Source organism: Xenopus laevis, chromosome 4L (assembly GCF_017654675.1).
Source record: "Xenopus laevis strain J_2021 chromosome 4L, Xenopus_laevis_v10.1, whole genome shotgun sequence".
Classification (NCBI taxonomy): Eukaryota; Metazoa; Chordata; class Amphibia; order Anura; family Pipidae; genus Xenopus; species Xenopus laevis.
The window spans coordinates 150,263,358-150,335,446 of NC_054377.1; the positions used below are offsets into that span (position 1 = coordinate 150,263,358).

General features: G+C 42.2%; 3 protein-coding genes across 3 annotated transcripts; 2 read left to right on the top strand and 1 right to left on the bottom strand.

The window, feature by feature from the left end:
* Positions 1-587: 587 nt before the first annotated feature.
* On the top strand, positions 588-14,013 carry LOC108704018 (dynein heavy chain 12, axonemal). Its single transcript, XM_018240380.2, has 10 exons — positions 588-781; positions 1,414-1,543; positions 1,648-1,700; positions 2,968-3,099; positions 3,170-3,328; positions 4,113-4,358; positions 4,522-4,693; positions 7,523-8,066; positions 10,783-10,936; positions 11,699-14,013. The coding sequence occupies exons 2-10, from the start codon at positions 1,422-1,424 to the stop codon at positions 11,875-11,877; spliced, it is 1,761 nt and encodes a 586-aa protein (XP_018095869.1). The 5' UTR covers positions 588-781; positions 1,414-1,421; the 3' UTR covers positions 11,878-14,013.
* Positions 13,668-40,906, bottom strand: appl1.L (adaptor protein, phosphotyrosine interacting with PH domain and leucine zipper 1 L homeolog). The gene is given in 22 exon segments (NM_001090077.1): positions 13,668-14,216; positions 14,534-14,623; positions 15,522-15,572; positions 16,911-17,057; positions 18,409-18,445; positions 19,002-19,176; positions 19,759-19,805; positions 20,113-20,295; positions 23,552-23,643; positions 24,109-24,165; positions 25,113-25,155; positions 25,492-25,680; positions 25,778-25,936; positions 27,382-27,464; positions 29,510-29,656; positions 29,745-29,803; positions 30,376-30,417; positions 31,388-31,475; positions 32,663-32,734; positions 36,522-36,581; positions 38,626-38,724; positions 40,789-40,906. Coding segments are annotated over 22 exon segments (2,127 nt in total). The 5' UTR covers positions 40,843-40,906; the 3' UTR covers positions 13,668-14,063.
* A 26,684-nt stretch (positions 40,907-67,590) lies between these two features.
* Positions 67,591-70,673, top strand: hesx1.L (HESX homeobox 1 L homeolog). The gene is given in 4 exon segments (NM_001162570.1): positions 67,591-67,784; positions 68,082-68,284; positions 68,926-69,027; positions 70,326-70,673. Coding segments are annotated over 4 exon segments (564 nt in total). The 5' UTR covers positions 67,591-67,624; the 3' UTR covers positions 70,425-70,673.
* The last annotated feature ends 1,416 nt before the right edge of the window (positions 70,674-72,089 follow it).

The window sequence follows — 72,089 nt, forward strand, 5'->3', positions numbered from 1 at the left end:
CACTAGCTGCCACCTGAATGGTCAGGTCTGAGACCCATTCTGAAGCCTTTAAACACCAACCACCTGCCTTTAGTCTTTCCCTCTCCCTGTTCCTTACCTGATGTTATGTTTTTTCCTGGATTTTTTTTTAATTTATTTAGTAAAAATTACGTTTTATTATGGTTCACTGAGTGTTTGGACTATGAGATGGGGAGGTGCAATTTCAAGGGTAAGTTCTTTTTTCTCCCACTTATGGAATAATAAAGTGTTGGCAGCAGAAATAGAATTAATTTGTATAATTAGGAAAAGCAGTGATGTATATCAGAGGAAGGCCGGGTACTTCTCACAGCTCTGATTCTGCTACAGACACAGCTCCAGCCTCTCTCCCTGTTACTTCTTGGCTGGTGCTGCCATATAAATTGCTGCTGATTGTGCCAATAATAAAAGAACTCGTATTATGGTCTTGTTCCTTGGCATATGTGAGACAATGAGAAATGAAGCTGTTAAATCCCCTTGTGCTGGGCCCTAATCCCCTCACTGCTGCCGTCAGACTCAGACTCAGACTTAGCCACGTGCCCAGCGACAGTCTCATGATCAGGTATTTATAGGTCACACAGATGAGATTTATCCACAGGGGAGAGACCATAACAAACCAGTAATGATTTTATACTGAGTCCTGCAGTTCGGCTCCTGCACCCCAGCGTGGGGGTCAAACTCAGCACGTGAACCAGACGGGGGTCTCTCCAGTCACATGGTCAAGAACGTCCCATATTTATGTAGGAAGACAAATTTACTGCAAACGGTAAGAAAAATCTGTGTGTTTATTTGGAAACTTCATCCCCATTGGCTTGTGGACATGGAAACCACCTGCACCACAGTCAGTCTAGAGATTCAACCCCCCCAAGAACGATTACCCCTCTATCATCTAAATGCTGAACCATCACTGGGTGTATATACCCTGCACTTTAATTAGACATCCACTCTTCATTTTTAATTAATCAGCAGAATAATCAAATAATGACCGTTAATACAAGACCAGTCTGTAATGAACCACGGAATGTCCCATTAAAGCAGTTGTTCACCTTTAAATTAACTGTCAGTAGAGAGTGATATTCTGAGACCATTTGCAATTGGTCTTCATTTTTTATTATTTGTGGTTTTTAAGTTATTTAGCTTTTTATTCAGCAGCTCTCCAGTTTGTAATTTCAGCAGTCTGGTTGCTAGGGTCCTAATTCCCCTAACAACAATGCAATATTGCAATATATGATGTATTAATGCAGGAGAGATACGGGTATTCTCTATTGATGCGTATTCCAGCAGCCTGACACTAGTGTTGATTTAGATGGCTCCTCGGGGGCGGTGCCCACTTATTGCATAAAAGCAGAATAAACTCTCCAGTGTATCAGTGTTACTGGCTGGCTTCTCCTCTGGCAGCGGTTGCTATGGACTTCTCCATGCTGACGGACGACCTGGAGGGCGATATCGATGCGCAGTTTGTGATCCATCAGAGCCTGCGGGAGGCTTTCCTCAAAACTTCCATTGGCCAAACCACAGAAAACAACAAGTAAGTAGTTCCTTAAAGGAAACAAAACCCAAGACCCCAATGGAGCAAATAATGATAATAATAACAATAATGATGTCCATAACTAGACTCTTTCTCTTGTCCAGTTCCTCGTCACTGAGTTCAGAACATGAGAAGATTGTGGCCGCCATACGAGTAGGTATGAAATCCTATTTACTGACCCTACTGTAAGTACCAGTTGCCGACCCATTATACAAACACTGGAAATGTGCCGGGAAGACCAAAAGCTGAGAGAAAATGCCCCAAGGGTAACAATCTCCTTAGTGTAATCTTTTCTACTATGTACTCATATATCACTGAGAATGCACAGATCATTCTCCTGTACTATATGTTGTCTGTACACGGAGAATACTCAGGTCTCATCTCCTGTACTATATGTTGTCTGTACACGGAGAATACTCAGGTCCCATCTCTTTTACTATAAGTTGTCTGTACACGGAGAATACTCAGGTCTCATCTCCTGTACTATATGTTGTCTGTACACGGAGAATACTCAGGTCCCATCTCTTTTACTATAAGTTGTCTGTACACGGAGAATACTCAGGTCCCATCTCTTTTACTATAAGTTGTCTGTACACGGAGAATACTCAGGTCTCATCTCCTGTACTATATGTTGTCTGTACACGGAGAATACTCAGGTCTCATCTCCTGTACTATATGTTGTCTGTACACGGAGAATACTCAGGTCTCATCTCCTGTACTATATGTTGTCTGTACACAGAGAATACTCAGATCCCATCTCCTGTACTATATGTTGTCTGTACACGGAGAATACTCAGGTCTCATCTCCTGTACTATATGTTGTCTGTACACAGAGAATACTCAGGTCTCATCTCCTGTACTATATGTTGTCTGTACACGGAGAATACTCAGGTCTCATCTCCTGTACTATATGTTGTCTGTACACAGAGAATACTCAGGTCCCATCTCCTGTACTTTATGTTGTCTGTACACAGAGAATACTCAGGTCCCATCTCCTGTACTATATGTTGTCTGTACACGGAGAATACTTAGGTCCCATCTCCTGTACTATATGTTGTCTGTACACAGAGAATACTCAGGTCTCATCTCCTGTACTATATGTTGTCTGTACACAGAGAATACTCAGGTCTCATCTCCTGTACTATATGTTGTCTGTACACGGAGAATACTCAGGTCTCATCTCCTGTACTATATGTTGTCTGTACACGGAGAATACTTAGGTCCCATCTCCTGTACTATATGTTGTCTGTACACGGAGAATACTCAGGTCTCATCTCCTGTACTATATGTTGTCTGTACACAGAGAATACTCAGGTCACATCTCCTGTACTATATGTTGGCTATTGTATTACTGAGATTGCTCAGGTACAGGGGTTTATTATAACAATTATTATTAATACTAATTATCCTTTGATGTTTCCCAGGAGATGAAAAGACTCTAACGAAGTTGTGTTCCCAACGGTTGGCGTTTTGTGAGGCAGATGATAATGGTTGGACCCCGTTGCATGAAGCTGCTGTGCAGGTGGATAAAAATATCCTGGAAATGACATTTAAGGGTAAGTCATAGAAACGGCCGAAAAGGCAGACATTATTCCACTGTCATGTGACCCTGCTGTGTCTCCCCAGCTGTCAGTTACACCACCTGGGAACAGACGACAGTTAAAGGGGAAACACCACTCTTTCTGGCAGTTGAAAGCGGCAAACTGGAAAATGTCAACTTTCTGCTTTCCAACAACTGTGACCCTGACATCATGAATGGCGCCGAGGAATCACCCCTAGTTGTAGGTAACTGGCCCCTCCTACTAGAGGGCGTGTTTTTCTAATCACAAGAATAAGCCTGGAAGGTAAAACAACACTTCTCTTTGTGTATGGCGCAGCAGTCTGCGATTCTTTCATCCACCGTAACTGCGTATGGTGTGACGCATGAGGCGCAGATGCGGTGGATGCAACTTGGAGTCGGCAGTTATGCTGGAATTCTGGGAAAACCACTGCATTATGGGTATAAAACATTGTGAAATTGCACTTTGCTCGTGCGTTTGTAAATGACCCCTTAAAGGAGAAGGAAAGCCACCGAAGCAGTTTATTGCTAATAGATTAGCCACAGTAGTACGAGCTATAACACTATATTTAGTCTGTAGAATGCTTTACCATACCTGAGTAAACAGCCCTAGAAGCTCTCTCTGTTTGTTTAGGATAGCAGCTGCCATATTAGCTTGGTGTGACATCACTTCCTGCCTGAGTCTCTCACTGCTCACTCATAGCTCTGGGCTCAGATTACAGCAGGGAGGGGAGGAGGGAGGGGGTTAGAGGAGCAAACTGAGCATGCTCAAGCCCTAGCCCTGGAGGTTTAAGCTGAAAACAGTTAGTCTGATACAGAAGCCCATGAGTACACAATAGAAGGAAAGAAATGTGCTGTTTCTTTTGACAGAGGACTCAGAGCAGCATTACTTTGAGGGGTTACTGGTGTATTTATATAGACCTTTCTGATAAAGCTTACTTAATTTTAGCCTTTCCTTCTCCTTTAAGTCCACTCCCTTTTTTGCCTTATGGTCTCCCTGCTTCTTCGTAGCAATACGCCAAGGGGCCTATGATATCGCCTCCCTCCTGCTGCGCTTCGGTGCCAACGTCAACTTGCCTTGCGCTGATAACCGGACGGCCCTGCACGAGGCGGCCAAGCTGGGCAAGAAAGACATTGTGGGGCTACTCCTGCGCTCTGGGGCTGACGTCACGTTTACCAGCAACTACGGCTTCACCCCACTGGCACTGGCAGCACAGAATGGGCACATGGAAGTAATGGAAATGCTCATACAAAGAGGTGGGTAAGATGGAAGCAGTGGTGTAACTACAGAAGTATATATCAATACTGAGTATCAATCAGTGTTATTAGGGTAATAGACTCTGCAAGGGGTGGGTGGGACTCGTTTCACTGTCCTGCTTAAAGCCCTGCGCCTTCTCTCTCCCCCCTGGGGTTCCTTTAGGTGCCAGCGTTACAGCCCAGGCCTCCGATTCAGCTTCCATTCTGTTTGAAGCAGCGTCTTCAGGTAACCCCGATGCCATCTCACTCTTACTGGAGTATGGAGCCGACGCCAATGTACCCAAACACTCTGGCCACTTACCTATACACCGAGCTGCCTACAGGGGCCACATCTTGTAAGTCACAGCTTTCATTCTCTCTTACCATCATCTTCTCTTACCATGACCTTCATAAAGATCATAAAGCGGGTCATGGTTTAACGCCATGGGGACATTGTGTTCTGGGGTATTATACATGGAATTGGCACTGTATTTATCTGCTGTGTGTTCTGGGGTATTATACATGGAATTGGCACTGTATTTATCTGTTGTGTGTTCTGGGGTATTATACATGGAATTGGCACTGTATTTATCTGCTGTGTGTTCTGGGGTATTATACATGGAATTGGCACTGTATTTATCTGCTGTGTGTTCTGGGGTATTATACATGGAATTGACACTGTATTTATCTGCTGTGTGTTCTGGGGTATTATACATGGAATTGGCCCTGTATTTATCCTGCTGTGTGTTCTGGGGTATTATACATGGAATTGGTACTGTATTTATCTGCTGTGTGTTCTGGGTATTATACATGGAATTGGCACTGTATTTATCTGCTGTGTGTTCTGGGTATTATACATGGAATTGGCACTGTATTTATCTGCTGTGTGTTCTGGGTATTATACATGGAATTGGCACTGTATTTATCTGCTGTGTGTTCTGGGGTATTATACATGGAATTGGCCCTGTATTTATCTGCTGTGTGTTCTGGGTATTATACATGGAATTGGCCCTGTAATTATCTGCTGTGTGTTCTGGGGTATTATACATGGAATTGGTCCTGTATTTATCTGCTGTGTGTTCTGGGTATTATACATGGAATTGGCACTGTATTTATCTGCTGTGTGTTCTGGGGTATTATACATGGAATTGACACTGTATTTATCTGCTGTGTGTTCTGGGGTATTATACATGGAATTGGTACTGTATTTATCTGCTGTGTGTTCTGGGGTATTATACATGGAATTGACACTGTATTTATCTGCTGTGTGTTCTGGGGTATTATACATGGAATTGGTCCTGTATTTATCCTGCTGTGTGTTCTGGGGTATTATACATGGAATTGGCCCTGTATTTATCTGCTGTGTGTTCTGGGGTATTATACATGGAATTGGCCCTGTATCTATCCTGCTGTGTGTTCTGGGGTATTATACATGGAATTGGTACTGTATTTATCTGCTGTGTGTTCTGGGGTATTATACATGGAATTGACACTGTATTTATCCTGCTGTGTGTTCTGGGGTATTATACATGGAATTGGCCCTGTATTTATCTGCTGTGTGTTCTGGGGTATTATACATGGAATTGGTACTGTATTTATCTGCTGTGGGTTCTGGGGTATTATACATGGAATTGGCTCTGTATTTATCCTGCTGTGTGTTCTGGGGTATTATACATGGAATTGGCCCTGTATTTATCTGCTGTGTGTTCTGGGGTATTATACATGGAATTGGTACTGTATTTATCTGCTGTGTGTTCTGGGGTATTATACATGGAATTGGCACTGTATTTATCTGATGTGTGTTCTGGGGTATTATACATGGAATTGGCACTGTATTTATCTGATGTGTGTTCTGGGGTATTATACATGGAATTGACACTGTATTTATCCTGCTGTGGGTTCTGGGGTATTATACATGGAATTGGCCCTGTATTTATCTGCTGTGTGTTCTGGGGTATTATACATGGAATTGACACTGTATTTATCCTGCTGTGTGTTCTGGGGTATTATACATGGAATTGGCCCTGTATTTATCTGCTGTGTGTTCTGGGGTATTATACATGGAATTGGTACTGTATTTATCTGCTGTGGGTTCTGGGGTATTATACATGGAATTGGCTCTGTATTTATCCTGCTGTGTGTTCTGGGGTATTATACATGGAATTGGCCCTGTATTTATCTGCTGTGTGTTCTGGGGTATTATACATGGAATTGGTACTGTATTTATCTGCTGTGTGTTCTGGGGTATTATACATGGAATTGGCACTGTATTTATCTGATGTGTGTTCTGGGGTATTATACATGGAATTGGCACTGTATTTATCTGATGTGTGTTCTGGGGTATTATACATGGAATTGGCCCTGTATTTATCTGCTGTGTGTTCTGGGGTATTATACAGGGAATTGTCACTGTATTTATCCTGCTGTGTGTTCTGGGGTATTATACATGGAATTGGCACTGTATTTATCTGCTGTGTGTTCTGGGGTATTATACAGGGAATTGTCACTGTATTTATCCTGCTGTGTGTTCTGGGGTATTATACATGGAATTGGCACTGTATTTATCCTGCTGTGTGTTCTGGGGTATTATACAGGGAATTGGCACTGTATTTATCCTGCTGTGTGTTCTGGGGTATTATACAGGGAATTGTCACTGTATTTATCCTGCTGTGTGTTCTGGGGTATTATACATGGAATTGGCACTGTATTTATCTGCTGTGTGTTCTGGGGTATTATACAGGGAATTGTCACTGTATTTATCCTGCTGTGTGTTCTGGGGTATTATACATGGAATTGGCACTGTATTTATCTGCTGTGTGTTCTGGGGTATTATACAGGGAATTGTCACTGTATTTATCCTGCTGTGTGTTCTGGGGTATTATACATGGAATTGGCACTGTATTTATCTGCTGTGTGTTCTGGGGTATTATACATGGAATTGGCCCTGTATTTATCCTGCTGTGTGTTCTGGGGTATTATACATGGAATTGGCCCTGTATTTATCTGCTGTGTGTTCTGGGGTATTATACATGGAATTGGTCCTGTATTTATCTGCTGTGAGTTCTGGGGTATTATACATGGAATTGGCTCTGTATTTATCCTGCTGTGGGTTCTGGGGCATTAATTATACATGGATTTTGTGTCATAAATCTGAAATTGTGCATTTCCCTGCCTGAATTCCACAGGGCTTTAAAATCACTGATTCCGGTGACAGAAATTGGGGTGATCAAGAGAAGTGGCATTAGCCCAGTTCACTCAGCGGCAGCCGGGGGGCACCCACAGTGCTTGGACCTCCTCATCCAGTCTGGCTTCGATGTGAACTTCATGCTGGCCCAGCGTGTGCGCAAAGGTTACGATGATGAGAGGAAATCAGCTCTGTATTTTGCAGTTTCCAACAATGACATTTCTGCGGCCCACCTGCTGCTAGAGGCCGGGGCCCTCCCCAACCAGGATCCAGTCAACTGCCTGCAGGTGGCGCTTCGGATGGGGAACTATGAGCTGGTAAACCTGCTGCTCCGACACGGGGCCAACGTCAACTACTTCTGTAGGGTGAACCCCCTGCACTTCCCCTCGGCCCTGCAGTATGCGCTGAAAGATGAAGTCATGTTGCGCATGTTGCTCAATTACGGCTACGACGCATACACGTGCTTTGACTGCCCCGACGGGAACAGGGAGCATTCTAATTGCGGGATCGAAGGATGGACGTCTACTGTCATCAAGGACACCATGGTAGGGTCTAGGCACTTCCCAGTGAGATTATCAATTAAAGGAATTGTTCATTATCAAAATAAAACTGGGTAAATAAATAGGCTGTGCAAAATAAATAATGTTTCTAATATAGTTAATTAGCCAAAAATGTAATGTATAAAGGCTGGAGTGACTGGATGTGTAACATAATAGCCAGAACACTACTTCCTGCTTTTCAGCTCTCTTGCTTTCCACTGATTGGTTACCAGGCAGTAACCAATCAGTGACTGAAGGAGGGGCACATGGGACATAACTGTTGCTTTTGAATCTGAGCTGAATGCTGAGGATCAATTTCAAACTCTCATGTGCCCCCCCCTTATAGTCACTGACTAACTCAGAGTTATAGAGCTGAAAAGCAGGAAGTAGTGTTCTGGCTATTATGTTACACATCCACTCACTCCAGCCTTTATACATTACATTTTTGGCTAACTAACTATATTAGATACATTTTATACTTTGCACAGCCTATTTATTTACCCAGTTTTATTTTTACACTGAACTGTTGCTTTAAAGGAGTTGTTCACCTTTAAAATAACTAGGGATGCACCGAATCCAGGATTCGGTTCGGGATTCGGTTCGGGATTCGGCCTTTTTCAGCAGGATTCGGATTCGGCCGAATCCTTCTGCCTGGCCGAACCGAATCCTAATTTGCATATGCAAATTAGGCGTGGGGAGGGAAATTGTGTGACTTTTCATCACAAAACAAGGAAGTAAATTTTTTTTTCCTCTTCCCATCCCTAATTTGCATATGCAAATTAGGGTTCGGATTCGGTATTCGGCCGGATCTTTCACAAAGGATTCGGAGGTTCGGCCGAATCCAAAATAGCGGATTCGGTGCATCCCTAAAAAGAACTGTTAGACTGATGTAGAGAGGGATATTCTGAAACAATTTGCAATTGGTTTTAATTTTTTATTATTTGTGGTTTTTGACGTATTTAGCTTTTTATTCAGCAGCTCTCCAGATTGCAATGTTAGCCACATGGTTGCTAGGGTCTAAATTACCCTAGCAACCATGCACTGATTTGAATAAGAGACTGGAATATAAATAGGAGAGGCCTGAATAGAAAGATGTGTAATAAAAAAAGTAGCAATAATAATAAATGTGTAGCCTTACGGAGCATTTGTTTTTTTAGATGGGGTCAGTGACCCCCATTTGAAAGCTGGAAAGAGTCAGAAGAAAAAGACATAACTTGATCAATTGAAAAGTTGTTTAGAACTGGCCATTATATAAGATACTAAGTTAAAGGTGAACCACCAATTGAAAGGGGGAAGTAAACTTTTTAGCATGTTATAAAAGGATCAATTCTAGTGATCCACTATTTTAGCATTTGACCAAACCCCGAATCCTTTGTGAAAGATTGGGCAGAATACTAAACTGAACCCTAGTTTGCATAGTGTGTAAATGAGGGAAACAAGGGATAGAGAGAAAATCACATGCGCAGCGCGCAGTTAAAAAATGTTTTACTTCCTGGTTTGTGTCATGTGATTTCTTTGGATTGGGGTCGGCCAGGCACTTGTATTTATCTGAATGCTGCTGAAAAATGCTGGATCTTGGCTGAACCCTGGATTGAGTGCATCTCTGATGTATCCTTCCCTTCTGATCTGCAATTAAAAATGCTGCCTGCTTCTTAGGGGTCACTGACCCTGACAACTAAAAAATTGTATTCTTCTTTTTTTTTTTTTTTTTTATTCTGGCCCTCTAATATTGATCTTACATTCTTCCAAACTGCCACCTGGTTGCTAGGGTAATTAATGCCTAGCAGCCTCATAGCAGTTAAAATGCCAAATGTTTACAGAGGTAAAGACAAACGATGGAAACAATTAAATAACTATTATACTAAGAGCAGGGACATACGGTCAGATTCAGGGAGATTAGTCGCCCAGCGGCCAGCTCTTCATTTTCCGAAGTCGCCAGTTCGGGCCCGTCGCCATTTTCATTCTAGCTGGCAGGAACGCAGGGGAAGGCGACTTCGGAAAACTAATCGCTCTGAGTGGCGTCCCGCCGGCTGTTTTCATTTTAGCCGATTGAAAATAGCCGGCGGTACGACACTCGTTTTCCGAAGTCGCCTTCCCCTGTGTTCCTGCCAGCTAGAATGAAAATGGCGACGGGCCCGAACTGGCGACTTCGGAAAATGAAGAGCTGTGAGTGCCACCTTGTCGACAGTCGCCGGGTGACTAATTTCCCCGAATGTGACCGCGTGTCTCTGCCCTAAAAGTGAATTTGAAGGTGAAGTGTCCCTGTAGATGGGCCCAGTCTCTCAGATCCATGTCCTTATTCCTCCATTCCCTTCTCTGTTAGGGTTCAAGCACACGTGCAGATTCGGGGAGATTTAGTTGCGTCTTTATGAGGCAAATTCGGAAATCGTCATTATAATTTGTCATTATAGCAGGTGGCAGTCAATTCGGGGAGATTGTCGCCCCACAGAAGAGGCGATTAGTCGCCAGGCGACTAAATCTCCCCAAATCTGCCCGTGTGCCCTAACAGATCTCTGTGCTCTCCTGTCCCCTCTATCTCAGTGGCTCATTTACACTTTAATTAGATGAGAAGAAACCTGAGCTTAGACAGAACAAACAAAACCACTCAGTTTTCAGAACACACAATCACAGTATAATGACATCCATGATGTACAGTGGCCAGTGGAAGAGTCAGGAGTCAGAACTGACAGTGTTAATCACGTTCCTCCTTTACTTTCCCCAGTTCTGTGAAGTGATCACCCTGACTTGGCTCCAGCATCTCTCTGGGAACGTCGTGCGGGTCCTGCTCGATTATGTTGACCACGTGGAATTCTGCAGAAAACTGAGAAATCTCCTCATGAAGCAGAAGCAATGGGCGGAAATCCAGCAAATCGCCTGTAAGTTGCACCATCAGACAGCGAGTGGGCGAGGGTTAAACTGATTGGATGTCTGGGGCCCCAGGGCCATGTGACTTGTATTTAACAACCTGACAGAGGAGTCAATATCACTCACAGGAATGATTTCAAGGGGAAATAGACCCATTTATAAGATGTAGATTATAGTATATGGGCAGTGGGGTTGCTTAGATTTGATTGGGCAGTTTCAGCCTTTGTTCACCTTTAAATTAACTGTTAGTATGATGTAGAGAGGGATATTCTGAGACAATTTGCAATTGGTTTTTATTTTTTATTATTTGTGGTTTTTGAGTTATTTAGCTTTTTATTCAGCAGCTCTCCAGTTTGCAGTTTCAGCCATCTGGTTGCTATGGTCCAAATTCCCCTAGCAACCATGCATTGATTTGAATAAGAGACTGGAATATGAATAGGAGAGGCCTGAATAAAAAGTAGCAATAACAATACATTTTTAGACTTACAGAGCATTTGTTTTTTAGATGGGGTCAGTGACCCCCCGCATTTGAAAGCTGGAAAGAGTCATAATGAAGAGCAATTGAAAAGTTGCTTAGAATTTAGTGAGAATTAACCCTGCAGACTCCCCCGTCTGAGCTATTGGTTATTTCCATCTATGAATTCTGGGAGCAGCCGCTTCTCCTATTGGCTGCCGGTGAGAGGGAGGGAGGAATAGGGAAACAGAAGGGCAAATAATCGGCTGCAGAATGAGTCCAGTGTTAACCGTTTCCTTTCCATCCCTCTCCCTGGCAGGTAATCCCCGCCCCCTGAAGCACCTGTGTCGCATGAAGATCAGGAAGTGCATGGGGCGCCTCCACCTGCGATGTCCCGTCTTCATGTCATTCCTGCCCCTGCCTAACCGGCTGAAGGATTATATTGTGTATAAGGAGTACGACTTGTACGGACAGGCCCAATTAGCCCAGTCCTGGTAACTGTGCCCACAGGAAGCCCCTCCCACACTGGGGGGGAATGGAACAAACCAGGGCCATGGAAACGATGTGTGAGCTTTGCTGCCGACCTTGGGCTGCTCCCTATATTAGCACTGACTGTATATTTCAGCATCAACTCCCTGCACCCTGACAAATGCAATGACTAGTGAGGGGGAGAATAAATTTGGCAGTTTCGCAAAACTGCCGTAAAAAATCACCAGCAAAAATTCGGCGGTGGCAAAAAAATTTTGACGCACGTCAGAAAAGTCGCCTGCGTTAAAACCGTCGCACACCAACATTATTTGGACGTCCGTTGACTTTAATGTCGGCGTCAAAATTGACGATTCGCAAAATTTTCGCCGTTTTGCTAATTTTGTCAGGAATTTGTGAATTTTTCAGCGAAGTGAAATGAGACAAATTCGCTCATCACTAGTAATGACCCCTCCTCTGAATGAGACGCTCGTCTCTCATTGGCTTCTGCCGACATCAATGTTCCTGGAGTTTCACATTCACAGAACTCAAGTGGCTTCTGATCACGTGATATTGTTACATAGAGACTCACTACCCCCCCCAGCAAATATGAAAGACCCTTTAGTATATTGTAACCTACACGTAGCTCCTCCCCTCTTTTCCTACCATTGTACCCGCTGCCTGTTGCTAAGGTTTTTGATCATAGTAACAAGGTGGCATATTTACCCAGCGGAGCTGACACTCTAAGGAACCACACAGGGGTCATTTTAATCAGCAGCAAATGACCCGGCTTGTTGACTTTAAGACAGTATTTACAGGTTTGTGACAGATTTTAAAGGGGTGGTCCCCCTTTAAGTAAAATTTTAGTATGTTATAGAATGGCTAATTCTAAGCAACTTTTCCATTGGTCTTCGTTATTTATAGTTTTATTGTTTTTAATTATTTACCTTCTTCTTCCGACTATTTCTGTATTTTCTGGATCTGTACTAGTACAGTATGGGATCAGTTATCAGGAAACCCATTAACCAGAAAGCTCCTCATTACAGGAAGGCCGTCTCCCATAGACTCAATTTTTATCAAATAATTTTCCTTTTTCTGTGTAATAATAAAACAGTAACTTGTTCTTGATCCCAACTAAGATATAATTAATCTGTTTATTTACTGTTTAAACTGATGGTTCACCTTTAAGTATGTTATAACTGGCCAATAATAAGCAACTTTTCAGTTGGTCTTCATTTATTTTTATAGTTTTTGAATAATTTGCCTTCTTCTCCCAACTCTTTCCAGCTTTCAAACAGGGGTCACTGACCCCATCTAAAATACAAAATTGCTCTTACAAAAAATAAAGTCAGCTTATGATTGTGCTTCACTTCCCCTTTAAACGCTTTCACAACCAACAGTAAAGAATTGTTACAGCAACTTAAAACCTTTAATCTGTCCTCGCAACTGTCACATGGAACAATTAATTAAATCTACACCCCCCTCCTCAAAACAAGCAAGCGATAGAGATGGGCAACTCCCGTTATACACGTAATACTCCCAGACCTACCAATAACCTTGCTGTTCAACTACAACTCCCATTACCCCTCACAGACAATGCAATGTAACACGTTTGAATGGAAATGCCTAAAAATGCAGATTGTGTTTCAGATGCCAAAGGGTTAAAGGAACCGATAAGCAGGAAAAAAAAGGGGCCAAGTTACTTAGAATGAGGCTTATTAAAATTTAATGTTGAGGTTAGCTTGCCCTTTATACACCTGACTTGCATCGTGGGCAGTGGCTGTACATTGGAGGGGGCAAGCGAATGGAATTTAAAGGGTAAATGTGTATAAACCCAGCCCCCGCTGAGTAATTAAAAGGTTTAATCACAATTGCGTCTCGTTACAACAATGATTCATTACGAAACAATTAAAGTCGACGCGAGGCCGACGCACAACTCCCAGCAAGCTCAGCTCTTCCCCTTTCTAGTTCTGGGCGGGTCCTTTAAATTTCCCTGATGTAGGGGCCCCAGAAGGTCCCGCCGACGCGGAAGAGACACCGCCAGGAAAGCATGCAGCCCCGTATCCACCTGGCAGCTCCCGCAAAAAAACATGGCCGCTTCTCAAAGGCAAAATAATGAGCGGTGACTCAATAGAGGAATTACGGTAATAATAAAAGTGGTGTTTCCTGTGTGCGCCTCGTTGCCTTTAATTCAGCAACTCCGGGACCCTTTATCTCCATCATGCCTCCGACTCTCGCTGCTTCTTCTTCCCTTCCTCCCCTACATCGCTCTCTTCTGATTGGCTGCTGCTCAGAACCACAAACTGTCCCTCGGCATTGGGCTGGTTGGGTCGGCTGGAGGCGGCAATTAAACGGCTTTGCTCTTCCAGATCCTGAGGGTACAAAGGTTACGGTCAGATTATGCCCCCCAATGAGGGAATAAAGGGGACCTCACACCCCAACCATTAAAGTTAAAAGGAAAACTTCACCCAAAAAATTAAAAGAAAAAGTAAATTCTGGGCGTGTATATCTTCTGCACTGCTGGTTCTGACTCCTGAAATAGTGTTACAGAATTCAGCTAAATAGCAGACACCAGAATTAGGTCACAGACTGTGCCCCTCCTTATCCTGAACTGATCAGCAGTAGCTGGAGGGCCACAATCTGGCAATTGCCCCCCAGGGGTAAGAAGGGCTCAGCGGCAGGGACTTACCTTTTCTATCTGTTTCTGTTTGCTGATTTCTTTCTGCTGTTTCTCTTTGACTTTCTCAATTTCTTTCTGTTTATCCGACGCTCTGCGATCCTGCCAGCGACAAATATAAATCAGATCATATGATGTTTAAAAGGATAAAGCCTTTGTCTCTCAGGCTGAGGCTTCTGTGTTTCCTTCCATAGTCCTCCTATTGTGTTACCATCTCGAATGTGAAGCCATAATCGGGCCTAGCAGTTCATACCAGTTCTGTTGTTCCATTATTGGTGTTTTGGCCAATAGAGGAGGTGCAGGGTACAGATCCCATAAAAATATTGGAACATTATTTCATGTACTAAGCACAATTCAGCAGGAGCAGCCCCTAAGTTTGCTCATAGTCTGTACAGAGAGATCCCATAAAACTATGGCAGCATAGGTATTCCCTGTACTAAGCACAATTCAGCAGGAACAGCCCCTAAGTCTGCTCATAGTCTGTACAGAGAGATCCCATAAAACTATGGCAGCATAGGTATTCCCTGTACTAAGCACAATTCAGCAGGAACAGTCCCTAAGTTTGTTCATAGTCTGTACAGAGAGATCCCATAAAACTATGGCAGCATAGGTATTCCCTGTACTAAGCACAATTCAGCAGGAACAGTCCCTAAGTTTGCTCATAGTCTGTACAGAGAGATCCCATAAAACTATGGCAGCATAGGTATTCCCTGTACTAAGCACAATTCAGCAGGAACAGTCCCTAAGTTTGCTCATAGTCTGTACAGAGAGATCCCATAAAACTATGGCAGCATAGGTATTCCAGAAGATACGGAAGCAGAGCTGACCGGCACTCAAACGGATCCACAAGACCATAGATATTCAGTTAAAAAATAAATTTATTGCTAGTAAAGTTAAAAATATAGCTGCATCTCCATCCACCCTACGCGTTTCGCACCCCTCAGGGTTCTTAGTCATGGGCTCGTGAACTAAGGCAGCATGGGACACAGGGGATACTTACAAGTTCTGCATGAAGAGCAATCTGTTTTGCCAGCCCAACGGAATCACAGATCTGTGAACAGAACAATTTTAAGATTAAACAGATCTAAGTGGATTGGACAGACCTGCCCACACACCAATCAATTTCTCATCCCAAATTAATCATCACATTTACATTGGAAACATCCCAAATCAGCTGAGTCTAAAGAAACACAACAATCATCAGGTTCTAAGGAGACGATCAAGGACTGGACAATGGATCTCCTCCTGAGAGGGGTGGTTCACCTTTAATGTCTAGAATGTTATAGAACGTCCTAGTCTTAGTAACTTCTCAATTGGTCTTCATTATTTATATAGTTGTTTATTTATCATCCTGCTCTGACTTTTTTCAGCTTTCAAAAGGGGGTCACTGACCCAGCAACCAAAAAGCAATTGCTCTGTGAGGCTACAGTTTTTTTTTTATTATCTTTCTATTCAGTCCCTCTGCTGTTCATCTCTAAGCTCTTTCATTCACACCACTGCCTGGTTGCTAGGGTAAAGTGGACTCTAGCAACCAGATAGCTGCTGAAATTCCAAGATGGAGAGCTGCTGAATAATTAAAATAAACATGTTACAGGGTGAACTATACAGGGGATTACAGTCTGAATTTAAGGTGTAAATAGGGTTGCCACCTTTTCAGGAAAAAAATTCCGCCCTTCCTATATTCTTGCCGTTTTTTTCTATTAATAACATTGGCATCAAGCATCATTTTTACCGGCCAGGCCAGTAAAACAATGCAGGGGTCAATTAATCTCAGTAATAATACCATTTAAATCTTACACAAGATAAGCAGACACAGCAGGAAAACTTTCATGTAGGGGCCACATCCCGCCTGCAGGCCTCCAGTTTAAATACCAGAATTTAAAGGTGAACTACCCCTTTCACTATAAATGAAAGGGTGCTGGATTTGGGAGATTCAGACGCTAAGACTTTATCCTGCTGCAAGTAACTCACTCCTGCTGCAAGTAACTCACCCCGTGCTGCAAGTAATTCACCCCGTGCTGCAAGTAACTCACCCCTGCTGCACGTAGGGTTGCCTTTACCTTTGTGCGGGCGTGCACAAAAAGGGGACGGATCATTATGCAGAAGGGGTGGGGCTATGCAGTGTGATGCAAAAGGGGCGGAGCAACATCACAGCGATGTGAAGAACACTGCAAAAAAGGTAAGTTCTGCGCGAATTGGGGTCAGGCCGAGGGCTTTTTTTAAAGGGTATTACAAATTACCGGCACCTGCATTGCCGGTTAAATCACTCCTGCTGCAAGTAACTCACTTCTGCTGCAAGTAACTCACTCCTGTTGGCATCCCAGGCTGATAAGAATTGGTTGCAGCAACTAATGACACAAATTTCATAAAACATTCAGTGCTTCTGTACCTTCTCTCCTTCATTGTTGGACTCGAAGATGTAACAGACAGACACCGGCCTCCCCTCGGCTCTTCCACCCGCCGTGCGCAGTACAAAGCCGAAGAGGCGCTTATTCTCCTGGTGCGTCGCGTATAGAACTATATGGGCCAGAGGGAACTGAAGAAGAAAGAAGGTTTGTAGTCAGAACTCACAGGCAGTGGGAAAGGCCCAGTCATATGAAAAAGTTTGGGAACCCCTCTCAGTCTACATAATAATTTACTAAACTCTCAACAAAAAAGATAACAGTGGTATGTCTTTCATTTCCCAGGAACATCTGAGCACTGGGGGGTTTTCTGAACAAATGGTGTGAGAATGTTACAGACAACCCAAAGATCACCTCCAAAGACCTGCAAGAACATGTTGCTGCAGATGCAGGTGTATCTGTACATCGTTCTACAATTCAGCACAATTTGCACAAAGAACATGTGTATGGCAGGGGGATGAGAAGCCCTTTCTGCACTCACACAAACACACTCGCTTGTTGTATGGAAAAGCTCATTTAGACAAGACACGGTCATTTTGGAACTGATGAGACAAAAATGGAGTTATTTGGTCATAACAAAAAGCGCTTTGCATGGCGGAAGAAGAACACGGCATTCCAAGAAAAACATCTGCTACCGACTGTCACATTTGGTGGAGGTCCCATCATGCTGTGGGGCTGTGTGGCTAGTTCAGGGGCTGTGTGACTAGTTCAGGGACTACTGGGGCCCTTGTTCAAGTCCAGGGTCGGATGAATTCAACCCAATATCAACAAATTCTTCAGCGATAGAAGTCTATAGGAGGCATCTAGAGGCTGTTACATTTGCAAAAGGAGCTCAACTAAGTATTGATGTAATATCTCTGTTGGGGTGCCCAAATTTATGCACCTGTCTAATTTTGTTATGATCCATATTGTATATTTTCTGTTAATCCAATAAACTTTATGTCACTGCTGAAATACTACTGTTTCCATAAGGGAATGTTATATATTAAAAGGAAGTTGCTACTTTGAAAGCTCAGCCAGTGATAAACAAAACTCCAAAGAATTAAAAGGGGTTCCCAGGCTTTTTTTGGATTCGGCTGAATCCTTTGCAAAAGATTCGGCTGAATATTGAATGAGAACCCTAATTGGCATATGCAGAACTTCCTTGATTTTTTTACAAAAAGTCCCGCGATTTCCCTCCCCACCCTAATTTGCATATGCAAATTAGGTTTCGGTTTGGCCAGGCAGAAGGATTCAGCCGAATCCGGCTGAAAAAGGCAGAATACCAAACCGAATCCTGGATTCGGTGCATCCCTAATGCATACATACAAATATATACACACACACATATAGATAGAGATACATATGCACTCGCTCACTGGCTCAACTCCCATCATCCTCTAACATCTAGTGAAGGATGCTGGGGCTTTGGCTACAGGTTTGGCACTATGGGTGCCCCTTACACCTGCTTAACAAGCACCCCTCATACACAAAAGGCAAACTCACCCTCAGCCTCGTCACTTGGGTTTGTGGATCGATCAGCCTAAAATAAAATTTAAATACAAATTTATTATTATCACTGCTGTGTTGCAAATACAAAGTTATAAGCCCTATGAACATTGTTAATTGGGAGTTAATTGCCCAACTTGGGGCCTCAGATGTTGCAGGACAATATCTCCCAGAATTCTTAAGGATATAAATTATGGGCTGAAGCATGCTGGGAGTTGTAGTGCAAAACTATCTGGGGACACAAAGTGAAAACAGGGCAAGTCAATGAATTTGCTTCTGAAGCAAGAGTCACAGTCTGCCCCGGTACAAATTTGCTCCTGCCCAGCAACCCTTAGCAACCAATAAGAACTTTGCTTTAGGCATTTAGTATTCCCAGCAACCCTTAGCAACCAATAGGAACTTTGCTTTAGGTATTTAGTATTCCCAGTAACCCCAGATAGCTGAAAACTCATAGACAGAGTCCAATAGTTGGGTGACCAAGAAACATACAAATCCTGCAACAACTGTAATTGAATCATTTTACACCCAAAACTGCCTCTAAAGTCCCAGGGCAAATGCTGAACCCAAACAAGCGATAGGGTAAAACTCACTTTAAACAGTCGCACGTGACCAGGAGGTGGGACTCAGTCATCCGAAAGATGTTGTGAATGGCTCGGGCCGCCAGGATTTGCCTCATGGTTTCGTACACGACCTCCGTGTTCTCGTCTGACTTCACTTCCATGGAGCCGAGGAACCGCACAATGAACAACTGGTGAAGGATGGAGTCTGTTTCGGCAGGTGCATGAAATGATGGACTCAATTATGGAGAATACAGAAAGGCCAAAAGCCCACCATCCTTAGAATTCCTGCCCTCCCTCCATCAGTATAATGCCCTCCAATCATATAATGTCCTTCCCCCAATCATAAAATGCCCTCCCTCCAATCATATAATGCACTTCCCCCAATCATATACTGTAATGCCCTCCCTCCATCCGTATAATTCCCCCCTCCTTCTGTATAATTCCCTCCAATCATATAATGCCCTGGCCCAAATCATATAATGCCCCCACTCCATCTGTATAATTACCTCCCTCCAATCATATAATGCCCTCCCTCTATCTGTATAATGCCCTACCTCCAAGCATATAATCCCCTCCCTCTGTATAATGCCCTCCCTCCAATCATATAATCCCCTCCCTCCCTCTGTATAATTCCCTCCCTCCAATCATATAATTCCCCCCTCCCTCTGTATAATGCCCTCCCTCCAATCATAGAATACCCTCCCTCCATCCGTATAATTCCCTCCCCTTCACATTTCTTAACCAATCAGTATAATGAATTCATGGAGGAAGGAAAGAAACTCGTTACCTTCAGATTCTGACTTTTCTCCAGATTCCCCAAACGGGTTTGTTCGCCTGGAATGGGAATAGAATCCTGTTATTTTGGAACCATCAATCTCCAACCTCTGGCTTAATGGGGCTGAACTACATCTCCCAGCATGCTCTTATAACCACTGGGGTCAGCAGTGCATGAGTTGGAGACACTTGTTCTACTCCTAGGCATACTATAGTGTTACGGCACTCATGGACAGAAAAGGGATCAACCTGCAGTCCCCACCCCAAACTGTTGTGGAACCAACCCCCCCCCCCAGTCACCCGCTGGGTGCCAATTTAAAGGGATACATATCTGAACACTTGCATTTTGCTCATTTCTTTGCCTTACCTGCCAGTCTGCCCTGGGGTTCTCGGCTGCCCAGACTGGTCCTCACTGACTGGGGAAATGATATCGAACTGGATGGGAGTGTCTGGCGCCACAATGGAGTCCAGTGAGAGAGCAGTAAGAGCCGACGAATCTGAGCCAACAGATCCGGTGCTGCTGGTGCGTCTGGCGTGGGGTCTGGAGGGTCTAAAACAGAAATGGTTAATACATTTACCCCGATTCATAAATGGTCTGAAAGGCTTTCAGCACATACAATTAGTGTAGGGCAGTGATCCCCAACCAGTAGCTCGTGAGCAACATGTTGCTCTCCAACCCCTTGGATGTTGCTCCCAGTGGCCTCAAAGCAGGAGCTTGTTTTTGAAATCCAGGCTTGGAGGCAAGTTTTGGCTGCATAAAAACTAGGTGTAATGCCGAACAGAGTCTCAATGTAGGTTGACATTCCACATAGGGGCTACTAAATGGCCAATCACAGCCCTTATTTGGCACCTCAAGAACATTCTTCATGCTAGTGTTGCTCCCCAACTCATTTTACTTCTGAATGTTGCTCATGGGTTTGAAAGGTTGGGGATCCCTGGTGTAGGGGATACTCCGTGTATCATAATGGACTGGTACCAGTTAGAAACAAGAACCAGCATCAAGTTGATATAAAAAGCAGACATAGTAAATACAAACATAATAGATACAGACACAGTAGATACAGAGAATAAAGGAGAAATTCTCTTTGTTCTCCCTACAGTGTCCTATTACCAGATCAAATCTGCACTAATTCCCCATTAATCCCAAGCAGCGAGGAAATAGCGACGGTCTGACTCTCTGACATATTTAGGGCTGATCCAAACCCGACCTGGGGGGGTGTAACAGATACACACACAGAATAGGGACCCTGGCAGAGAAAATTCCACTAGGAAATATAATCCACTTTCTAACCACAGGAAAGTTCAAGAAACGATCAATATTTGTGCAGTCGTTTTACTCTCCCAATCATTTCCCATTTTCCCCCACAATTCTCTTTCTAAAGGTCACAGTCGGCTCATACACCACTTGTTACAGGTTCTCTAGGCTCCAAATATCTGGTTGGCACGGCAACAGTAATTTGCTTTCTGAGATTTGCAATCATTTTAGTTACTGCTGCATTTATACTGCTAAGTGTTCCGGGGGGCATTAAACAAGAAAGTGGCGCTACAATTATACTGCTTTGTGTTTTGGGGGCATTAAACAAAAAAGTCTTGTTGCATTTATACTGCTGTGTGTTCTGGGGGCATTAAACGAGAAAGTGGCGGTGGATTTATACCGTTATATGTGTTCTGAATATTACACATGAACATTACACTGCATTTACAGAGCTATGTGTTCTGTGTTCAGCAAATATTACTTTGGTACTGCAATTATATGTTCTCTGGGTATTAAACATGAATCTGCCTCTGCATTTACAGAGTATCCAGCGGGTTGGTCTGTGGGCCAACAATACAAAGTGGGTGGACTGAGTGTTAAATATCAGTTGGCACTGCATTTATTTATTTATTTGCTCAAGAAAGTTTATTAGAAACCGTTGTACAAGCATTTAACTCACAGGTACATCTTCATTACTGTTACATATTAACAGGTTATTCACATTCTATAGGCATAGAGTTTGATATAGACAGATATAAAGTAGGTAAACAGCTATGTTTTAACCATTCGTGGACTCTTGTGACCTGAACCAGTTAACCCAAGTTTCTTCATATTTCTGGTAATTACCATTTTTAGTGTAAATAGCTTTCTTAATACTACGTAGATCTCCAACCTCTTTAAGCCATTGTCCATATGTCGGAGGGGCAGGACTTTTCCACTGGTATGTTATGCCGTTCTTGGCCAGAAATTGCACTCTCTGCAGGTAAGTCTGCTTACCCGGAGGTACATCTTGAACAGCCATTATCCCTTAGGGTCTCTAGGCAGCGGGAAGCCTAGCTGTTGGGAGAGGGTTTCCAGTATCTTTGCCCAGTACTGTTCCAATTTAGGGCAGTCCCACAGGGTATGGAGAAGAGTACCTTGCTGTTGGCTGCATCGGTTGCAAAGGGGGGGATATGTCAGGATTTTGTGCAACCTGGTTTTGGTGTAGTACGCCCTATGGATTATATATAGCTGTATTTATAGTTTAGGGATATCTGCGAGGGTACCTTAAGAGCCTGTGACCATTGGGCATCAGTAAGATTAAATCTCGGTCCCATTTGTCCCGTGCCTTTAGTACCTGATTCTCAGCTCTGTACCTTTGTACAACCTTATACAGCTTGGACACCAGCCCTTTATGATTATCCGCCTCGATTGCTTTCGCTATTGGCGAGTAATCACCTGGATTTTACTGGCTCTGTCGTGCCTAGTCAGGGCAGAGCAGATGTTACGGTGGGCCAGCCATTGTGAGCTGGGAAGGGCTTTTTCCCCTTTCAGGGAAGCAAAAGGGACTGGGTTGCCCTTATCCCATACAGATCCTATAGTTGTCAGCCCCCCAAATTGCATTCAGACACCTGGCGCAAGTTGTTTTTGATACGTGTCTGTGGATGGAGGTCTTGCACCATACTTTCCTTTGCAGACTAAGAAGTGGGTTTAGTGGTATTCGTCCCTCACCCGCACCCTTGGCCAGTAGGCCTTGGAAGGGCGTATCGTGGGTTGAGGTGACATGGGACCATAAGTGGAGTAGGCCTTTTTCTGCCAGCCAGGGGTACCATTTGTCTGCAGTGTACAAGCTGGGCTGAAATATAGTTCTGGAACATGTCTGGGAGTCCTATCCCACCTGCTTGCTGTGGCAAGTGCAGGACCTCAAAGGAAAGCCTACTGCGTCTATTACCCCACACAAAGCTTTTTAGGACACTGTTTATGGCTACAAAAAAATTCTTGGGTATCCATACTGGGGAGTGCCAGAGAGGGTATTGTATTTTAGGTGAGACAAGCATTTTTATCCGCTGAATGCGGCTCCTGGGTCCTAGCAGGAGTTTGGCCCATATCTCAGTTTTGTTCTTAAGCCAGGTGAGTAAAGGTTCTATGTTATGCATATAGTATTTTTCCAGAGGGAGCGCCACCTGTACACCCAGATATGTACATTTGTTGACTATTCCAGAGGATGGAACTGCATTTATACTATGTTCTGCAGGGCATTAAACATAACCGTGGCTTCTCTGGTAAGAGTCATAAATATGTATTATCTAAGCAGGATCTCAGAGGATCTTTTGGTGTGCCCAGAGCCAGGTAGGTCCAAACAAGGAAAACTCCCAGCAACCCTTGCTTATTCCCAACACAAGTCTATATAAAATGCAAAAGACAAAGGCAAATAAGGAAACATCATTTGTGCAGAACAGGGTGACAAAGCCCGTGAGCTTATATTTATGCCGTACAGAATACCGGAGACGAGAAGCTGACATGTGACCTTTGTCAGGCAGAGAAAGGAGCGTATAATAAGCCTGATACTCACACTGCTGGCCGCATGCTCTCGTGCCTCTGCTGGAAGGACGGGGAGGGAGTCACAGCCTCCAGTGCAGATTGGTTGACTCTTGCAGCCGTTTCCTACATTGGAAATAACGTTGTCTTTACTTGGGAATCGCATGGCTTTACTGAGCTCCTCAGAAATAGAAGATTGCCTCTCTACCCCAAGCCCTACCCTTTCTGCTTGGCAAAGGGTTTAACCGCTAAAAATGTATCACCCAAAAATGCCAACGTACATCTATAATATATACCTGGTAGAGAAATGCTCCATAGTCATGACTGGTGGCACAGAGGGGTATGAAGTATCTCTCCGCTTGCACGTGGTACATTAAATATAGGGAGAGAACACACTGGCCACCCTCTCTCTACATATGCAAAATAGTCATCCCTGGGAAGAAAAGGGCCACGATGCCTGATCAAACCCATTTTTAAGTGGGATCTTTATAGAGGAAAATGAACATGATTGAGTCCTGGTTGTGCCCAATACGAGTTCAGTGGTACAAGCACAACTAGGTGCAGCTCATCGCATGTCTTTGCTCTACGTACCTCAGGGTTGTCCGTCAGATAGATCCGCTTGGAGATGTTGTTTATTGTACTAATCCACTGCACATAAAGAAATCCATGTTAGAATACTATTGGAAAGGCTACTGGTGTTTATCTGTCATGTGACTGTAGAAAAACAGCAGTTGTGTGTTGCTTTATGGCAGGGATTCTAGATGTAGAAGATGAGAAACTAGAAAGAAGGACCGCTACTGCTCCCCACAGGTACTTTTCCAGGTGCTCTGTCAAGCAGTATCCGACTGCTAAGATACAATAAGTTGAGGAACAAATAGACGGCACTTCTGGAGAAGATTTATTACTGCTGTATGTCCTGACGCGTTTCGGGAAATGATCATTTCCCGAAACGATTCTAGATGTACACTCAAGATCAGAGCACTAGTCCTGAGGTAGGATCAGTGACTCTCTATGTGAAGGGATCATTTACATGCACAGCACTTATGGCTGATGGTTTAGATTCTATAAAGCCCTGTTTCATTATCTTGGGTCCCAAGCTGCAAAGCATGTTCCTTAGAGGGTGACAAATAGAGGCAGCTGCCCTGGGCCTCACATTCACAAATAAAAAAGGGGACCCTGCAATGCTGGCAATAGCCTCAGTATCTGGGCTACTATATGGCACATTTCCATAGTACAGGACCCCATATACACATATAACCCTGCTAGCGGCTGTTTCAATATGTCCCATGGTGTTTGCATACCATGGAGTAAAGCATATGGATTTCTTAGATTTGGGGGCTCCACACTGGATAGAGTGCCCCAAAACCCTCAACCACTAAGGAATGGCCTTGCAAGATGTTGGTAGAAGTTGGTATCTGGGAGCTGTAGTTCAGGAACAGGGTAATAGGGGTAAGGCACAGCGGGACATTTGGAGTATTAAACCCAGCCTCACACCGTCCTATAAGAAACACCTAAAACTGCACTGGCCCCTAGACATTTGGAGAATTCTGGCAAGTGACTGGCGCATGGGCTCAAGGACAAGACACAGCTCCTACCTCCTCACAGTCCTTTTTGCTTTCCGCTTGTAATATGACGGCTCTTAAAGAAAAGAGAAAAAAACAACAATTATGTAGAGTACATGCAACTCCCTGCGACAAGAGCAAATATAGGGCGGATGATGATTCCACTTGATCATGTGACAAACCCAACGATTCTATTTTCTAAATTCTCTACTGACATTAATCACAAAGAGTTTATCTTCCATTTCCTTTCCCTGAGAGGTTTCACTATGCGCCCAGAGCATTCCGTCTCTGTATGTTTGTCCATATGGTTAGGAGCGGCCCTCGGACTGTTATATGATTATATAAATGGCAGAAGAATGGTTTAAATAAAGTTACCCCGACACATTCAATCAGATAAAGAAACCCCACTTACTTTTTGCCGTCGAACGACGTGATCTGGAAGCAGTATCTCCGATCCTCGCTGTCGACGGCCATCACCGTGCAGTTGTCTATGTCCATGACGAGTCCTCCGGCCACATCGCCCCTCGCCTGGCTCATCAGGTTCCCACCCTGCGTGAAGAAGTAATGTCTGTCCCAGCTCGAGGACACCAGGCCGGTCTTGCTAGAACAATAGGGACACCCACAATAGTCAGGAGGACCTTGCTAGCCACCAGTAAACTCTTCACTGGAACAGCCTCAGCCAATAGGATTGCACCTACTTGCGTATGTTGAGGTAACCGGCTTTCCGGGTCAGGTTGCGATTCACAGGGAGTTTCTTTGGGTCGGGGTCGGGCAAGTACAATGGCTCACTGGCGGCTTCCATGTCCTGTATCGTCTGCTGCATGTTCTCCACCTCATTGTCCATCTCTCTCCGGACACTGCAGGAGGCAACAAACTGGGACTGTTAGTATGATCATCGCATGTACAGACTGCTGGGGTACATACTACACGCTGAGCATGGGACTATGATGCTCAGAGTAACCAAAAAAGCTTATAAATATCACACATGGCAGTATATTCTCAAGAAATCCATTCTAGCCAGCGGCATACAGGGAATGAGTGTCAGCATATAGTAAAGGAGACGTGACCCAGTTTAGGAGAGGATTATAGTGCATGTTACAGGTATAGCTGCTAATTTGGGTGCTAGGGACCCACCAAATTGATCTGTACCAAAAATCATCCTACAATTCTGATATCAGGAGGAGAAAATAATGAGCTAAGGAAATCCTTGCAGCTGTGCACATAAGAGATTAAAGGAGAACTAAAGCCTAACTAAAGAAGTAGCTAGAAATGTTGTACATGATGTTTTGTGCCTATGTACCAGCCCAAGGCAACCACAGCCCTTTAGCAGTAAAGATCTGTGTCTCCAAAGATGCCCCAGTAGCTCCCCATCTTCTTTTCTGCTGATTCACTGCACATGCTCTGTGCTGCTGTCACTTACTGAGCTTAGGGAGCCACTCACAATATACAGTACACATAGAATAGAAATGTCACAATATAAGGCTGATTAGTCATTAATGCAGATAATTACTACATGGCAGCACAGAAACCAGTGCAATTAGCATCAGAATTGAATAATCAGCAAACCTGTAGCATCAGCTTATATTACAGCCAGGGAAGCTCATTTTCTGCTGGATAATTAGTGACGAGCCCTAAGCTTAGCTTCTCAACAGCCAATCAGAGCCCACTGAGCATGTGAGTGTCACAGACACTTTCCAAGGTGGTGACCCCCTGTGACAAGTTTGAAGTCCTGGATCATTGCTGCTATTGACAAGCTCAAACTTTAGCCTCGTGCAATAAGTTCACTATATAAAATAGGACATTTTTAGCCATATTCATTTTTAGGGTTTAGTTCTCCTTTTAGTATGTTATAGAATGGCCAATTCTAAGCAACTTTTCAACTGTCCTTCATTTTTATTTCTTTTTTTATAACTTTTGAACTATTTGCTTTCCTCTAACTCTTTCCAGTTTTCAAATGGGGGTCACTGACCCCATCTAAAAACAAATGGTCTGTAAAGCTACAAATGTATTGTTATTGCTGCTTTTTATTACTCATCTTTCTATTCAGCCCCTCTGCTATTCATATTCCAGTCTCTTATTCAAATCAATGCATGGTTGCTAGGGGAATTTGGACCCTAGCAATCAGACTGCCAAAACTGCAAACTGGAGAGCTGCTGAATAAAAAGCTAAATAACTCAAAAACCACAAAAAACTAATTACAATTGACTCAGAATATCACTCTCTGCATTGTCATTGGAGGACAGGACCTCGCAGGAGGAGCTTGGCAGATCAGTGTGGGTGTGGCCTGTTTGTATTTACTTACCTTTGCACGCTGCTTCCAATGTTGCTCAGGAACTCTTCCAGCTGACTGTTCAGATTTTCTGAGCCCATTTTAAAGAAGTTGATCTGTGCAAATGAAGATGAACACAATGGCATTGAATCTGGGTTTCTAGAGCTCTCATTCCCCGTACACACTAGCGATTGAGTCCTATACTCCCCCGGCACTCTGTGCTGCCTGTGCTCTCAGGTATATTATACAAAGAGGGGAGACTCAGTCCCTTTATCTCTCTCAATATAAATAACAAGCTCTCACACAGCAGTTGGAAATTAGTAAACTAATGAGTGAGCTCCGTTCTGCCTGTTTAATAATACAAAACAAAAAATCCCCAAGCAGGCAGCACCCACACTATTGGCTATGTATTCTTTTACTTTTCTCAGTTTTTTTACAAGCCTGTTGGAGGGATCTGTAAGTACCTGCCATTCTCTGTTTTGATTGGATGCCGCCACCTTGAGCTGTAGGTCTGGGGCATGTGCACCCCCCGTACTATTGGTGAGGTTACAAATTATTTGACCTTTTAAATACCCACATTACTGGACCAAAAATCAATATCATTGATGACACATCTGAAGATTACACCTCTGAGTAAACCCTTAGTAGACTACTCTCTTGGCCTGTAGTGCACAGGTGAAGTGAAAGTTTAATTGAATAATTCTAGAATTAAACTAAGCACCAGCTTGGATGTATGTTCCAACACGACTCAGTCTATTGATAGTAGGGATGCACCGAATCCAGGATTCGGTTCAGGATTCGGCCAGGATTCAGCCTTTTTCAGCTGAATTCGGCTGAATCTTTCTGCCCAGCTGAACCAAATCCGATCCTAATTAGCAGGGCTGCCATTAGAAATCACGGGGGCCCCGTACAGTAACATTTTTGGGGCCCCCTGTGCCCTGCCCACCCTGGCACCCAAGCTCCACATCACAGTTAAAAGACCACGCAGACATCAGCGTGAAAAAAAGTAACCCCCCCCCAAACACACATAGGTTATAAAAAGCTATTGATGGTCAGGGCCCCTTTATAAGTTAAAAAAAAAAAAGCATTGGCGCTAGGGCCCCCCTTACACGTTAAAAAAAAAATTGGGCCCCAAAAAATATTTTTAAAAAAAAACAGTTGGCAGGGGCCTATAGAGTATTAAAATAATAGATTGGTGGCCAGGGGATTAAAAAAAACCACACATTGGTGCTCAGAGGAATTGAACTCGTGGCTTCAGGACTTCAACTTCACCTACTTTCATGGCTTTGGGACCTTGGCTGTTCGGCACTTCCGCATTTCGGCTGTTCGGTATTCAAAAATGGCCGCAAAGCTTCGGCGCTCTCAAGGCGAGCCTGGCTCTTTCAAAACTGCAGCACTGCCGGGCCCCCATTCATGCCTGGGCCTGGGCCACTTGTCCCCCCTGGTGGCGGCCCTGCTAATTAGCATATGCAAATTATGGACAGGGAGGGAAACTGCGCAACGTTTTGTCGAAAGACAAGGAAGTAAAAAATGTTTCCCCCTTTCCACCCTTTGAATATGCAAATTAGGATTCGGTTCAGTATTAGGCAGAATCTTTCGGTGAAGGATTCGGGGGTTTGGCCGAATCCAAAATAGTGGATTCGGTGCATCCCGAATTGAGAGTCCCATTTACTCCTGCTATAGAACCAGAATTCATGCGCTAGATCTGCAGAGCTGTCAACATTTCTAGCCGAGTTTCTGGGAGGTATGCCGAAAATGTCTCCGGGTTGTGCTGTCAGCAGAAGTTACTCCATGCGCAGAACCTCCCCTGATGCCACTGAAACCGCACACAGGATTTAATCGCTGGAAATTGGTAGCAATGAGCAGAAATGAGGGAAATGCAGCAGTGATGGGAGACAGAGCTGAAAATCTGACAACTCTCGGGGGGTTTCCCAGCTCTGGATATGTAATTCCTTAGCCCTATCTGTCCCATGGGGTGTGGAAAGTGTTAGTTCTACTTGCAGGATTTCGGAGACAATTGTGCTGGAAGGGGTTTGTACAGGTAATATCAATAATAAGGAGCTGCCATGTATCTTTTCATGTTTAGGATATTGATATGCGATACCCCCTCATTCAAACCCATAACTCACATTAGTGCCTCCCCGAATAATAACCCAGTTACCTGCGCTTGCATGTATCCTAGCAACGGCTCCAATATGGCGGTTTTCTTCTTGTACTGAATGGTGTTCAAGGCGCAGAAATAATGCATCATGGTCTGGTGCTGCTTCTTCCGGGCCGTGTAAACGTCTTCCGTGGCCTCGAACTTGGTCTAGAAATGAAGGAAGACAGTTGGTATCCGGAGGTCCGACAGAACTCGCCCCAGAGACGGGATCAGAAGCGGAAGTAACGGAATTTACCTTTTCATTCTCTCTGCGCTTGGAGAGCCGGCTGTACCTGTTGATGGCGACATCGTGATCTGAGAAGAAGAAGGAGATTCATTAGGAACCCAGGGCAATGATTAGACATAAGCTCTCGGTTGATGCAAACAGAATTTATTTAAATTTATAAAACCCGCTCAATCCGAATATACTGCATTGTCAGACGAGCCTTATAAAGACAGGGCCCTGCCACAGCCTTCAATTAAAATTATGCATTCATCTTTCAGGATGATGTAGAGAGTGATATTCTGAAACAATTTGCAATTGGTTTTCATTTTTTATTATTTGTGGTTTTTGACTTATTTAGCTTTTTATTAAGCAGCTCTCCAGTTTGTAATTTCAGCCATCTGGTTGCTAGGGTCCCAATTACCCTAGCAACCATTAATTTGAATAAGAGACTGGAATAGGAGAGGCCTAAATAGAAAGAGAAGTAATAAAAGAGAAGAGAGTCAGAAGAAGGAAAATAATTAAAAAAGCTGTAATAAAAAATGAAGACCAATTAAAAAGTTGATTAGAATTAGCCATTCTATAACATGCTAAAAGTTAACTTAAAGGCAATACACACGGATTTCACTTGACCTTTGCCCCAATAGCCCCACCCCATACCTACCGTTACTGGAAATTTGGAAAACTTCTTTTAGTGTTAATATTTCTGAAAGAAGAAAAAAGCAGCAAATAAAAAACAAGGTTGGCCACCCAATAGTATTGCTATTATTTTTTCTTCTTTATAGGGCTGTAATAACTTCTTATTGGGCAGGTTTGTTCCAGTACAGTTACAGGTATGGGATCTGTTATCCAGAATGCTCGGGACCTGGGGTTTTCTAGATAACGGATCTTTCTGTAATTTGGATCTCCATACTTTAGGTCTACTAGAAAATCCTTTAAAGGAGAAGGAAAGCTACAGAGGCATTTTATGGCCACTGGATTAGCTGCAATAGTGCAAGCTAGAATGTTATATTTATTTTATAGAATGCTTTATCACACCTGAGTAAACAGCTCTAGAAGTTCTCTGTTTGTTTAGGATAGCAGCTGCCATATTAGCTTGGTGTGACATCACTTCCTCTCTGAGTCTCTCCCTGTTCACTCATAGCTCCGAGCTCAGATTACAGCAGAGAAGGGAGGGGGTGGGGAAGAGGAGCAAACTGAGCATGCTCACGCCCGGGGCAAGGAGGTTTAAACTGATAACAGGAAGTCTGATACAGAAGCCCATGAGTACACAATAGAAGGAAAGAATTTGGTGTTGACAGAGGACTCAGAGCAGCATTACTTTGAGGATTTACTGGTGTATTTATATAGACCTTTCTGATAAGACTCACTTAGCTTTAACATTTCCTTCTCCTTTAACATTAAACTCAATAGGCTGGTTTTGCTTCCAATAAGGATTAATTATATCTTAGTTGGGATCAAGTACAAGCGACTGTTTTATTATTACACAGAAAAAGGAAATCATTTTTAAAATTTAAAATTTTTTGATTAAAATGGAGTCTATGAAAGACGGCCTTCCTGTAATTTGGAGCTTTCTGGAAAACGGGTTTTTTGCATAACTGATCCCATACCTGTACAATAGAGCAGGTCTAGGCCCACAAGATCACGTGTCTCTGGAACACAAGGAATGAACTCACCTTTCAAATCCCTTTCTTTGAATTGGCCAATAGGGAACATCATTGCATCGGCCAGTTGGGTGGAGAGAACGGCATGACACGAGCTCAGCTATTGGGTAAAACAAAGTGCAGTGAATGTGTCACCTCTCCCTATGAATTACTTATACTACAGGCCTCCCCATGTATTATATAGTGGATAATGTACCCCCTACTGTAATTTATAAAGATATTATAAGTCACCGAGGAGTTATGTGTCCATATAAAAGCACGAGGCCGCAGGTGACTTCTGATATCTTTATAAATTTCTAGTAGGGGGGTACATTATAATCTACATTTTGTGGGGGGGTCGGAGGGGTTGGCGTCGAAATTTTGGTCGCCGTCCTTTTTGGACGTGCGGCGTCAAATGCCAACGCTCTGCGTCAAATTCCGGTGCGCTGCATCAAATTCGGCGGCCCCTGACGTCAGAACGCCCCGTTTATAAGGATATAATTTACAGTCTGGTCCCATAGGGAAATGACCAGACTCTAGATTATATAGTGAATAAAGTACCCCCTCTTGTAAAATATAAGGATATTATTAGTTACCGAGGAGTTTCATGACCATATAAAAACACGAGGCCGAAGGCCGAGTTATACAGGTCATGGAACTCTGAGGTAACTTCTAATATCCTCATATTTTGCAACTGGGGGTACTTTATTTATTATAATACACAAGTTTCAATGAGTCATGTGACAGAAATGACATCAAAACTGACCGTTTATAACTGATGACATCAGAACTCACCGTTTATAACTGATGACATCAGAACTCACCGTTTATAAGGATATAATTTACAGGATATTCATGGCTTTTGTGTATTATATATATGTATATTACACAAAAGCCATGAATATCTTGTAAATTATATCGTTATAAAGTCATCAGTTATAAAAAGTGAGTAGTGATGTCATTTTTGTCATGAATCACTAAAACTTGTGTATTATAATAAATAAAGTTCCCCTTGTTAGAAAATAGGAGGATATTAGAAGTCACCTCGGAGTTCCATGACCTGTATACTCCGCTTTTATATGGTCATGGTACTCCTCAGTTACTTATAATATCCTTATATTTTACAATAGGGGTTACATTATGTATTATAATACACTGTTATGCCGCCAGTCAAAATGAAACTGGAACGGATACTTTTATGGTTTCAGGTGTTTGTTCATGTTGTGCGGGGGTCTGAATAATAAGTTCCTAATCACAGGGAAGGTCTGTGTCCCAAACATCAGTCAGAACATAAAATACCGGACTTACTTCATCGATCACTTTGGAAAACTGCTGTAGTGTTGAAGTCATAACCTCATCGTCGCCACCTAGAGGAAACCGCTGGGAGACAACAGCAACAATTACTGGGGCAAAACTATCATCAGACTCACTGGCACATACCTGATACTACATACTTACTCTTCTGAGAGACAGAGAAGCATGAAGGGTAGGCTAAACATTTGTTACATATACTCCGAGTATCACTCATGTATTATAAGGGATAATGTACCCCCTACTGTAAATGATAAGGATATTAGAAGTCACTGAGGGGTTGTTCTGTGACCACATAAAGGCACAAGGCTGCAGGCTGAGTTATACAGGGAACTCTGAGTATCACTCGTATTATAAGGGATAATGTACCCCCTACTGTAAATGATAAGGATATTAGAAGTCACTGAGGGGGTTATTCTGTGACCATATAAAGACACAAGGCTGCAGGCTGAGTTATACAGGGAACTCTGAGTATCACTCATGTATTATAAGGGATAATGTACCCCCTACTGTAAATGATAAGGATATTAGAAGTCACTGAGGGGTTGTTCTGTGACCATATAAAGGCACAAGGCTGCAGGCTGAGTTATACAGGGAACTCTGAGTATCACTCATGTATTATAAGGGATAATGTACCCCCTACTGTAAATGATAAGGATATTAGAAGTCACTGAGGGGTTGATCTGTGACCATATAAAGGCACAAGGCTGCAGGCTGAGTTATACAGGGAACGCTGAGTATCACTCATGTATTATAAGGGATAATGTACCCCCTACTGTAAATGATAAGGATATTAGAAGTCACTGAGGGGTTGTTCTGTGACCATATAAAGACACAAGGCTGCAGGCTGAGTTATACAGGGAACTCTGAGTATCACTCATGTATCATAAGGGATAATGTACCCCCTACTGTAAATGATAAGGATATTAGAAGTCACTGAGGGGTTGTTCTGTGACCATATAAAGGCACAAGGCTGCAGGCTGAGTTATACAGGGAACTCTGAGTATCACTCATGTATTATAAGGGATAATGTACCCCCTACTGTAAATGATAAGGATATTAGAAGTCACTGAGGGGTTGTTCTGCGACCATATAAAGGGACAAGGCTGCAGGCTGAGATATACAGGGAACTCTGAGTATCACTCATGTATTATAAGGGATAATGTACCCCCTACTGTAAATAAGGATATTAGAAGTCACTGAGGGGTTGTTCTGTGACCATATAAAGGGACAAGGCTGCAGGCTGAGATATACAGGGAACTCTGACTATCACTCATGTATTATAAGGGATAATGTACCCCCTACTGTAAATGATAAGGATATTAGAAGTCACTGAGGGGTTGTTCTGCGACCATATAAAGGCACAAGGCTGCAGGCTGAGTTATACTGGGAACTCTGAGTATCACTCATGTATTATAAGGGATAATGTACCCCCTACTGTAAATGATAAGGATATTAGAAGTCACTGAGGGGTTGTTCTGCGACCATATAAAGACACAAGGCTGCAGGCTGAGATATACAGGGAACTCTGAGTATCACTCATGTATTATAAGGGATAATGTACCCCCTACTGTAAATAAGGATATTAGAAGTCACTGAGGGGTTGTTCTGTGACCATATAAAGGGACAAGGCTGCAGGTTGAGATATACAGGGAACTCTGACTATCACTCATGTATTATAAGGGATAATGTACCCCCTACTGTAAATGATAAGGATATTAGAAGTCACTGAGGGGTTGTTCTGCGACCATATAAAGGCACAAGGCTGCAGGCTGAGTTATACTGGGAACTCTGAGTATCACTCATGTATTATAAGGGATAATGTACCCTACTGTAAATGATAAGGATATTAGAAGTCACTGAGGGGTTGTTCTGTGACCATATAAAGACACAAGGCTGCAGGCTGAGTTATACTGGGAACTCTGAGTATCACTCATGTATTATAAGGGATAATGTACCCCCTACTGTAAATGATAAGGATATTAGAAGTCACTGAGGGGTTGTTCTACGACCATATAAAGGCACAAGGCTGCAGGCTGAGTTATACTGGGAACTCTGAGTATCACTCATGTATTATAAGGGATAATGTACCCCCTACTGTAAATGATAAGGATATTAGAAGTCACTGAGGGGTTGTTCTGCGACCATATAAAGGCACAAGGCTGCAAGCTGAGTTATACTGGGAACTCTGAGTATCACTCATGTATTATAAGGGATAATGTACCCCCTACTGTAAATGATAAGGATATTAGAAGTCACTGAGGGGTTGTTCTGTGACCATATAAAGGCACAAGGCTGCAGGCTCTAAACGAGACACTCATATCTGCTGCACTTATCACTAGGTAACACTTTTGTAGAGATTCACACACATTACACTCCTCATATAGCTTTTACTTTTTCATCTCATTCAACATCTATACCCACACCTGTACTTATACTTAAACACACAGAAAAGTGTGCATTTATTTATACAACTTTACTTTGCCTTCATTATAGTCTCTTCACAAACACATTTTTTTTTAAAAAAAATGGGCGTTGGTCTTGGCAGTCTCCCCTTCAAAAGCCGCATATGCAGGTGGCGGGGGGAAACCAAGCTTTTATATTTTGATCACAGGTAAACAAGTTAGGGACCGCCGTATGGGGTTTACCTTGACGTTGGTATGGCGGCTTATCAATTTTATGATCATAACTTTGTAACAAAAAACCTTGTTTTTCTTTTTTTTAGACAGGGGATTATTGTATTTAAATATGTTTTTATATGGCCTCAGGAGTGCACCCACACCCCCCTCTTGTATCTAGACGAGAAGCGACTGATATTAATTTACAGGGCAATTAAAGTGATATCTGATACAGTGACCACACAAAACAATAGAAATCTCCAGTAGATAAAATTCGCGGATCCCCATATAACATAATAAGAATACGGGTTCTTTCAGTCCCTGACTAAACAAATAGAGTCCTGGTGTATATGTGGGGTGGGGGTGCTGGTGGCCCTTTAAAGGGAAACTTATATGATGAATAACTTCTAATGTTGGTAACAATGAACAATAACTGTAGGCCAAACTATTCGTAAAGGGGTGTATTTCATATATTTGCTCACCACTTTGTGTACAAGAACATCACTTGTGCAAGTACTGGTTTAATTAAAGGAGTCAGTTCCGGGTTCAGGACACAATCCCTGTTTAGTTTGGCTCTTCCCGAGTAAACAATGAGCTCCTGTGACAAGAGATGTGACTTCTAATAGTAATGGCACCCGGGCTGGTTTCAGGGCGCACCCCTGTGCCATTTGTAGGCTTATTGGTTCATTGATTTCAGTCTGTATACACTGCCAGTTCCGACTCAGTACTACAGCACTGCCCCTTTATTTCCACAGCAGGTACCACGGATAAACTAAGCGGCACATTTATCAAAGGTTGAAGTGAAAATTAGAATTTAAAAAATGTGAATTTCGAGCTAATTTTTGTGTACTTCGACTAGGGAATAGTCCAAATTTGATTTAAAAAAAAAAAAAATTAGAAAATTCGAATTTTGAGATTTACTTTCCCTTTAAAAATTTGTCTTCGACCATTTTCCATCTAAAATCTGCCAAATTGCTGTTTTAGCCTATGGGGGACCTCCTAGAACCTATTTGGAGTCAATTGGTGGACTTTGTTTTGGAAAAACTTTGACTCGAATTCAATCCAATGCTCTATTACTTCAATTCGTACGATTCGAATTTGATCGAAAACGGACCTATTTGGCCAAAAAAACAAAAACAAACTTTGATTTCATTTCAGTTGGTCTTTTTGAATTTCGAAGTTTTTCAAATTCGGAATTTCGACCCTTGACAAATCTGCCCCTCAATGTCAGTACTTACCTGTTTCTCATATTCTTTCAGGAGTTTGGAGGTCAGGTGGGTGGCGGCACTTAATTCATTCTAATAAACCAAAAAAGAAAGACAGAACTATTTTAGGACATGTTTTACTCCATTAGGCAACAACTTACGCTCAAGGCTCTTGTGAAACTACAGCTCCCAGCATCCCCTTCACCACCAAGCATATATGTATGTACCAGGTCAATCGTTGACACAATGCTCACATTGTTACCTTCTAATCCCATTACCCTTTGGCTCCAGTTGAACTGCAACTCCCAGGGGTGGGATGCTAAGAGATACAATTAAGCTTGAGAGTCGGTATGTGGAAATCAGTTCTCTGCACAGACCGGTCAGTCCTGAATGGAGAAGTCTACACTGTGAGACATTAGTCACTTGGGTTAACCACAATACCAGCCACAAGATGCTTTGCTTCTTCTGTTTATACACAAGTTTCACCCTCCCTTCTGTTTCGCTTTGCACAGGGATATACCCATCAGCCTGAGTAGCAAACTACTAAGCACGAAATACCGGCCACTGCAACCTCAGGCCACTGCCAAGCTGTTTACACCTGTTCTGACTCCTGAAATAATGTAGCAGAAACCAGCTGATTAACAGACTTAAGAAGAAACACACAAGGCTGACTTCTGCCACATTGTTTCAAGAGTCGGAACAAATGAGGACGATATTTGCTGGGCAGTATCCGGAGGTCACAGTGGCTGGTACAGAACGAATATTGGGAAGCTTTTATAGTGAGATTTTCTTTCAATCCGCAAAGCACAGTTTTTTGGGTGAAGTTCTTCTTTAAAGGGGAGGTTAACTTTTAGTATGTTATATAATGACCGATTCTAAGCAACTTTTTGATTGGTTTTCATTATTTTATTTTTTTATAGATTTATAATTATTTGCCTTTTTCTACTGACTCTTTCCAGCTTTCAAATGGGGGTCACTGACCCCATCTAAAAAACAAATGCTCTGTAAGGCTACAAATGTATTGTTATTGCTACTTTTTATTACTCCTCTTTCTATTCAGGCCTCTCCTATTCATATTCAACAGTCTCTTGGATGGTTGCTAAAGTAATTTGGACCCTAGCAACCAGATGACTGAAATTGCAAACTGGAGAGCTGCTGAATAAAAAGCTCAAAAACCACAAATAATAAAAAATTAAAACTAACTGTCACTCATAAGTCTGATTAGGGTAAGATCACACTGGGCATTTCGGGGAGATTTAGTCGCCTGGCGACTAATCGCCTCGTCTTTGCGGTGACCAATCTCCCCGAACGCCTTCCCTCATTCTTGCGCTGGCTAAAATGAAAAATCGCCGGTGCTATGCACACGCGGCGATTCGTTTTCCGAAGTCGCCTGAAGTTTCCTCGTGAGGCAAAGACGAGGCGAATAGTCGCCAGGCGACTAAATCTCCCGGAAACGCCCAGTGTGACCTTACCCTTAGCGGAGAATACATAGGATCTGATATGTAGTATTCAGATTATTTTATGTTTGAATATCAGATTTGATTTGCGTAAGAACTTGTCGTTTCTTGTTAAAGTCATGTATAATGTGATATTACAAAGTGGATATCGGTTTACCCCCCTCCCTTTTTTTTCTTCGATATCCCATCCCTCTTTTTTTCTTTGTTCTGTTTAAATCAAAATCAAAAATAAAGATAAATAAATTAAAAGCAATTGCAAATTGTCTCGGAATATCCCTCTCTACATCATATTAAAACTTATCACAAAGGTGAACCATCCCTTTATGGGTCAGGGCACACGCTCAGATTCGGGGAGATTAGTCGCTCGGACAAACCTCCTCTTTTTCGGGTCAACTGCCTCCTACCAGCTAGGATGGCACTTGGAGCACTTCATTTTCCAAAGTTTCCTCGTAAGGCAACTTCTGAAAACTAAGGCTCTGAGTGCCATCCCACCGGCGATTTACATTCTATCCGGTAGGAGGCAGTTCGGGGAGATTAGTCGCCCCGAAAAAGAGGAGGTTTGTCGCCGGCTGACTAATCTCCCCCGAATCTGAGCGCGTGCCCTGACCCTTAGAGTAGGATGGTGGTTGTTCTAGAATAAACCTGTACCTCTGTTCTGCAGTATGAACATGTATCGGTACCTGAGCGTCATAAATCCTGCGCATGGCGTGAAACAGTTGGTTACTGTAACTGGAAATGGCAGCGGCATCTTCCTCAAACACCCCCAGCAGGGACCTGGTCTGGGAATAACAAGGAAAAGAAATTCAGGATGAAAGGATCATCATCATTATGCAAGTCTTCAGACTTCAGCATTAGGTAACCTGAACCTGTTTTATTGCCCCGGAGCTGTACAAGCAGCAGTAATGGCAGATAGAGCTGACAGTTTCAGTTGCTGATTGGATAAGAGAATTCACTCACTGGATTTTGCACAATAAATAAAATCATTCTAAGCTTAGGTTTGGTTACACATTAAAGGGATTGTTCACCTTCCAAACACTTTTTCAGTTTAATTGTTTACAGATTGTTCCCCATGAATAAAGACTTTTTTTCAATTACAGGTATGGGACCTGTTATCCAGAATGCTCGGGACCTGGGGTTTTCCGGATAATGGATCTTTCCATAATTTGGATCTTCATACCTTAAGTCTACTAGAAAATCATGTAAACATTAAATAAAGCCAATAGACTGGTTTAATTGTATCTTAGTTGGGATCAAGTACAAGCGACTGTTTTATTATTACACAGAAAAAGGAAATCATTTTTAAAAATTTGGATTATTTGGAAAAAATGGAGTCTATGGGAGACAGACTTTCCGTAAATCGGAGCTTTCTGGATATCGGGTTTCCGGACAAGGGATCCTATACTTTCCATTTTTTATATTTTATCGTTTTTTTCAAAATCTAAGTTTATAATGGAATGTGCCTGTGTCTGGTGTTTGAATCTGGCAGCTCAGTAATTCAGGTGCAGACTCTGATCTGTTACAATTTTACAACATTTAGTTGATCCATTTCTCAGCAGCATCTCTGGAGTATCAGTAACTATTGTATCAAGTCTAACAGCTGCCTGTAATGAAACCCAGAGATTCTGCTCAGCAGGGACAAAGATAAGAAATGTATCAACTAAATGTATCCATTTACAACAGTTTCCAGGGTCGGCGACCACACTTCCCACAGCTGCTGTAGATGGTGAAAAATGAAATGTTACACTTCAATATTAGAATAACAATCACACATAGAAAATAGAAAGTAGTTGGAGAAAATCTTTATTTCTGATGAACTGTCTGAAATGAACTGAACTGATGGTGTTGGAAGGTGAACATCCCCTTTAAAAAAAATGACAAATTGTTTGTGGTCGGGAGCAGGACTTTCCCATAAACCCCTGTGTTTCTCTGATAATCACAAGAGATGAAAAAGAACAATTAATCTTTATATCAACCAATGCCACATAAACTGATTTTATGTGACAAGATGGGAAATCAGATTATTCTTTATTTTTACTCTGTCTTTTATTGTAACCATTAATAGTAATTTAGCATCAGTCGGCCCTGTGTGCTTAGAGGTTCTGCAGCAGCATCAAGATTTCATTCCCGAGGGGCTCAGATCAGTAAAATGCCCAGTGTCAGGGGACACCTCATCTCTATGTGACCCCCACTCTCCAGCCTGACCCCAATCTCTATGTGACCCCCACTCTCCAGCCTGACCCCAATCTCTATGTGACCCCCACTCTCCAGCCTGACCCCAATCTCTATGTGACCCCCACTCTCCAGCCTGACCCCAATCTCTATGTGACCCCCACTCTCCAGCCTGACCCCAATCTCTATGTGACCCCCACTCTCCAGCCTGACCCCAATCTCTATGTGACCCCCACTCTCCAGACTGACCCCAATAAATGTTATATGAATGACATTCAGGGAGGTTCCCGTGTTCTGGTTCCCCAGGAGATTCTACACTGTTCCCCACAAACCAATAAAAGGGCCACATTAGGCTCCTCCCATTCTATGATGTCACTTCCAAGACTCGATCCCCAGGAGACTACAGTGCGGCTGCCCCGAGTGTCAGTAGAGTCCCAGCTGCTCTCCCTGTAACTAACACCCAGTAACCCCCCCCCCCTGTACCCACATACCCAGCCTGTACCCCGCATTCAGCACCGTCTAAGCCCGCGCTCCCGGCAGTGTGGCCCTAAACTGTAACCTGAGAGGGGCCCGGTCTCACCTGCTGCTCTCATTAACCCTCTCGCTGCCAGAGACAAGACCAACAAGCCCCTCCCCAATCTTCCCCGCTAGGCCTCGCCCTGACCCCCCGGTACCTGAGGGCTGTCCTCTAGCGTCTCCTCAATGGGCAGCTTGTCAGTGCCGAGCATGGCGCCGGTTCCTGGGCCGGGGAGAAGCGGAGCAAGCGGAGACTCTATACACAACCGTGAACCCTACACCAGCGCCCAGCCAGCGGACATCCCGCCTACACAGTCTCCCAGCCTCTTCTCATTGGCTCACCCGCCCAGTTACTCACAATTGAAAGTCTGCTATTGGTCGGTTGAGCCATCTGTCTGAGAATAGTTGCTAAGGGGCGGGACAGGCAGGAAGTTGTCAAGATGACGCTGAGAGGAAAGTGCGAGGAGCATTGGTTCTGATTGGCCCCGGCTGCTCTCCGTACCTGGCAACTCCCTGTACCTCTCCCTGCACCTGTTGTACAGCCACTCTGCCCTGTGTGCCAGAGATATCCCATAATAAGGGGTCTCGGTGTAAGGGCTCATGTCCAACAGGGATACAGGGCTCCAGCTATTTCAGGACTACACTTCCCAGCATCCCCTGCACACACAGCAGCAAATGGCAGTCAGGGATGAGCTCTTCTTTGCTGGTGCAGCTCTTTTACAACTACAGCAGTAAATCAATTAAAGGTTATTTGGAGACCGAATTAATCTGGATGTTTAAGAATTTTATTTAGCTCATTTAAAACCTGGCAGGCCAGGAACCCAACAAATAACAATATCAATACCTACAAGACATTTTTTTAAATGATTCCGAATCACAGTAATAGGAATTTTCCAAATCTCCTTCGTTGTATTGAACGATTCCCCCAGTCTTGCAACAACAATTGTGTTACTTAATTAATTGTGAAGTTACAGCTCTCCAACTTGGGAGGAGTATTACGCTGTGAGTTATAGTTCTACAATTTTGCTCCAAATTTGCTCTATTTGCATTTCTATTCGGGACAAGACATAAAGTCCAAGAACATGCGTTTGGCACCTTGGCAGCTCTGTGATTTCTGGGCACACGGGCCCTTAGGGAGATTGGCCCGGAAGAGTCTCCACTACATTCCCCATAGATAAACCTGACGGATTTAATTCTTAATTACCCTGTATCTCTGTCTGGGTGCAGATTGATGGGGGTTATAGGGAAGTGCCAATATATAGTCAATCATTTTAGGGTTCAATACACCCACAGTTTGTTGGTTTTTATTTTTTTATATTATTTGTGGTTTTTGAGTTATTTAGCTTTTAATTCAGCAGCTCTCCAGTTTGCAGTTTCAGCAATCTGGCTGCTAGGGTCCAAATTCCCCTAGCAACCATGCATTGATTTGAATAAGAGACTGGAATATGAATAGGAGAGGCCTGAATAGAAAGATAAGTAAAAGTAACAGTAACAATATATTTGTAGCCTTACAGAGCATTTGCTTTTTAGATGGGGTCAGTGACCCCCATTTGAAAGCTGGAAAGAGTCATAATAAAAAGGCAAATAATTCAAAAGCTATAAAAATATACAATGAACTGAAAAGTTGCTTATTACTGGCTGCTATATATCATACTTAAAGTTAACTTATAGGTAAACCACCCATTTAAAGGACATGTAAAGGCTAAAAAAATAAAATCCAATTTTAATTTTCTTTAATGAAAAAGAAACCTATCTCCAATATACTTTAATTAAAAAAATGTGTACCGTCAGAAACCTGACTGTATGCAGTGAAATTCTCCCTTCATTTACTGCTGTGGATAGGAATTGTCAGACAGTCCCTAACTGCTCTGCAGGGAAACAATCATACTTATGAGCAGCAGGGGGAGCCCCCGCCTTACTTCCCAGCCATGCAGAACTCAAGCAGCTTTGTTTGTTTCCCTGTAGAGCAGTCGGCGACTGTGTAGAGATTTGTATTGGATTTTATTTTTGCCTTTACATCCCCTTTACTGTTTCCAGCTCCAGCTGCAGGGACAAAGATCATGGAGCCAGATTTAAACAGATAAACTGGGATTCTATTTGGAGGATTATTTTACTGCAGCCACTGGTTCTGCAGAGTTGGAGAAAGTTTGTATTAAACAATACAAAAACTATAAAATCCACATTAGATTACATGACAACACAGGAGCCAGTGCAGTCTGTATATTCTGATTATCAATCAGTCTTGTTGTATCGGCTTCTGGCAGATATTATTTGACTTGTGCTGTTTTGATCATTGATGACGATCCCTAAGCAGCCCAGATCACACTGAGCATGTGCACAGTCTTGGTCTTGCAAAGATGTATAACAAAGTTACAAGATGGTGACCCCCCTGTGGCCAACTTTGAAAGCATAAATCATTTGTTTGATTAGGCTTGTGGTGCAGTAAGTTCATGTTTATGTTTAGTATACAAAATACACAATTTGTAGCCTTATTCTATTTTAGACTTTACTTCCCCTTTAAAGCCTTTTGCATTTGTTGGGGGTTACTAATAAAACCACATGTTGCCCCTAGATGGCGTTGTTTCTTTACAGACCTATGTGAGGTCTCAAAGCTGCGTCTCAAACACACATCAAATGCTTAGAGACACCCGGGTATAGGGAGCAAGATTTGCAACATCCAAAGAGATTAGAAATGGCATTTTGTTTTTTCAATATAAAAACATTTTTGTTCAGGATAAATAATTTTTTTTAATGTTTCTCATTTAACACTTTGTTCACATGGAATAATGTGTAGGAAGGTCTCATTCAGCAACATGCAGTATATATTCCAATTTACAGTATATATTGTAACACAGTAACATAGTAAGTTAAGTTGAAAAAAGACATACGTCCATCAAGTTCAACCTTAAGTCTATAAATAACCTGCCTAACTGCAGTTGATCCAGAGGAAGGTGAAAAATCCCATTTGAAGCCTCTCCAATTTGTCTCAGAGGAGAAAAATTCCTTCCTGACTCCAAAATGGCAATGGGACCAGTCCCTGGATCAACTTGTACTATGAGCTATCTCCCATATCCCTGTATTCCCTCACTTGCTAAACACCATCCAACCCCTTCTTATACCTATCTAATGTATCAGCCTGTACCCCTGATTCACTTCCCAGCTCTCCCTGTAACACCCCTTTCCCTCCTCTAATCTCATTGGCTCCCTCCTGTCTGCTGGGAGGAGCTACTGGTGAATAAAGCATCCGACCCTTCCTTGTACCTATCTAATGTATCAGCCTGTACCACTGATTCACTTCCCAGCTCTCCCTCTAGCACCCCTTTCCCTCCTCTAATCTCATTGGCTCCCTCCTGTCTGCTGGGAGGAGCTACTGGTGAATAAAGCATCCGACCCTTCCTTATACCTATCTAATGTATCAGCCTGTACCACTGATTCAGGGAGACAATTCCACATCTTCACAGCTCTCACTGTAACAAACCCCTTCCCAATATTTAGGTGGAACCTCTTTTCTTCTAATCGGAATGGGTGGCCTTGTGTCAGCTGGAAAGACCTTCTGGTAAATAAATCATTAGAGAGATTATTATATGATCCCCTTATATATTTATACATAGTTATCATATCACCCCTTAAGCGCCTCTTCTCCAGTGTGAACATCCCCAATTTGGCCAGTCTTTCCTCATAGCTAAGATTTTCCCTTTACCAGCTTAGTTGCCCTTCTCTGTCCCCTCTCTAATACAATAATGTCCTGTTTGAGTGATGGAGACCAAAACTGTACGGCATATTCTAGATGGGGCCTTACCAGTGCTCTATACAGTGGGACCCCCTCCTCCCGTGAATCTCTGCCCCATTTAATACAACTCAAGATCTTATTTGCCCTTGATGCTGCTGACTGGCATTGCTTGCTACAGACAAGTTTATTATCTACAAGGACTCCAAGCTCCGTCTTCAATAAAAATGGACCCAATACCGAACCATGAGGGACCCCACTAAGAACCTTACTCCAAGTAGAGAATGTACCATTAACAACCACCCTCTGTACTCAATCTTGTAGTACCGTATATATTCCATGTATATCTTTCTATATTTTTCCACTAAAAAAATGGTAAGGCTGCAGCTTATATGCTTATAGACCCAACCCCTCAGTGACTTCTAATATCCTTATCATTTACAGTAGGGGGTACATTATCCCTTATAATACATGAGTGATACTCAGAGTTCCCTGTATAACTCAGCCTGCAGCCTTGTGCCTTTATATGGTCACAGAACAACCCCTCAGTGACTTCTAATATCCTTATCATTTTCAGTAGGGGGTACATTATCCCTTATAATACATGAGTGATACTCAGAGTTCCCTGTATAACTCAGCCTGCAGCCTTGTTCCTTTATATGGTCATAGAACAACCCCTCAGTGACTTCTAATATCCTTATCATTTACAGTAGGGGGTACATTATCCCTTATAATACACGAGTGATACTCAGAGTTCCCTGTATAACTCAGCCTGCAGCCTTATGCCTTTATATGGTCCCAGAACAACCCCTCAGTGACTTCTAATATCCTTATCATTTACAGTAGGGGGTACATTATCCCTTATAATACATGAGTGATACTCAGAGTTCCCTGTATAACTCAGCCTGCAGCCTTGTGCCTTTATATGGTCACAGAACAACCCCTCAGTGACTTCTAATATCCTTATCATTTACAGTAGGGGGTACATTATCCCTTATAATACATGAGTGATACTCAGAGTTCCCTGTATAACTCAGCCTGCAGCCTTGTGTCTTTATATGGTCACAGAACAACCCCTCAGTGACTTCTAATATCCTTATCATTTACAGTAGGGGGTACATTATCCCTTATAATACATGAGTGATACTCAGAGTTCCCTGTATAACTCAGCCTGTAGCCTTGTGCCTTTATATGGTCACAGAACAACCCCTCAGTGACTTCTAATATCCTTATCATTTACAGTAGGGGGTACATTATCCCTTATAATACATGAGTGATACTCAGAGTTCCCTGTATAACTCAGCCTGCAGCCTTGTTCCTTTATATGGTCACAGAACAACCCCTCAGTGACTTCTAATATCCTTATCATTTACAGTAGGGGGTACATTATCCCTTATAATACATGAGTGATACTCAGAGTTCCCTGTATAACTCAGCCTGCAGCCTTGTGCCTTTATATGGTCACAGAACCCCTCAGTGACTTCTAATATCCTTATCATTTACAGTAGGGGGTACATTATCCCTTATAATATATGAGTGATACTCAGAGTTCCCTGTATAACTCAGCCTGCAGCCTTGTGCCTTTATATGGTCACAGAACAACCCCTCAGTGACTTCTAATATCCTTATCATTTTCAGTAGGGGGTACATTATCCCTTATAATACATGAGTGATACTCAGAGTTCCCTGTATAACTCAGCCTGCAGCCTTGTGCCTTTATATGGTCACAGAACAACCCCTCAGTGACTTCTAATATCCTTATCATTTACAGTAGGGGGTACATTATCCCTTATAATACATGAGTGATACTCAGAGTTCCCTGTATAACTCAGCCTGCAGCCTTGTGCCTTTATATGGTCACAGAACAACCCCTCAGTGACTTCTAATATCCTTATCATTTACAGTAGGGGGTACATTATCCCTTATAATACATGAGTGATACTCAGAGTTCCCTGTATAACTCAGCCTGCAGCCTTGTGTCTTTATATGGTCACAGAACAACCCCTCAGTGACTTCTAATATCCTTATCATTTACAGTAGGGGGTACATTATACCTTATAATACATGAGTGATACTCAGAGTTCCCTGTATAACTCAGCCTGCAGCCTTTTGCCTTTATATGGTCACAGAACAACCCCTCAGTGACGTCTAATATCCTTATAGTAAGGTTACTTTTCCCATAAGATATTAGCAGGTGGATAAAATACACGTTACATGTGTTTGTTACATGTAGAGAATCAAATCCATCATTTAAGTGAAATAACTTTTGCCCTTGGGTTGGGGATCGTCTCCAGGATTATGAATGTGCGAGTGACTCATTACATTTATGGACTTGGCTGGGCAGGGGGATATATTGTGCCTCCTGGGGGGCTGCTAATAGTTTGTGTTTGTTTTGTGTAATTCCAGGTTTTTTCATTCAAATCCCCTGCTCAATAGGGACCTGCAACTTAGTGCAACCTCCTGGTAGGACTGAAATCCCCGGATCTGTGACTTATTGGTTTCACTGTGACAATTAACTGGGAGATGTCGTTCATTAAATCTTTATTGAAATTCTTTTATTAGGAAGTTTTCTTTTTTGTCATTATCAGGAAAATGGTTGTAATAATGATTTTACGGTTGTTTTTGTCTTATTTTCTGACAATTCTCTTTGGACTCATCACCAGAATTTTTATCCATTATTCCTGTTACATTGAAGAACAATAATAATTAGTGTGAAATTGTGTTACATCATACTGTACACCAAATAGTATGAACTAAGGGGGCCCAGCCTGAAGGCCAGTTAAGGGGAGATTTGGGGTGAGTGCTTATTTGTACCCTGGGTACCCCTGGAACTATAGCAGGGTGACACCCCAATGTTTCTATATATCTGTAACCTTGTTATGAGCTAAGGGAGCCCAGTCTGATGGTCAGTTAGGGGGAGATTTGGGGCGAGTGTTTATTTGTACCCTGGGTACCCCTGGAACTATAGCAGGGTGACACCCCAATGTTTCTATATATCTGTAACCTTGTTATGAGCTAAGGGGGCCCAGCCTGAAGGTCAGTTAGGGGGAGATTTGGGGTGAGTGCTTATTTGTGTCCTGGGTACCCCTGGAACTATAGCAGGATGACACCCAATGTTTCTATATATCTGTAAACTTGTTATGAGCTAAGGGGGCCCAGTCTGAAGGTCAGTTAGGGGGAGATTTGGGGTGAGTGTTTATTTGTACCCTGGGTACCCCTTGGAGCCCCCACTAGTATATTGTCTGGGAGCACCATTGGGCTCTTCCTTCTCATTTCCCAGACAATTCCAACCATCTGCTAAACTGACTGTTCCCCCAGGACAACACCACAAGTTCCAGTTTATTTGTCTACAGGGAAAATGCTAATGTGTCTAGACTATTGTAACTGTCCCTAGGGCCCCCTTTCTGCCCACCATCTCCTGTTTGGGGTAATTAAACGTCCAACTGTACAACTGTATCTGTTGCTATGGGAACTGTATTTATTGGAATCTTTTGCCACAGATACTAATCATTAAATAATGGGTCATTGAGCCTCCCCTGTGACTCATCCTAATCCTCAGTGTGTAACGAGAATCTAGGAACAGTGACTGGAATTACATATATATATATATATAAATAATACACACATATATATATAGGCATGAGAGAAAAACCGCACCAACAGGTCTTTATACAAAATAGAAAACCTTTTATTCAACGTTTCGGCTCGACCGCTGGAGCCGTCTTTTTTTTTGTTCCTGAAGACGGCTCCAGCGGTCGAGCCGAAACGTTGAATAAAAGGTTTTCTATTTTTGTATAAAGACCTGTTGGTGCGGTTTTTCTCTCTTGCCTATGACTATTGACACATGTAACCAGCACACAGGCATTGCTTTTTTCGGTTATCCGTGTGCACTGTACTCAAATTTGCTATATATATATATATATATATATAAATAATACATTTACCAGCTTACTAAAGGGACTTTTTATAATTTATTTAACTTCCTCTTTGTATTTAGAGATGAATGTGTATTTAATTTAATATTCCAAATTCTGAGCCACAGCTCATCTCTGTTTATAGCCATCCTGCTGTGCTACAGACCATTACCAGAAGGGGTGTTGAATTGTATGTAAGGGGTTGTGGTCATTTGGAAATAGCCAAACACTTTTTCATTTTCGTAGGTATTCCCTGTACTAAGCACAATTCAGCAGGAACAGTCCCTAAGTTTGCTCATAGTCTGTACAGAGAGATCCCATAAAACTATGGCAGCATAGGTATTCCCTGTACTAAGCACAATTCAGCAGGAACAGCCCATAAGTTTGCTCATAGTCTGTACAGAGAGATCCCATAAAACTATAGCAGCATAGGTATTCCCTGTACTAAGCACAATTCAGCAGGAACAGTCCCCTAAGTTTGCTCATAGTCTGTACAGAGAGATCCCATAAAACTATGGCAACATAGGTATTCTCTGTACTAAGCACAATTCAGCAGGAACAGCCCATAAGTTTGCTCATAGTCTGTACAGAGAGATCACATAAAACTATGGCAGCATAGGTATTCCTCTGTACTAAGCACAATTCAGCAGGAACAGTCCCTAAGTTTGCTCATAGTCTGTACAGAGAGATCCCATAAAACTATGACAGCATAGGTATTCCTCTGTAGGGATGTAGCGAACGTCGGAAAAAAAGTTCGCGAACATATTCACGAACTTGCGCAAAAATGCGAGCGGTTCGCGAACGGTTCGCGAACCCCATAGACTTCAATGGGAAGGCGAACTTTAACATCTAGAAAAGACATTTCTGGCCAGAAAAATGATTTTAAAGTTGTTTAAAGGGTGCAACGACCTGGACAGTGGCATGCCAGAGGGGGATCAAGGGCAAAAATGTATCTGAAAAATCTGCCTGTGTGTGCTTGGAAGAGATAGTGTAGGGGGAGAGCTGTTAGTGATTTCAGGGACAGATGATAGTAAGTTTGCTGGCTAGTAATCTGCTTGATACTGCTCTGTATTGGAGGGACAGAAGTCTGCAGGGATTTGAGGGACATTTTAGCTTAGGTAGCTTTGCTGGCTAGTAATCTACTGTTCTCTTTAAACAACTGCCATACGTTGACCTTGTAGGCATTGTTTGCCCAGTTTTTTTGGACGCAGCCACTGAAGCACAGTTGCCAGAAAAAATATGCCATATAAATGCTGAAAATAGTCATTTTTCGCCATACGTTGACCTTGTAGACATTGTTTGCCCAGTTTTTTTGGACGCAGCCACTGAAGCACAGTTGCCAGAAAAAATATGCCATATAAATGCTGAAAATAGTAATTTTTCGCCATACGTTGACCTTGTAGACATTGTTTGCCCAGTTTTTTTGGTTGCAGCCACTGAAGCACAGTTGCCAGAAAAAATATGTCACGTAAATGCTGAAAATAGTCATTTTTTGCCATATACGTTGAGTCAACGTATGGCAAAAAATGACTATTTTCAGCATTTATATGGCATATTTTTTCTGGCCTCTGTGCTTCAGTGGCTGTGGCCAAAAAAACTGGGCAAACAATGCCTACAAGGTCAACGTCGTTGACCTTGTAGGCATTGTTTGCCCAGTTTTTTTGGCCACAGCCACTGAAGCACAGAGGCCAGAAAAAATATGCCATATAAATGCTGAAAATAGTCATTTTTTTGGTCGCAGCCACTGAAGCACAGTTGCCAGAAAAATTATGCCATATAAATGCTGAAAATATAAATTTTTTTGGTTGCAGCCACTGAAGCACAGAGGCCAGAAAAATTATGCCATATAAATGCAGAAAATATGCATTTTTTTGGTCGCAGCCACTGAAGCACAGTTGACAGAAAAATTATGCCATATAAATGCTGAAAATATAAATTTTTTTGGTTGCAGCCACTGAAGCACAGAGGCCAGAAAAATTATGCCATATAAATGCAGAAAATATGCATTTTTTTGGTTGCAGCCACTGAAGCACAGAGGCCAGAAAAAATTAAACCAGTAGGGTTTGCACCCTAGTTTGTAACGGTGGCGGAGGGAGGAGGAGGACGCTAAAGGACAGCTGTGTGTGGAGTCATGAGGCTTGAAGAGAAGGACAGCTGCATAGAAGTCAGAACAAGTCTTCCGGCGTGCAGTAACCCTCCGAGATCCACCCCTCATTCATTTTAATAAAGGTCAGGTAATCGACACTTTTGTGACCTAGGCGAGTTCTCTTCTCAGTTACAATCCCTCCTGCTGCACTGAAGGTCCTTTCTGAGAGCACACTTGAGGCTGGGCAAGACAAGAGGTTCATGGCAAATTGTGACAGCTCTGGCCACAGATCAAGCCTGCGCACCCAGTAGTCCAGGGGTTCATCGCTCCTCAGAGTGTCGATATCTGCAGTTAATGCCAGGTAGTCCGCTACCTGCCGGTCGAGGCGTTCTTTGAGGGTGGATCCAGAAGGGTTGTGGCGCTGCCTTGGACAGAAAAACATTTGCATGTCTGACGTTACAGACTGGCCAAAGGGCTTTGTCCTTGCAGGTGTGCTCGTGGCAGGATTACTGGCACCTCTGCCCCTGGAATGTTGATGAGTTCCTGAAGTGACATCACCCTTAAAAGCATTGTACAACATGTTTTGCAGGCTGGTTTGTAAATGCCGCATCTTTTCGGACTTGTGGTATGTTGGTAACATTTCTGACACTTTATGCTTGTACCGAGGGTCTAGTAGCGTTGCGACCCAGTACAGGTCCTTCTCCTTAAGCCTCTTGATACGGGGGTCCTTCAACAGGCATGACAGCATGAAAGACCCCATTCTCACAAGGTTGGATGCAGAGCTATCCATCTCCGCTTCCTCATTATCAAGGACTGCATCATCCACGGTCTCCTCCCCCCAGCCACGTACAAGACCAGGGGTCCCCAAAAGGTCACCACTAGCCCCCTGGGAAGCCTGCTCCTGTTGGTCCTCCTCCTCCTCCTCCACAAAGCCACCTTCCTCCTCTGACTCCACTTCTGGCACCTCTCCCTGCGTTGCAGCAGGTGCCTGGGTTCGTTCTGGTGATTCCGACCAGAAATCGTGCGCTTCCAGCTCCTCGTCACGCTGGTCTACAGCCTCATCTGTCACTCGTCGCACGGCACGCTCCAGGAAGAAAGCGAAGGGTATTAGGTCGCTGATGGTGCCTTCGGTGCGACTGACCATATTTGTCACCTCTTCAAAAGGTCGCATGAGCCTGCAGGCATCGCGCATAAGCACCCAGTAACGGGGGAAAAAAATCCCCAGCTGTGCAGATCCAGTCCTACCACCCAGTTCAAAAAGGTACTCGTTGACGGCCCTTTGTTGTTGCAGCAGACGTTCCAACATAAGGAGCGTTGAATTCCAGCGAGTCTGGCTGTCAGAAATCAAACGCCTGACTGGCATGTTGTAGCGCTGCTGAATGTCAGCAAGGCGTGCCATGGCTGTGTAGGAACGTCTGAAATGGGCCGACACCTTTCTGGACTGGGTGAGAACGTCCTGGAATCCTGGGTACTTGGAGACAAAACGTTGGACTATTAAATTTAACACATGTGCCATGCAGGGCACATGTGTTAAATTGCCTAGTCTCAACGCTGCCAACAGATTGCTTCCATTGTCACACACCACTTTTCCGATCTGCAGTTGGTGTGGGGTCAGCCACCGATCGGCCTGTGACTGCAGAGATGACAGGAGTACAGATCCGGTATGGTTTTTGCTTTCCAGGCACGTCATCCCCAAGACAGCGTGACAACGGCGTACCTGGCACGTCGAATAGCCTAGGGGGAGCTGGGGGTGCACAGGTGTGGAGGAGGAGAAGGAGGACCCAGCAGCAGAGTAAGAAGAAGAAGAAGACGAGGTAGAGAGCGATGGAGGAGTAGAGGTGGTGGCAGAACCGCGTGCAATCCGTGGCGGTGACACCAACTCCACTGTTGTTGTTGAGCTACCCATTCCCTGCTTCCCAGCCATTACCAAGTTCACCCAGTGGGCAGTGTAGGTGACATACCTGCCCTGACCATGCTTGGAGGACCATGCGTCAGTAGTCATATGGACCTTTGGCCCAACACTAAGTGACAGAGATGCGGTAACTTGGCTCTGCACATGTTGGTACAGGTGTGGTATTCCCTTTTTAGAAAAAAAATTGCGGCTGGGTACCTTCCACTGCGGTGTCCCAATTGCTACAAATTTGCGGAAGGCCTCAGAGTCCACCAGCTGGTATGGTAAAAGCTGGCGGGCTAAGAGTGCAGACAAGCCAGCTGTCAGACGCCGGGCAAGGGGGTGACAGTCAGACATTGGCTTCTTACGCTCAAACATGGCCTTCACAGAAACTTGGCTGGTGGCAGATGACTGGGAATGGGAACAGGTGGTCAAGGTGGAAGGCGGAGTGGAGGGTGGTTCAGACGGGTCAAGGAGAGCAGAGGTAGAGCAGTAAGATGCTGGACCAGAAGGAGTGTGGCTTTTAGTTTGCCTGTTGCCTTTGAGGTGTTGCTCCCAAAGTGCTTTGTGCTTGCCGCTCATGTGCCTTCGCATAGAAGTTGTACCTATGTGGCTGTTGGGCTTACCAAGGCTCAGTTTCTGACTGCACTCATTGCAAATTACAATGCTTTTGTCAGAGGCACACACATTAAAAAAATCCCACACTGCTGACTTTTTGGAAGTGTGCGATCTGGCGGTAACAGTAGAAGTTGGCGGAGTTGGCGGTATTGGCGGCAATGGCGGGTGCGTTGGCCGGCTGAACACAGGTGCCGATACATGTTGTTGCCCTACTGATCCCTGCGGGCTGTCCTCCCTGCTTCTTCTAAGTCTTATTCTCCTACTGCCTCTCTGACTCTCCGTCTCTCCATCTGAACTACCCTCCTCTTGCTCTCTTCTACTAGGCACCCACAAAACATCAATCTCCTCATCATCATTCTCCTCAGATGCATCAATTTCTTCTGACACATCACAGAAGGAAGCAGCAGCGGGGACCTCCTCCTCATCACTCATTATGTCCATCTCTATCGTGTTCTCTGCCAGAATTAAATCTGGTGTAAGGTCCTCATCTCCTTCATCTTCTTCTGGCAATAATGGTTGCGCATTACTCAGTTCAAGAAACTCATTGGAAAATAACTCCTCTGACCCCAGTGAAGAAGGGGCACCGGTGGTGGAGGAAGTGTTACGTGGGGTGGCCATAGCAGTGGAGGATGAGGAGGATGTTGTGGTAAAGTTAGAAACGGTAGAGGATGGGGTGTGCTGTGTAAGCCAGTCAACTACCTCTTCAGCATTTTGGGAGTTCAGGGTCATTGGCTTTTTAAAACTGGGCAATTTGCTAGGGCCACAGGATTGCATAGCAGCACGGCCCCTAGCACGGCCTCTGCGTGGCGGCCTGCCTTTGCCTGGCATTATTTTTAAAAAAACAACAACAACAACAAAAACTCAGTTGGTTTTTCTGGAAACGATAATACACACAGCTAGATGGCGGGTTGAAGAAAACACTGTGCAAATAATGCCTACAAAGTCAACGTATACACTACTACAGCGGTGGATACGGATTACGTAAAATATATGAATGCTGCTTGAAAAAAGTAACTCAAGTGGTTTTTCTAGAGACGATAATATTATCAATATTTAGACAAAATGTGAACAAGGTCACACAGCTCGATGGCGGGTTGAAGAAAACAGTGTGCAAATAATGCCTACAAGGTCAACGTATACACTACTACAGCGGTGGATACGGATTACGTAAAATATATGAATGCTGCTTGAAAAAAAGTAACTCAAGTGGTTTTTCTAGAGACGATAATATTATCAATATTTAGACAAAATGTGAACAAGGTCACACAGCTCGATGGCGGGTTGAAGAAAACAGTGTGCAAATAATGCCTACAAGGTCAACGTATACACTACTACAGCGGTGGATACGGATTACGTAAAATATATGAATGCTGCTTGAAAAAAAGTAACTCAAGTGGTTTTTCTAGAGACGATAATATTATCAATATTTAGACAAAATGTGAACAAGCTCACACAGCTCGATGGCGGGTTGAAGAAAACAGTGTGCAAATAATGCCTACAAGGCCAACGTATACACTACTACAGCGGTGGATACGGATTACGTAAAATATATGAATGCTGCTTGAAAAAAGTGACTCCGGTGTTTTTTCTGGAGACGGTAATATTATGGATATTTAGACAGAATGGGAACAAGGTCACACAGCTCGATGGCGGGTTGAAGAAAACAGTGTGCAAATAATGCCTACAAGGCCAACGTATACACTACTACAGCGGTGGATACGGATTACGTAAAATATATGAATGCTGCTTGAAAAAAGTGACTCCGGTGTTTTTTCTGGAGACGGTAATATTATGGATATTTAGACAGAATGGGAACAAGGTCACACAGCTCGATGGCGGGTTGAAGAAAACAGTGTGCAAATAATGCCTACAAGGCCAACGTATACACTACTACAGCGGTGGATACGGATTACGTAAAATATATGAATGCTGCTTGAAAAAAGTGACTCCGGTGTTTTTTCTGGAGACGGTAATATTATGGATATTTAGACAGAATGGGAACAAGGTCACACAGCTCGATGGCGGGTTGAAGAAAACAGTGTGCAAATAATGCCTACAAGGCCAACGTATACACTACTACAGCGGTGGATACGGATTACGTAAAATATATGAATGCTGCTTGAAAAAAGTGACTCCGGTGTTTTTTCTGGAGACGGTAATATTATGGATATTTAGACAGAATGGGAACAAGGTCACACAGCTCGATGGCGGGTTGAAGAAAACAGTGTGCAAATAATGCCTACAGGGCAAATAATGCCTAAAAGGTCAACTTATACACTACTACAGCGGTAGTAAAATAAAAAAAAGTAAAATAAAAAAAAAATGAATATTAAAAAAAAAAATTAAAGTTGGTGCTGCTGAACTACTAGGAGCAGCAGATTAGCACACCAGTCCCACTCCCCAACACTGCTAGACTAATAGCACTGGGCTCTTATAGTAGTAGTAGTAGTAGTAGTAGTAAAACAACAAAAAAATAAATAAAAGCAGTCCTTACAAGGACTACTGTTATTGCAGCAGTCAGCAGATGAGATCAGAAGCAGGACAGCTGCCCACTGCAGCTACATACAGAGCACTGCAGTAGAAGGTAGATTACTAGCCAGCAAAGCTACCTAAGCTTAAATGTCCCTCAAACCCCTGCAGACTTCTGTCCCTCCAATAACAGAGCAGTATCAAAACGATTACTAGCCAGCAAACTTTCAACTGTCCCTGAAATCACTAACAGGCAGCAGCTCTCTCCCTACACTATCTCTTCAGCACACACAGGCAGAGTGAAAAAACGCTGCAGGGCTTCGGTTTTTATAGGGAAGGGGAGTGGTCCAGGGGAGAGCTTCCTGATTGGCTGCCATGTACCTGCTGGTCTGGGGTGAGAGGGCAAAAAAAAGCGCCAACAATGGCGAACCCAAAATGGCGAACGTCGCGCGACGTTCGCGAACTTCCGGCGAGCGCGAACACCCGATGTTCGCGCGAACAAGTTCGCCGGCGAACAGTTCGCGACATCTCTATTCCTCTGTACTAAGCACAATTCAGCAGGAACAGTCCCTAAGTTTGTTCATAGTCTGTACAGAGAGATCCCATAAAACTATGGCAGCATAGGTATTCCCTGTACTAAGCACAATTCAGCAGGAACAGCCCTTAAGTTTGCTCATAGTCTGTACAGAGAGATCCCATAAAACTATGGCAGCATAGGTATTCCCTGTACTAAGCACAATTCAGCAGGAACAGCCCCTAAGTTTGCTCATAGTCTGTACAGAGAGATCCCATAAAACTATGGCAGCATAGGTAGTCCCTGTACTAAGCACAATTCAGCAGGAACAGTCCCCTAAGTTTGCTCATAGTCTGTACAGAGAGATCCCATAAAACTATGGCAGCATAGGTATTCCCTGTACTAAGCACAATTCAGCAGGAACAGTCCCTAAGTTTGCTCATAGTCTGTACAGAGAGATCCCATAAAACTATGGCAGCATAGGTATTCCCTGTACTAAGCACAATTCAGCAGGAACAGCCCCTAAGTTTGCTCATAGTCTGTACAGAGAGATCCCATAAAACTATGGCAGCATAGGTAGTCCCTGTACTAAGCACAATTCAGCAGGAACAGTCCCTAAGTTTGCTCATAGTCTGTACAGAGAGATCCCATAAAACTATGGCAGCATAGGTAGGTATCCCCTGTACTAAGCACAATTCAGCAGGAACAGCCCCTAAGTTTGCTCATAGTCTGTACAGAGAGATCCCATAAAACTATGGCAGCATAGGTATTCCCTGTACTCAGGGCCGCCATCAGGGGGGGACAGGGGGGACAAGCGTACCGGGCCCGGGCATGAAGGGGGGCCCGGCAGCGCTGCATTTTTTTGAAGATCCGGGCCCCCCTTACGAGCGCCCGAGCCGTACGTCTTGCCTCTTCAGTGCCGAATGCGGAAGTGCCGAAAAGCCGAAGCCGATGCGCCGAAAAGACCCGAAGTCACGGAAAAAGCCGAAGTCACGAAGCGCCGAAAAGACCCGAAGTCACGAAAACAGCCGAAGCCGAAGTCCTGAAGCAGCGCAAAGACCCGAAGTCACGAAAACAGCCGAAATTGAAGTCCTGAAGCGGTGAAAAGACCCGAAGTCACGAAAGGAGGCGAAGTTGAAGTACTGAAGCCATGAGTTCAATTCTACTGAACACCAGTTTGTGGTTTTTTTTTTTTTTAATCCCCTGGCCACCAATGTATTATTTTAATATTCTATAGGCCCCTGCCACCAATCTTTTTTTTTAAACTTTTTTTTTGGGGCCCCAATTTTTTTTTTAACTCGTAAGGGGCCCCTTGCCACCATTGTTTTTTTTTTGTTTTTTTTAAAAAAAAAAATAATTTTCTTTTTGGTGGCCCCAAATGTTTTTAACTTGTAAGGGGGCCCCTGCCACCAGTTTTTTTTTTTTTTCAAAAAAAAATTATTTTTTTTAAAAAAATTTTTTTGGGGCCCCAATTTGTTTTTAACTTGTAAGGGGGCCCCTGCCACCAGTTTTTTTTTTTTTCAAAAAAAATTTTTTTTTTCCAAATTTTTTTTTTGGGGCCCCAATTTGTTTTTAAATTATAAGGGGGCCCCTGCCACCAGTTTTTTTTTTTTTTCAAAAAAAAATTATTTTTTTTTAAATTTTTTTTGGGGCCCCAATTTGTTTTTAACTTGTAAGGGGGCCCCTGCCACCAGTTTTTTTTTTTTTTCAAAAAAAATTTTTTTTTTCCAAATTTTTTTTTTGGGGCCCCAATTTGTTTTTAAATTATAAGGGGGCCCCTGCCGCCAATGGTTTTTTTTTTTTTCAAAAAAAAATTAATTTTTTTTCAAATTTTTTTTGGGGCCCCAATTTGTTTTTAACTTATAAGGGGGCCCCTGCCACCAATGTTTGTTTATTTTTTAGTTTTTTTTACATTTTTTTTTGTTGGGGCCCCAAGTTTTTTTTAACTTATAAGGGGGCCCCTGCCACCAATGTTTTAAAAAAAAAAAAATTGTACATTTTTTTTTTTTTGGGGCCCCAATTTTTTTTATAAGGGGGCCCTGACCATCAATAGCTTTTTACAACTTGTGTGGGGGGGTTACTTTTTTAGCGCTGATGTCTGTGTGGTCTTTTAACTGCGATGTGGGCGGGATATGGGGCGGAGCTTGGTCGTCAGTGTGGGCGGGGCCCAGGGGGCCCCAAAAATTTTGTTGTACGGGGCCCCGTGATTTCTAATGGCTGCCCTGCCTGTACTAAGCACAATTCAGCAGGAACAGTCCCTAAGTTTGCTCATAGTCTGTACAGAGAGATCCCATAAAACTATGGCAGCATAGGTATTCCCTGTACTAAGCACAATTCAGCAGGAACAGTCCCTAAGTTTGCTCATAGTCTGTACAGAGAGATCCCATAAAACTATGGCAGCATAGGTAGTCCCTGTACTAAGCACAATTCAGCAGGAACAGTCCCCTAAGTTTGCTTATAGTCTGTACAGAGAGATCCCATAAAACTATGGCAGCATAGGTATTCCCTGTACTAAGCACAATTCAGCAGGAACAGCCCTTAAGTTTGCTCATAGTCTGTACAGAGAGATCCCATAAAACTATGGCAGCATAGGTATTCCCTGTACTAAGCACAATTCAGCAGGAACAGCCCCTAAGTTTGCTCATAGTCTGTACAGAGAGATCCCATAAAACTATGGCAGCATAGGTAGTCCCTGTACTAAGCACAATTCAGCAGGAACAGTCCCTAAGTTTGCTCATAGTCTGTACAGAGAGATCCCATAAAACTATGGCATCATAGGTAGTCCCTGTACTAAGCACAATTCAGCAGGAACAGTCCCCTAAGTTTGCTCATAGTCTGTACAGAGAGATCCCATAAAACTATGGCAGCATAGGTATTCCCTGTACTAAGCACAATTCAGCAGGAACAGTCCCTAAGTTTGCTCATAGTCTGTACAGAGAGATCCCATAAAACTATGGCAGCATAGGTATTCCCTGTACTAAGCACAATTCAGCAGGAACAGTCCCTAAGTTTGCTCATAGTCTGTACAGAGAGATCCCATAAAACTATGGCAGCATAGGTAGTCCCTGTACTAAGCACAATTCAGCAGGAACAGTCCCTAAGTTTGCTCATAGTCTGTACAGAGAGATCCCATAAAACTATGGCACATAGGTATTCCCTGTACTAAGCACAATTCAGCAGGAACAGTCCCTAAGTTTGCTCATAGTCTGTACAGAGAGATCCCATAAAACTATGGCAGCATAGGTATTCCCTGTACTAAGCACAATTCAGCAGGAACAGTCCCTAAGTTTGCTCATAGTCTGTACAGAGAGATCCCATAAAACTATGGCAGCATAGGTAGTCCCTGTACTAAGCACAATTCAGCAGGAACAGTCCCCTAAGTTTGCTCATAGTCTGTACAGAGAGATCCCATAAAACTATGGCAGCATAGGTATTCCCTGTACTAAGCACAATTCAGCAGGAACAGTCCCTAAGTTTGCTCATAGTCTGTACAGAGAGATCCCATAAAACTATGGCAGCATAGGTATTCCCTGTACTAAGCACAATTCAGCAGGAACAGTCCCCTAAGTTTGCTCATAGTCTGTACAGAGAGATCCCATAAAACTATGGCAGCATAGGTATTCCCTGTACTAAGCACAATTCAGCAGGAACAGTCCCCTAAGTTTGCTCATAGTCTGTACAGAGAGATCCCATAAAACTATGGCAGCATAGGTATTCCCTGTACTAAGCACAATTCAGCAGGAACAGTCCCTAAGTTTGCTCATAGTCTGTACAGAGAGATACCATTAAACTATGGCAGCATAGGTATTCCCTGTACTAAGCACAATTCAGCAGGAACAGTCCCTAAGTTTGCTCATAGTCTGTACAGAGAGATCCCATAAAACTATGACACATAGGTATTCCCTGTACTAAGCACAATTCAGCAGGAACAGTCCCTAAGTTTGCTCATAGTCTGTACAGAGAGATCCCATAAAACTATGGCAGCATAGGTATTCCCTGTACTAAGCACAATTCAGCAGGAACAGCCCCTAAGTTTGCTCATAGTCTGTACAGAGAGATCCCATAAAACTATGGCAGCAAAGTGATCCCTGTACTAAGCACAATTCAGCAGGAACAGTCCCCTAAGTTTGCTCATAGGTGCTGTAATTTAATTTAATTTAAACTTATTGCCATTCTTTGCATTGGGCTCTGTGGGTCCCAGTAATTTGTAGCAAGGTCCCTTCTTTTTTTTATAAAGACAAGTTTAGCAGGTGGATGAGCAATATCAAAAAATAATCATTATTTTATGATGAATTAATATTACATTATTATTTAAATAAAACACATATGTTGTGCCACCACTCTATTTAGTGCTGCTACTTATGTTGTGTTCCAAGTTGCCCAAGGGAACAGTTAACTGGCCATTAGCTGAAGGTTTGTTGGTACTTGCAGTTAAACATCAGCCCCCCATATCTCAGCAATTAACCTTCAGCAGTGAATCCAAATTTAGGGATTAAAGGCCACACGTGACTAATGGAGCTCTCAGTACAAACACTTGTCCATTGCCGTGACGCTCACTTCCACTGGCGCCCGTGCGACTTGCACTTTGCACAATTACCAGCTACAGATTAGTGTAAGGGGACTCGTTAGGGTATTAAAAAAGATTCGTCCAGTATCATTTCTGTTATGTCCTTTGCTCAAGGGCTTTGGAGAATCAGCAAATGGGTCACTTTGCCTAAATCCCATAATTAGCCCCTTGGCAAGCAGGAAGGAAAAGCCACATTGTAACTGAAATATATTGTAATTTACAGTCTGATTGGAATCATGGGAAGGAAAGTGGCTGCTGTATTGGGATCTGTCCCTAGTCTGTTAAAGAGGCTGTTAACTTTTAAATTAACTGTTAGTATGATGTAGAGAGGGATACTCTGAGATCATTTGCAATTGGTTTTCATTTTTTATTATTTGTGGTTTTTGGGTTATTTAGCTTTTTATTCAGCAGCTCTCCAGTTTGCAATTTCAGCCATCTGGTTGCTATGGTCCAAATTCCCCTAGCAACCATGCACTAATTTGAATAAGAGGCTGGAATATGAATAGGAGAGGCCTGGACAGAAAGATGACAATACATTTGTAGCTTTACAGAGCATTTGTTTTTTAGATGGGGTCACTGACCCCCATTTGAAAAATGCAAAGAGTCGGGAGAAGAATGCAAATAATTCAGAAACTATAAAAATAAATAATGAAAGCCAATTGAAAAGTTGTTTCTAATTTTCCATTTTATAACATACTAAAAGTTAACTTAAAGGTGAACCACCGCTTTAAACATTAAATAAAGCCAATAGGCTGGTTTTGCTTCCAATAAGGATTAATTATATCTTAGTTGGGATCAAGTACAAAGTACAGGTATGGGACCTGCTATCCAGTTTGCGTGGGACCTGGGGTTTTCCAGATAATGGATCCTTCCGTAATTTGGATCTTCATACCTTAAGTCTTCTAGAAAATCATATAAACATTAAATAAAGCCAATAGGCTGGTTTTGCCTCCAATAAGGATTAATTATATCTTAGTTGGGATCAAGTATAAGTTACTGTTTTATTATTACACAGAAAAAGGGAAATCCTTTTTTAAAAGCCAAATTATTTGATTAAAATGGAGTTTATGGGAAGACGGCCTTCCTGTAATAAAGGAGCATTCTGGTTAATGGGTTTCTGGATAACGGATCCCACTGCTGTACTAGTACAGATCCAGAAAATATAGAAATGAACTTTAAGGACCTGTGTGAAAAAGGGAAAATCTGGGGTCAGATATGGCAAATGGACTATTATATTTTATATTATATTGAATAAATGCAGCAGCCCCAAGCTCAGATCACTGGATTATACAGGAGATTCTAGTTAGACCTGATGTGAGTAATTGGCACGGCTGCAGGTGAAATTGTATTTGTAGAATTTCTTATTGTATTTAACAAAGAACATTTCATAGCGTGTCATTATATTCATACTTCTAATTAAAGGGGTGGTTCACCTTTTAGTATGTTATAGAATGGCCAATTCTAAGCAGCTTTTCAATTGGTCATAACGATTTCTTTTTTTATAGTTTTTTAATTATTTGAAAGAGTCTTTCCATTTTTCAAATAGGGGTCACTGACCCCATCTAAAACAAATGCTCTCTATGGCTACAAATGTATTGTTATTTTTATTACTTTTATTCAGACCTCTCCTATTCATATTCCAGTCTCTCATCAAACTCAATGCATGGTTGCTAGGGTAATCTGGACCCTAGCAACCAGATGGCGGAAATTGCAAACTGGAGAGCTGCTGAATAAAAAGCTAAATAACTCAAAAAGCACAAATAATAAAAAATAAAAAAAACAAGTGCATATTGTCTCTACATCATACTAACAGTTCATTTATAGGTGAACAACCTTTTTGTGTCCGTGATTATTCCTAATTATCTTCTGGGAGGCCAGAAGGAAAAGGCCCCACTAATGATTCCTGGGGATAAAATATAAAAATCATCTGAATAAAGTAGGGATGCACCGAATGCACTATTTGGATTCCGGCAAATTTCCCGAATCCTTTATGAAAGATTCGGCCGAATACCCAACCGTTATCTGAATCCTTATTTGCATATGCAAATTTGGGCCGGGAAGGAAAAAGAGAAAAAAAATAGTTTACTTACTTATTTTTGTGATGAAAAGTCACGTGAAATCCCGCCTTTCCCACAATTTGCATATGCAAATTAGCATTCGATTTCGGTTTGGCAGAATCCGAATCCTGCTAAAAAAAAACGGCAGAATCCTGGCCGAATCCTGGATTCGGTGCATCCCTAGAATAAAGAGAATTGTTGTGCAATAAAGAGAGAATATGAAAAGAAAAAAGCACTGGGACATTTTCCAGGCCAAACACTTTTCTTTCCATATGACAGTTTGTGTTCCAAGCATTTCTGTACTGTTCCCCTTTATATATGACCCTGGGGGGCCTTGGCTCACTGCAGAAACTGCTCCGACTGAACCTGTAACACATGTGTCCTACTGTTTGTGACTGTGACCCCTATAATATAATATAATCCCTGCCATAAAGCAAGACTGGGCTGCTGTTCTGAGCCAGAAGCAGATACAGTCACAGAAAGAATTGGCAAGCCCCACCTGCTTATTTAGTTTAATTTCATAGTATCAACACTTACAACTAAATCTTATTGGTGGTTGTTGCTACCCCAGCCCTAATTCACCCCAATAACTGGCAGCCTGGACTCCCCCCTAGTGCTGTGGGTGTCAGACTGTTTCTGTTCAATTCCCACTTGAAAGGTCTCTTTCCCTCTTTGAAGGACTTGGTTTTGCTCATGAAATGGCTACAGAAACTATTGGTGTTTAGTAATTCAGTTATAGTTCAAAGAATATGTAGGGTAGCAAACACATATTCACCCCCAAATCTCAACCCTTACTGACCTTCAAGTTGGACTTTCAGGTGTATTTGATAATTCTCCCTAATTCACCCCCTAACTGGTCATCAGGCTGAGCCCTCCCTGCTACTGGGAACCAGTGCCCTAGTGGGGTGCATCCATGGTCAGAACATTTATTGATGCCCATTGGCACCCCAGAACTAATGCACCCGTACTACTGCCTGCACCACTATATACAAACACTATATTTTTTAGGGATGCACTGAATCCAGGATGCGGTTCGGGATTCGTCCACGATTCGGCCTTTTTCAGCGGGATTCAGATTCGGGCGAATACTTGTGCCCAGCCGAACCGAATCCTAATTTGCATATGCAAATTAGGGGCAGGGAGGTAAATTGTGTGACTTTTTGTCACAAAACAAGGAAGTAAAAATGTTTTCCCCTTCCCACCCCTAATTTGCATATGCAAATTAGGAGTCGGTTCGGTTTTCTGCTGAATCTTTTGCGAAGGATTCGGGGGCTCGGCCGAATCCAAAATAGTGGATTCGGTGCATCCCTAATATTTTTCACCCGTATCGTTACATCCCACAACTATTGGGCACCTGCATCTCATACCTCCCAATATTTTAAAAATAGAATGAGGGACAAAAATATTTCTCGCACGTAGCAAGTCAAAAATCTTTTGACCACGTCCATTTTTGTAGTCACACGCCCTAATTACCATGTCCATTCTATAAAATTTGTCAGATTATGAAAGTTTGGACACATTTCTGTGTGTTATTACAGTTTCGCTAATGAAGGTGAATTGGCCTTTAAGCTGTGAGTCTAAGTTCTCCCAAGAGACCTGCTTATCTTAAATTGTTACAATAGTTTCTTTGCTTTTCTTAAATAGTTACAATTGTTTCTTTGCTTCACTTAAATTGTAACAAAAGTATCTAAGTGCACCTGGCTTTGTATCTTTTTCTGGCTGTTCAACCCAGGACTGCGAATTGAGCTGTCAAAATCGGGACTGTCTCGCAAAACATGGGACAGTTGGGAGGTCTGCATTTACAGTGGATTCTTGGGTCGAATTACGGCATTGTGGGTAAAAAAAACCATGTCCGTTTGCATTTACATATTGCACGTATATTTGTAATGAGTCTGATTTTTGGAGAACATGCTGCACTTATGACATTTTCAACAGTTCAAAGTTTTTTTCCAAAAGTCAAAATTTTAAAAATTAATGGAACAATCCAACTTTCATTGCAACTACATTTTTTTTCACTAGCTTTTCAGATTCAAGCTTTTCCATCAATACGCTATTTATACAGTAAAAAAAAAACTATATTATGAAAAAAAACTTGAATCCAGAAATGTATAAATCATTCCTTCTCGAATGTGGGAAATAAAGTCATCAAAAGCCTAGCTGAATCCTCCTGTGAAATTCCTTAAAATGAGGCTGGAAAGAACCAAAATGGCGTTAAATGAAATTTTCTGAAAAACATTCGATTTTAATAAATATAAACAAAATTAATCAAAAAGTAACAAACCATTTATGAAAATATCATAACCTCTAGATACAATGAGATCATAAAATCATTGAATTGTGTGTTTGATTAGACAGCAGACTAAGGGGGTTATTTACTAAACTCTGAAGGCAAAAATCACGAAAAATCTATTAAACCCCAAAGATGGAAAAGTAAGAATTAGAAAATCCGGCATCTCAGACCTGTCGAGTCAATGGGAGAAGCCCCAATGATTTTTTGATGTGCGCTGGGTTTCGGCAATACCCCAAAGTTTTCTAAAAAAAAAAAATCTGCGTTTTTGAAAAAATCATGAAAATCGGATGAAAAATCTGAAAAAAACTTGAAAATCTGATTCTTACCCGCAAAGAAAATTGTCAGAAAAATTTAATAATAAATAAGCGTAAAAAAACCCACGCGGATTTCATCAGAGTTTGTAGCAGAAAATATTGAGATAAATTCGGACTTTGATAAATAACCCCCTAATTATGTTTTGGGGACCAGGAGCACAGGGAACCCCAAATTGTTGGGGGTTCTACACTGATATATGTCTGATGATATATTCTAATGATTCCATGAAACCCCCACTTTTATTTCAATCAAATACAAATTTCCTATAACTTGAAATAGATTTATTTCTTGAAATTCACAACTTCATTTTTCAACAAATAGGAGCAAAATTGCAGCTAAATCCTAATCTGAGTTTTTCCAATCTCAATTTATGTAAATGTATCAATCAAAAATTTGAATGAAAAAAAAAAGGCCATTAAGACCTGGCAAGCTTCTAGAGACGTCGATAGGAAGTGTATTTTCAGCATTTTTTAGCAAGTTTAAAATAATCACCTTCTTCAGACTCATTAAAGATTCGGATTCGGCTAAATCCTTCTGCCCGGCCTAACCAAATCTGAATCCTAATTTGCATATGCAAATTAGGGGCGGGAGGGAAATCGCAAGACTTTTTGTCACAAAAAAAAAAAAGTTCCCCCCTTCCCACTCCTAATTTGCATATGCAAATTCAGATTTGGTATTTGGCTGAATCTTTCGCAAAGGATTCGGGGGTTTGGCTGAATCCATAATAGTGGATTTGTTGCATCCCTAATTCTGATTTGCAATTGGTTTTAATTTTTTATTATTTGTGGTTTTTGAGTTATTTAGCTTTTTATTCAGCAGCTCTCCAGTTTGTCATTTCAGCCATCTGGTTGCTAGGGTCCAAATTCCCCTAGCAACCATGCACTGATTTGAATAATAGACTGGAATATGAATAGGAGAAGCCTGAATAGAAAGATGAGGAATACAAAGTAGCAATAACAATACATTTGTAGCCTTACAGAGCGTTTGTTTTTTAAAAAAGCTGGAAAGAGTCAGAAGCAAAAGGCAAATCATTTAAAACTAATAAAAATAATTAATGAAGATGAAGTTGTTTGTAATTGGCCATTTTACAGCATAATAAAATTTAACTGAAAGGTGAACCACCCCTTTAATTCTTATTGGAAACAAAACAATCCTATTTGGTTTATATAGGGGCAGATTTATCAAGGGTCGAATTTGAATAACTTCGAAATTTGATTTAAAAAAGAAAGTCCATTTTCGATCGAATTCTAATCGTACAAAAGTTTCAAAGTCCACCAATTGACTCCAAATAGGTTCTAGGAGGTCCCCTTAGGCTCAAACAGCAATTTGGCAGGTTTTAGATGGCAAATGAGTACATGATAAATTTCAAAATTTGAATTTTCAAAAAAAAATTTTACATTGGACTATTAAACAAAAATTAGCTCTATATTCAAATTTTTAAAATTCAAATGTGCCCTTAAATGTTTAAATGATTTTTTAGTATCCTTAAGTATAGTGATGTAATTTACGTAAGACCCCAGGTCCCGAGCATTGTGGATAACAGGTCCCATATCTGTATTTTATGGTGATTATTGCAGTTTTACACTACTGAGTTTTTCAGGCTCAAGATTTGCTAAAGACTGAGAAAAGAACTTAATCGGGTTGAGATTTTTTGATATTAGAAAAAAAAAACTATTCTAAAATTCTAAAATGAGTAAATTGGTCTCCCCATGTTGCCATGTTGGTTTTGTTTGTTTCTTTTTCCTACATTACGGCCTCTGGTCTCCCAGTAATTTGCTGCAAATGTCCCTTTTTACGTAAATAAGTGTTAAATAAATGAGCTCATTCTTATTTAAAGCAGCGGGTGCAACTTGCTCGCGTCGGTTAATCCAGGACACTGCGGAAAACAATGAGCCTGATATTTCTGAACAACATTTCCAGCCCTCCGCCGTGTGCCTTATACCTCCATCCATTGTGTCTTTATTGACCACATTAACTACTACATATGCATAAGAAATAAACGGGGGCATTTCATCAGGATTAGCCTAATAGCATTAAGAGATTATTTTTTCTCCCCCCCCTTAATTTCCCCTTTAAAAAAAAAAACATTAAAATGAGATTACTTCCTACTTGACTGATTTCATAGAATTCTGGGCGAGTTTTTCTGAAATGAAGAGGAATGAAATAAGTTGATGATTTCATACGTTGGTGGTTTTCCATAAAAGAGGAGTTAGTCGGCGGTTCTTAACTTCTTTAGAGAAAGTAGATATTCTGGTCGGGGGAGATAAGAGTCTGTCCCACTCCATCGCTCCCCTAGTGTCCCCATTAGCTGCTAATTACACACCAAACAAATAAACAATTAACTCTCCTTGCCTCTCCGTGGGGGAGGCTTCATTGAGATGCTAAAACTTTCTAATGAAAGATTTTAATTAATGAGGTTGTAAATCCAACCCCCTTGTCAACACAACAAGGCCGGAGCAGCTCCACGGCTTGGATTGCAGCTCTATAAAAGCCAAGCAGAAGCCTAGAGAAGGACAAAGTCTCAGTTGAGTCTCACCAGCCTCACCATGTCTCCTGCTCTTCAGAAAGGATCCAGTCTGATGGAAAACAGATCTCCACCATCTTCATTTTCCATCGAACATATTTTAGGATTAGACAAGAAGACGGATGTGGCTTCATCAGCCATTATTAAGCACTACCGGCCATGGATTGAGTGCAGCAGCAAGGGTAGGTGGTGTCTTCTTCAGCTCATCCTGGAGCTCCGTTTTATAGTCCTTCACTAAACCATATGCAACATTTGCTAAAATATAGACAACCTAACTGTATTCCAGCCCTAATAGAGTCATCAAATAAAGAACTGGGATTTCCATTGACTTTCCAGAACCAAAATAGGAAAATCCCCATCCCCCTTTATTTCCCCTTGGTGATAGAAATTATTTTTATTTGAGATATTCCAATTCCCAAACCGAAACGGAGCATTTATTTCTGCATGTCTTGACTTATTGTGTTTCTCCTTCCACATAGGAGTAGTCGATGGCACCTTTTGGCAAATCCCGGTGATCGCTTGTGATCTCCCCATACAAGTTCACGCCGTGCACCGATCCGAGGAAGAGGAGACTAAGATCAGACTGGAGAAGTGTTTCGGAGATGAGGACAGACTGACCTATAAGAGAGAACTGAGCTGGTATAGGGGGCGCCGACCACGAACAGCTTTCACTAGGAGCCAGGTAAAAATCAGTTTAATTTCTAATTACCAAAAAAATATATATTTGCTTACATTATGTGTAATGGTAGTTAACATTTTTTTAGACTTTCAGAAATTTTAAGTATATCTGAAACTTATTTTGTTTTTTAAAAGTTACATTTTATATATATTTATTCTTATTTATTTTTAAATATGAAATATCTGTACAAAACAGATTGAAAGCTCTTATGGCGAGGGTTTATATGTTGTATAAATGATTCCAGGTATTTGCTACAAAAATGCTAAGCCATATAATTAATGTATAACTATTATTCTGAGTCTATAAATCATGAACTTTTCTGTACAAAAATCGTGCAATAAGCACCTGGCCCAAAAACGTATAGTCTGAATTTCTTGGGACGGGTCCTGCAGAGACAAGACCTAAGTGTGGATGAATGTCACGGCACACAAAAGCTATTTCATTGCCCAAGAAAGAGTCAGAAAAGTCTTAGTGAGGCGCCAAATGTAATGTTACTGGAACAGATACAGGGAGTTCTGAGAGAGTGTTGGACATTATATTATATACTGATCCAAAGGGATTGTTTTTCAGTAGAGTAGAACACAGAGGGACTTGGCACAGTTGGCCTCCCATATAAATGTATCTGTTTTTCTGTCTTCTTTTAGATTGAAATATTGGAGAATGTGTTCCGAGTGAATTCCTATCCAGGTATTGATGTCAGAGAGGAGCTGGCCAGCAAATTAGCTCTGGATGAGGACAGGATCCAGGTAGGGGCTGCTCTTACTTGGAACTGACACAATGATCTATCATCTATATCTATCTATCTATCTATCTATCTATCTATCTATCTATCTATCTATCTTTCTCTCTGTCTATCTATCTATCTATCTATCTATCTATCTATCTATCTATCTATCTATCTATCTATCTCTCTATCTATCTATCTATCTATCATCATCTATATATCTATCCATCTATCATCTATCTATTTATCATCTATCTTTTTATCCATCATCTATATATCTATATATCCATTCATCATCTATCAATCTCTCATCTATCTATCCACCCATCATCTATCTATATATCTATCTATCCATCCATCATCTATCTCTCATCTATCTATTTATCCATCATCTATATATCTTTATATATTCAGCCATCATCTATCCATCTTTCTGTATATCTATCTATCTATCAACCCATTGTCTATCTATCTATCCACCCATCGACTATATATCCATCCATCCATCATTCATCTGTTTATTTATCTATCCATCTATTATCTATCTGTCTGTGTATCTATCCATCCATCGTCTATCTATCTATCTATCTATCTATCTATCTATCTATCTATCTATCTATCTATCTATGTATGTATGTATGTATGTATCTATCTATCTATCTATCTATCTATCTATCTATCTATCTAACTATCTATCTGTATATCTATCTATCTATCTATCTCTCTCTCTCTCTCTCTCTCTCTCTCTCTCTCTCTCTCTCTCTCTCTCTCTCTCTCTATCTATCTATCTATCCATCCATTATCTATCTATCTATCTGTCTGTCAGTCTGTCTGTCTGTCTGTCTGTCTGTCTGTCTATCTATCTATCTATCTATCTATCTATCTATCTATCTATCTGTCTGTCTGTCAATCTATCTATCTCTCTATCTATCATCTATCTATCTATGTATCTATGTATCTATCTATCTATCTATCTATCTGTCTATCTATCTATCTATCTATCTATCTATCTATCTATCTATCTATCTATCTATCTATCTATCTATCTGTATATCTATCTCTCTCTCTCTCTCTCTCTCTCTCTCTCTCTCTCTATATCTATCATCCATCTATCTATCTATCTATCTATCTATCTATCATCTATCTCTCTCTCTCTCTCTCTCTCTCTCTCTCTCTCTCTCTCTCTCTCTCTCTCTCTCTCTATCTATCTATCCATTCATCTATTTGTCCAACCACCCATCTCTCTCGCTATCATTATCATCTTCTTCTTTTTTTTCTTTCTCTAAAGATTTTCATTTCATTTTTTTTTTTTTTTTACAGATCTGGTTTCAAAATCGCCGTGCAAAACTCAAAAGGTCTCACCGGGAATCCCAGTTCCTGATAGTTAAAGACTCGCTATCATCAAAGATACAGGAATGAGGATCTCCATGTCTCTTTGCTGTGATATTATTATATAAAAGCAATGGGAATATATAAAGTGACCGGTCGCTGTTTGGCAGCTGCGCTCCTGATAGAGCCTTGGACCTCTGTGGTTTCCACTCTCTATTTTATTCTGTGTATTTGTCTAAGATATGTAAATATTTGCTTGTGTAATATAACTGTGAAACAATGATGCACTTTCTGTAAATAGCCTGTTTTTATCAACAATAATAAATATTTTGAACTATCTATTTTCATTATCTATGTATTGGATATTATAAATATCCCAATTGTCTATGATAGTGGGTATAAGGCTTTATTATCTCAATCCCCCTTGGATGCGTTGGTCAGGGCCCCTTAGCTCATACCAAGGTTATAGGTACAAACCCGGACTGGCAATCTGGGGACAAATGCCACAAGGGCTGCTGTAAGATACAATAGACAATCACTATTGATTGGGCTGGTGGGGGCTGTTTGGGCCTTTGTGTAGTAGAAATGCCAGGGTCTAATTTGAATCCCAGTACAGGCCTGTACAGATTTATAGAAACATTGGGGTAACAGTCACCCTGCTATAGTTCCAGGGGTACCCAGGGTACAAATAAGCACTCACCCCAAATCTCCCCCTAACTGACATTCAGACTGGGCCCCCTTAGCTCATAACAAGGTTACAGATATATAGAAACATTGGGGTAATAGTCACACTGCTATAGTTCCAGGGGTACCCAGGGCACAAATAAGCACTCACCCCAAATCTCCCCCTAACTGGCCTTCAGACTGGGCCCCCTTAGCTCATAACAAGGTTACAGATATATAGAAACATTGGGGTGTCACCCTGCTATAGTTCCAGGGGTACCCAGGGCACAAATAAACACTCACCCCAAATCTCCCCCTAACTGACCTTCAGACTGGGCCCCTTAGCTCATAACAAGGTTACAGTTATATAGAAACATTGGGGTGTCACCCTGCTATAGTTCCAGGGGTACCCAGGGTACAAATAAGAACTCACCCCAAATCTCCCCCTAACTGACCTTCAGACTGGGCCCCCTTAGCTCATAACAAGGTTACAGATATATAGAAACATTGGGGTAACAGTCACCCTGCTATAGTTCCAGGGGTACCCAGGGTACAAATAAACACTCACCCCAACTCTCCCCCTAACTGACCTTCAGACTGGGCCCCCTTAGCATGTAAGAAGGTTATTGCTCAGTGTAAGATGTTGGTGTTGTATAAATAAAGGATAATAATAATACTAATAATAATAATAATCAGGGCTGAAGTTTAAGAAGATGAGTCCCACATCAATTAATAGGCTTAATGATTCCAGCTGCTGTTAAACTTTAATTCCCATCATCCTCTAGCAACCAACACTGAGTAGAACATATGAGAATCATATGATTAATTACTATCATTATTTACTATCCACCAACAGCCAATGTTCTAAATTCACAAAGCTGTGCAAAATCAGGAGCAGCTTTAAACCTAAAGTAAATGAAGGCACCTGAGGCCCTAAGCAATAATATTGAGTCCATGTAGTCCATGTAGTGCAAGCTGCAGTTCTGTAGACACGATGGACAAAGGAATAAGTTTACCTGCTGGGACACCATTGATATTTGCAGACAGAACCTGCTGAACAAGTCAACAGAATCGTTCATGGGGGGCCACATG

What these genes read in the sequence shown, in the direction of transcription:
- LOC108704018 (XM_018240380.2), top strand. Translation starts at nt 1,422, where the DNA reads ATGGACTTCTCCATGCTGACGGACGACCTGGAGGGCGATATCGATGCG. An exon ending in GGAAATGCTCATACAAAGAG is followed by an intron (nt 4,359 to 4,521) that starts GTGGGTAAGATG and finishes GGGTTCCTTTAG; the next exon opens with GTGCCAGCGTTACAGCCCAG. An exon ending in CTGTCATCAAGGACACCATG is followed by an intron (nt 8,067 to 10,782) that starts GTAGGGTCTAGG and finishes TACTTTCCCCAG; the next exon opens with TTCTGTGAAGTGATCACCCT.